At 38.3% G+C, this 72,089-nt stretch overlaps 2 protein-coding genes and 1 pseudogene across 2 annotated transcripts; 1 reads left to right on the top strand and 2 right to left on the bottom strand.

Moving 5' to 3' along the window:
- Positions 1–27,957: 27,957 nt before the first annotated feature.
- Positions 27,958–35,130, bottom strand: LOC129138256 (unconventional myosin-Vb-like; annotated as a pseudogene).
- A 7,520-nt stretch (positions 35,131–42,650) lies between these two features.
- On the bottom strand, positions 42,651–49,155 carry LOC112208012 (cyclin-dependent kinase 2-associated protein 2-like). Its single transcript, XM_054675142.2, has 3 exons — positions 49,034–49,155; positions 45,682–46,059; positions 42,651–45,243 (listed from the first exon to the last, which is right to left on the bottom strand). The coding sequence occupies exon 3, from the start codon at positions 45,042–45,044 to the stop codon at positions 44,715–44,717; it is 330 nt and encodes a 109-aa protein (XP_054531117.1). The 5' UTR covers positions 45,045–45,243; positions 45,682–46,059; positions 49,034–49,155; the 3' UTR covers positions 42,651–44,714.
- Positions 49,156–51,805: 2,650 nt separating this feature from the next.
- Positions 51,806–52,677, top strand: LOC129138301 (uncharacterized). Its single transcript, XM_054675198.2, has one exon. The coding sequence runs from the start codon at positions 51,891–51,893 to the stop codon at positions 52,608–52,610; it is 720 nt and encodes a 239-aa protein (XP_054531173.1). The 5' UTR covers positions 51,806–51,890; the 3' UTR covers positions 52,611–52,677.
- Positions 52,678–72,089: the final 19,412 nt, after the last annotated feature.

A 72,089-nucleotide genomic window follows, 5' to 3' on the forward strand; every position in this document is an offset into this window, starting at 1 on the left:
GGGACAGGTCCATCCTAGCACTAAGGGATGATTAAACCTAACTTGTAGTCGTTGCACAACTATAAACATGGTTGATGCTTTAAGAGAAAGATCTTGATGGAAAGGGTTAAATGTAAAAATTGATGATATGAATTGGGTCATTCTTATCACACCAAATAAAACCATCAACAAGCCAGGGGGAGGAGGCATTCAGGGCAAAAACGCCACTCCAAAAGCGTAATTCTCTGCATGCCTGGCTGCTGAAATTACCTGCTTTAAGCTGAAACCAGTTTTATCAAATGGTTACTGAAACAACCTCTTGAACACTAAGACTAGCTTTACCCACCACTGTCCCTCACCTATCAGAGCCTGCCAGCTCTCAAAAACCTTACTGGTGCCAGTGAGCTTTCTCAAAGAGAAATACATACCGTTTTTCTCTCTGTCTCCCTTTTTTATAAAACCTCTAACTTTCTCTTTATGTTTTGGACATACTAAAGACACCCATTCTGCATGTATGTGTGAAATTGTAATACTTGTATCTCAAATAAAACATTTTAATTTCAGATGTTTGTCTCTATATTTATTTGATTTTGACAATCTGATATTATTTAGCATTATTTCCAGTCTCCCAAATAATGTCAAAATTTTGTTATGTTAGATAGGAATATCTTGTTATTCAACTTGAAGGTAAACTGCTTGATCAATGCATGTAATTCCTTGACAGATTGTCAGCACCTCTAAGACAACATGTAGATATTGCTCATTATTAACTCATTTCATCTTTTCATGATAAATTACAAAAATTTAATTTTCATTTTTAAAATGCAAACCATTATGCCTTGTACTATGGCATTCTTGCATTACTATAAAGGAATACCTAAGCACTACATAATTTATACTGAAAAAAAGATTGACTTGGCTCACAGTTCTGCAGGCTGTACAGGAAGCTTTGCATTGGCAGTTGCTTGGCTTCAAGAAGGGTCCTCAGGGAGCTTTTACACATGGCAGAAGGTGAAGCAAAAGAAGGTATTTCACATGGCCAGAGCAGAAGCAAGCAGGGAGAGGTGCCACACACTTTTAAACAGCCAGATGTAATGAGAACTCACTCACTCTTGCAAGGACAGTGCCAAGAGGATGGTGTTAAACATGAGAAATCAGCCCTCATGACCCCATCACTTCCCACCAGACCCCGACTCCAACACTGGGAATTACAATTCGACATGAGACTTAAAGGGTACAACATCCAAACTATTTCATTCCATCCCTGGCCCTTCAAATCTCATGTTCTTCTCACATGGCAAAATACAATCTTCCCTTCTCAATAGTCCCCCAAAAGTCTCAACCTGTTTTGGCATCACTCGAAAGTGCAGTTTCTTCTGAGACAAGGCAAGTCCCTTCCCCTGATGCGCCTGTAAAATCAAAACAAGTTATTTACTTCTAAGATAAAATTGGGGTACAGGCATTGGGTAAATATTCCCATTACAAAAGAGAGAAATTGGCCAAAAGAAAGGGGCTACAGGCCCCACACAAGTTCAAATCCCAGCAGGGCAGTCATTAAAACTCGATGTTCCAAAATAATCTCCTTTGAAACCATGTCCCACATCCTGGGAACATAGAGCATTCCCACGATGCATAGGGTGGGCTCCCAAGGCCTTGGGCTGCTCTGCTCCCACAGCTCTTCTACACTGAAGGCATGAGCTGCTGGAGGCTCTATCATTCTGGGATCTGGAGGGCAGCAGCCCCCCTCCCACAGCTCCGCTAGGCAGCCCCCCCAGTCAGGACCCCGAGTGGGGCCTCCAACCCCACATTTCCACTTGGCACTGTCTTAGAAGAGGTCCTCTTTGAGAGCTCCAGCCGGGCATAGTCTTCTCCCTGGGCATCCAGCCTTTCTCATACATCCTCTGAAATTTAGGCAGAGAATGCCAAGCCTCCTTCACTCTTGCACTTTGCTCACCTGCAGGCTTAACACCACATGGAAGCCACCAAGGCTTATAGTTTGCACCCTCTGAAGCCATGACCTGAGCTCTATCTGCAGCCTTTTGAACCAAGACTGGAGCTAGAAGGGCCAGGATGCAAGGAACACCCTCCTGGGGGTGGTACAGGACAGTGATGCCCTGGCCCTGGTCCAAGTGGAACAGGAATTAAAAGAAATTAAAGAATGTGTAAGCAGAAACTCAGTTGTATGTGAGAAAACCCAATTCCCCCTGAGAAAGAGAAAGAGCTGGAGCCCTTTAAAAATTAACTGCCTGTTTTTCTGTGGCTAGTGAGCTTCATCTCTCCTCCTTTCCCAGGCATTGTGAAGACCCTGTTTCCCTAGCTGTGCAGCTGCAAGGTCACTAGACAGATAAACTCAAGTCATAAAACATGTTTTTCCTTGAAAAGTAAGAAATGATATAATGCATGTCTCAATTAATTGAATAACTGTCTTTGTTTCTCGCTTCTGTAATATGCTTTCCCCTGCACAGATCTCCGCACTCCCCACCACCCTACAAAATGCTTAAAAGTTAACTTAAGTCTTTGTTCAGGACTCAGTCCTTTGGATGTTAATCTGACTGGGCCGGTGCACCTAAATAATAAATATCCTCCTCAACCCCATCAGTCTCTCTGATTCCTTAAAAAATCCCGCTACAGCCTGGGCACGGTGGCTCATGCCTGTAATCCCAGCACTTTGGGAGGCTGAGGCGGGCAGATCACGAGGTCAGGAGATTGAGACTATCATGGCTAAGACAGTGAAAACCCGTCTCTACTAAAAAAACAAAAAATTAGCCAGGCATGGTGGCAGTCACCTGTAGTCCCAACTACTTGGGAGGCTGAGACAGGAGAATGGCATGTCCCAGAAGGCAGAGCTTGCAGTGAGCTGAGATTGTGCCACTGCACTCCAGCCTGGGTGACAGAGTGAGACTCCATCTCAAAATAAATAAATAAATAAATTAATTAATTAATTTTTAAAATCCCACTACACAAGAAACCATTCTTTCATCCTAGACCTCTAGGTCTGTGCTGGGATGAGCTGCTGCAAAGATTTCTGAAATGCCTTCAAGGCCTTTTTTTAATTGTCTTGGCTATCAGCACCTAGCTCTTTTTCAGTTATGCAAATGTCTCTAATAAGTGGTTGCTCCACAGCCTGTTTAGATTCTTCTCCTGAAAATGCTTTATCTTCCTTTGCCAAATGGGCAGGCTGCAAATTTTCTATACTTGTATGGTCTGCTTCCCATTTAATTGTAAATTCCAACTTTAAGTCATTTTTTTGCTCCTGCGTCTGAGTGTTCAAACTTCCTCAGATCCCTAGTACATGAACAGACTGCAGCCAAGTTATTTGCAAAGGCATAACCGGCATGACCTTTATTCCAAGTCCCAGTAAGTTCCTCATTTTCATCTGAGACTGCATCAGCCTATCCTTCACTGTCCATATCACTATCAGCATTTTGGTCACAACCATTTAACTAGTCTCTAAGAAATTCAGAACTTTCCTTCATCTTCCTGTATTAGGAGCCCTCCAAACTCTTCCAACTCCTGCCCATTACCTAGTTCCAAAGTCACTTCCACATTTTCAAGTATCTTTATAGAAATGCCCCATGTCTCAGTACCAATTTTCTGTATTAGGCCATTCTTACATTGCTATAAAGAAATACCTGAGACTGGGTAATTTGTAAAGAAAAGAGGTTTGAAAAGAGGTTTGTATAGCTGCAGGCTGTACAAACATGATTCTGGCATCTGCCTAGCTTCTGGTGAGGCCTCAGGAGGCTTTATTCATGGCAGAAGATGAAGGAGCAGGCAGGCACATCACCTGGCAAGGCAGGGGAAGCACCACACACTTTTAAACAAATAGATCTTGCAAGAATTCACTCACTATCACAAGGACAGCACCAGGGACACGATGCTAGACCATTTCTGAGAAATCCACCCCCATGATCCAATCACCTCCCTCCAGACCTACCACCAACATTGGGGATATCACAATTCAACATGAGATTTAGAGGGAACAACGTCTGAGGTATCTCATGCCTCATGTTGTGACTTGGTATAATGTCCATAAGATTACACTGACTTTACACATCATATTGCAGTTTTTGCTAGCTCTTCTGTAGTAAGAAAATGGAATTCATCAGCAATGCCTTCTAAGTCTGGCTCTGCTTTCCCATGCAGACTTTTCCCTGAGCTCTGCTTGTCAGTCTTGCTAGAACCTCACCCTAGGCAGCAACCTCCAGTCTGAGATTGCCCTTGACAGTGGCTGAGGTTTGCATTGTTGGAATGGATTAGATAAAACAAAGGGAAGACAGACCAAGACAGATTTAAATACAGATCCCATTTGTTGAAGTTTTAAGTAATTTTAAATGTTTATTTGCACCAGCTGCCCACTCCCATTGTACTCTCCTCACCCAAAAAGGTGACTTGATATTCTAGTAAAAATCCAAACTGTGCTTTAGAGAAACCCACTTGTTACTTCTTTAAATCCATATAATTTTGCCAAAGTGAATTTTTCTTAATATGCTCTGGCAGAATCAGTAAACTAATTATTTACACCAGAGTCACTTAACCTTTCCTCTTGGTCATTTGCATGTAAATTATTTTTATATGTATAAAATTTGCTTACTCAAGAAAGCTCTTGCTATATATATATATATATATATATATATATATATATATATATATTTTGTGGTATCTTAACATACTCTAGTCTTGTCTTGAATTCCTTAAGACTTTGAGGTAAAGAACTCTATTGTAACAAGTTTCCAAATCAAAGTGGGAAAGAGGAAGATTAGGTTAAGCATTAGGTCATCAGGTATGTAGGACAGCTAATTCCATGATCAGAATGGTAGTGATAGCCAGTTTGCATTTTGCATATTAGTTGTAACAAAAATATTCAGCATATTAGTGACAAAACCAAAGTTATTGTGAATCAGTTTATAATTTATTTTTTGAGATAGGGTCTTACTCTGTCACCCAAGCTCAAGTGCAGAGGTGTGATCTTGGCTCACTGAAGCCTCAACCACCTGGGCTCAAGAGATCCTCCCAGCCCAGCCTCCTTAGTACAGATGAGTGCCACCACACCCAGCTATTTTTTCTCTAGTTTTTGTAGAGATTGGGTCTCACTTTGTTGCCAAGGCTGTTCTCAAACTGCTGGGCTCAAGCAATCCTTCTGCCTCAACCTCCCAAGTGGTGCTGGGATTACAGGTTTGAGCCACCGCACCTGGCCAGTTTATAATGTTAATGGCTTTTGGAGCAGGAACAAGTGGGTGCTGCTTCTTGTCTGCAAGATGAGGAGTCTCCTCTCCCCAGAAGTGAGGCATCTTCTACCACAAGGGAGGCTTTGCCCAAACAGTCACCGAAAGGCTGAGATTGAGGAGAGAACAAAACAGGAGTGAATATGTTCCTGGAACCTAACTGCTCCCCAATTCAATTCTACTGCAGACATTCAGAATGAAGGGGACATTCAGCTGAAGAACAGGAGTGCACTGGCTGTTAAAATCTCAGATTGTAAAAACAATTTTGCTTCATTTTCCCTAAATAATTTTTAAACAATTGTTCTTAGGTGAAACTTCGGGTAATATCTGTGACTTAGTAAATGTTCTTTAAAAGATGGGATAATATTTTTATTTTGTTTAATTATATGTGTTTTTAAACTAATTTTATAGGAAAAATAATTTCTTTCCTTCCCTGTTATACCAAATACAGCCTTTAGCTCAAGACACAAGTAATTCCAGGAAAACTGGAATGTAAGTTCAATATGTTGCACTAAGTACATTTGAAAGTGCATGCATTTTTATTTTAATTCATCATTCTCAGTCAACTATCGCAAGGACAAAAAACCAAACACCGCATGTTCTCACTCATAGGTGGGAATTGAACAATGAGAACACATGGACACAGGAAGGGGAACATCACACTCTGGGGGCTGTTGTGGGGTGGGGAGAGTGGGGAGGGATAGCATTAGGAGATATGCCTAGGGCTAAATGTCGAGTTAATGGGTGCAGCACACCAGCATGGCACATGTATACACATGTAATGTATACATATGTTAATGCACCAATTCTGCATCAAGTCAGTGCAATCAGAGACACTGCAAGAATGACTTTTGGTTTTCTTTTCCTAGTTTTTGAAAGTTTCTCAAGTCTGTCATACTGGACTCTGTATTACATCTTGAATTTTTTTCACTTACTATAGATCTCCTATACTCTCAATTGTTTAGCTATTACCTTAACATTTACCCTGTGAACCCATGACATTTGAGGCTGCCAAAGTGATTATTACTTGATAAAACATATACTTGGTTAAAGGCAATATTTAACAATTGTAAAACCAATAAATCAATAATTAAATCTTTCTGGCTTAGACTTAAAACTGCTTAATTTAGTCATATCTCTACCCACAACATAGGGATTCCAATAAGGGTTGAAAGTAGAGTTGGCAAGCATTTCCATTGTCTTCTGGGACAATAATTCTTACTACCAACACTGGTTCTGACCAGTGAAATTCAAAATCAGTGAAACACTACCCAGAGTCTGAGTGAGCCAAAAATAGTTTCACTTTAGGAAAAAGTCTATATCCTTAGATGTGAGTGATTCTCTGTGAACATTTTATTCACTTTAATATATTTAAAGAAAATCTTTCTGAATTGATGTGTTTTCTTTAGTTTGTATTCTGATACTTTGATGCTAAAAGCTCTTGATTTTAAGTTTTCATGGAGGGGCTATCTACATAATAATTTTTATACATCATTATATGCATCAAAAATTAAAAAGGAGTAGAAATTTTTACACTAATTGAGAAATATTATAGACCTAACTAAATGAGGGCAAACTATAAGCAATTTGGGGAAACTATAAGGATGTAATTAAATAGTCACTGTTTTTAGAAACCATTAACTGCATATTGAAATCTTGACACTTGTTGGGAAAATGAGGTGGTAAATCAACTTGTCAGCGTGAGTACTAAATAAAACAAAATATGGTTAAGAGTGTCCCTTTAAAGTTCAGATAGTAGTTCTGCAATTTCTGATTTTAAATGTTTCTGCAAAATAGTTTATCTGAATGATTAAACTATTATTCCATGTTCACCAACCATTAAGAAAATCTGCTGTATGGCCAGCTTAAACCTGAAAGTGGTATAATTCAAAACTTGATGTAGGCAATAGGTATGTATAATGCGTTTATTCTAATATGAGAGGGCATATCAAAGTAATTTTCTTGGAGCACACTGTCAAAACAAAGCAATGGGATTCGGCCATGGACATTTCATTATTATCAAAGAGACCTGGACACTACCTTAGAGTAATAACTTTATTATTTAGCAAAGATGTTTTATAAAAAGAACAACAAAATGAGAGGAATAGAAATCACACAGGTAAAACAGATAATCTGACTTTGTGGGTCTCAGAGCAGAGATTAGTGTCCTTCAGTTTCAGAGTAAATGACCTCACTGCATTTCTCTGAACTGTCATGGTTGTCAGAAATATACTGTGTTCTAACACACTCCATGATTTAAGGTCTACAAAGTAACAAAGGCAAAATAACCTATATGCTCTACCATATTTTCCTCAATTCTAGTGTTCTTCAAAGAGAGAATGTTTTCTCTAAATCTAATTGAGAGTAATTCTGTATGGATTGCTAAACATTTCTTCAGGCAGTTGGAGTAATATGTGTCTAGGGCTAACTCAGAGGGGTCTTTTATGTCTTTTAAAAGAAGCTAACTATACTCTTGTGATATGATAATCACCATCATTGACTTACAGTTTCTAAGGTTTGAAGGGATATTGAACACTCAAGGGGCTCACATTCTTACTGATTCATGAATCTCTTCAGGTCCAGGGAACTTAGTATTTTTCAAGAGTGCAAAATGCCTAGAGACAGCTGGGAAAATGAATGTCATTCCTGATACTGTGCTCATAGTTACTTGAGCTTCATCTCAGAAAACAAATTGTCTGGTGCAATATTTCTTACAACTTAGTTCCTAAATGAACTCAACAAACTAGTTCTTTTGTTTTATTTTATTTATTACTATTATACTTTAAGTTTTAGGGTACATGTGCACAACGTGCAGGTTTGTTACATATGTATACATGTGCCATGATGGTGTGCTGCACCCATTAACTCGTCATTTAGCATTAGGTATATCTCCTAATGCTATCCCTCCCCACTCTCCCCACCCCACAACCGTCCCTGGTGTGTGATGTTCCCCTTCCTGTGTCCATGTGTTATTGTTCAATTCCCACCTATGAGTGAGAACATGCAGTGTTTGGTTTTTTGTCCTTGTGATAGTTTGCTAAGAATGATGGTTTCCAGCTTCATCCATGTCCCTACAAAGGACATGAACTCATCATTTTTTATGGCTGCATAGTATTCCATGGTGTATATGTGCCACATTTTCTTAATCCACTCTATCATTGTTGGACATTTGGGTTGGTTCCAAGTCTTTGCTATTGTGAATAGTGCCACAATAAACATACATGTGTATGTGTCTTTATAGCAGCATGATTTATAATCCTTTGGGTATATACCCAGTAATGGGATGGCTGGGTCAAATGGTATTTCTAGTTCTAGATCCCTGAGGAATTGCCACACTGACTTCCACAATAGTTGAGCTAGTTTACAGTCCCACCATCAGTGTAAAAGTGTTCCTATTTCTCCACATCCTCTCCAGCACCTGTTGTTTCCTGACTTTTTAATGATTATCATTCTAACTGGTGTGAGATGGTATCTCATTGTGGTTTTGATTTGCATTTCTCTGATGGCCAGTGATGGTGAGCATTTTTTCATGTGTTTTTTTGGCTGCATAAATGTCTTCTTTTCAGAAGTGTCTGTTCATATCCTTCACCCACTTTTTGATGGGGTTGTTTGATTTTTTCTTGTCAATTTGTTTGAGTTCTTTGTAGATTCTGGATATTAGCCCTTTGTCAGATGAGTAGGTTGTGAAATTTTTCTCCCATTCTGTAGGTTGCCTGTTCATTCTGATGGTAGTTTCTTTTGCTGTTCAGAAGCTCTTTAGTTTAATTAGATCCCATTTGTCAATTCTGGCTTTTGTTGCCATTGCTTTTGGTGTTTTAGACATGAAGTCCTTGCCCATGCCTATGTCCTGAATGGTATTGCCTAGGTTTTCTTCTAGGGTTTTTATGGTTTTAGGTCTAACATGTAAGTCTTTAATCCATTTTGAATTAATTTTTGTATAAGGTGTAAGGAAGGGATCCAGTTTCAGCTTTCTACATATGGCTAGCCAGTTTTCGCAGCACCATTTATTAAATAGGGAATCCTTTCCCCATTTCTTGTTTTTGTCAGTTTTGTCAAAGATCAGATGGTTGTAGATATGTGGCATTTTTTCTGAGGGCTCTGTTCTGTTCCATTGATCAATATATCTGTTTTGGTACCAGTACCATGCTGTTTTGGTTACTGTAGCCTTGTAGTATAGTTTGAAGTCAGGTAGCATGATGCCTCCGGCTTTGTTCTTTTGGCTTAGGATTGACTTGGTGATGTGGGCTCTTTTTTGGTTCCATATGAACTTTAAAGTAGTTTTTTCCATTTCTGTGAGGAAAGTCTTTGGTATCTTGACGGGGATGGCATTGAATATATAAATTACCTTGGGCAGTATGGCCATTTTCATGATATTGATTCTTCCTACCCATGAGCATGGAATGTTCTTCCATTTGTTTGTATCCTCTTTTATTTCATTGAGCAATGGTTTGTAGTTCTCCTTGAAGAGGTCCTTCACCTCCCTTGTATGTTGGATTCCTATGTATTTTATTCTCTTTGAAGCAATTTTGAATGGGAGTTCCCTCATGATTTGGCTCTCTGTTTGTCTGTTATTGGTGTATAAGAATGCTTGTGATTTTTGTACATTGATTTTGTATCCTGAGACTTTGCTGAAGTTGCTTATCAGCTTAAGGAGATTTTGCACTGAGACAATGGGGTTTCCTAGATATACAATCATGTCATCGGCAAACAGGGACAATTTGACTTCCTCTTTTCCTAATTGAATACCCTTTATTCCCTTCTCCTGCCTGATTGCCCTGGCCAGAACTTCCAACACTATGTTGAATAGGAGTGGTGAGAGAGGGCATCCCAGTCTTGTGCCAGTTTTCACAGGGAATGCTTCCAGTTTTTGCCCATTCAGTATGATATTTGCTGTGGGTTTATCATAGATACCTCTTATTATTATGAGATATGTCCTATCAATACCTAATTTATTGAGAGCTTTTAGCATGAAGTGTTGTTGAATTTTGTCAAAGGCCTTTTCTGCATCTATTGAGATAATCATGTGGTTTTTGTCTTTGGATCTGTTTATGTGCTGGATTATGTTTATTGATTTTATGCAAGAATAATCTAAATTTCTCTGGTGAAAGAACCTAAACATGCCTTTTAAAAATTTATATATCATTCCTTTTGTAAAATCTAATGAAAATAACAATTTTGTCTATTGTAAAAGGCAAGTGATTGCAACAGATGGAAATCACTTTATTTCCTATATCTCTGTAAAGATAATGACTGCTAATAAACAACATGAAGAATTTTCAGGTATAATTTTGATAAAAATTTAATGGTTTTGGGCTTCTAGGCCAAATCTGCAATACAACCCTTCATAAGATTGTACTTTGAAACTCTCGTTGTCATCTGACATATGCAGATAGTACAGAAATATAATCCCCTTTCTAAATGTTTACATTGTCTCCCTGGTATGAATTAGCTTGCTGGAAACATCAGTAATCACTGACATAAAGATCCCACTATTAAATAAAACTGATACTTTTTAAAACCATGCAGCAAATAAGCAACATTTCATAAAGCAACATAGGATTTTATATGTTTCCCACTCCATTAGAGGCTATTATGCTGAATTGGATCCTCATTCCAACCTGTGTCCATATTTTAGGGTTGAAATAGTCTAAAACATAACATTTACTGTTCTCCTGTTGTGATATCTATATATCTAATATGTTCACATTCTCTGTATTCATCTATGTTAATAATTTTAAAAAGGAAAAGAAAGGGGGCTTTAGGAAGAACTTTACATCACACGTCAGAGTAAACATCGAATCAAGTTCTCATCAATTTACTAATAAACCCATTTAAGAAAAAGTATTCTGCTAGAGAGCAATGAATCTTATTGTCTTTGTGTCTGATCCATATTTCTCCACTTGATACATGGAAATAACCAGAGAGTTACTATAAAATACCTCAGGTGCATTGTTGAAAGCAATTTCCTGCTTTTGTGGGATAACTGAAACATAAACGTAAATAAGATAGTTTGAAAGTTCACTTTCTCATCAATGCTCAAATAATTTGTTCTAATAAAGCCCAGTAAAATTTAGCTTGTAATGCCATCAAGGTAAATATATTCATGAAGTACTCACTTGCTAAATTTTTAAACACAATACATTATCTCATCTTTAATCTTTAGTTGTTATTTCAATTATCCATTGCTGTGTAATTAGCAGTCATCAAACTTAGTTGCTTAAAACACAAACTCACAATTTGTTAACTTTGGTTGGGCTCAGGAGGATAATATTCGGAGTCTTGCCTAGGTTTCCTTATACGACTGACAAGGCCTACATAGTCCAAAGTGACATCACTCAAATATCTGGCAGTTCACTGGTGCTATCAGCCGGGTTCTCCTCCACTTAGTCTTCTGGTAGAGTAGATCAGGTTCTCATTTGGCATTGGTGCCATTTTAATTTGGCAAGCCTAAATTTACTATCATTTGTCAAGTGTCTATTAAGTCAGTGTCAGAGAGGGCTATATAAGGATATGGCTATGAGGAGACTTAATAAATCGAGGGTTCTTTGATATAACAGGCTACCCAGTTACATTTCTTGTTCTAAAGATCTTTTCAGATATAACAAACAATATTTTACAATTTAACTTGTAGATGAATGAGTTTCCTGAGATATAATTTAACTAAGCAAACTCTTTCATACTAAAAATCTTATGACCTCTTTACCCATCTTAGGTTTTAAGATTGATATGAGAGGTATTCTGGAATAGAAATCTAAATTTAAGGCTAGAGTCAAGAGTGCCGAAGATAAGACTCTTATCCAAAGGAAAATCAAGCAATTGCTATGTCTTGCAAAGGCCAGCGAGCAGACAGAGGGGAGAGAATACAATTGCCCAAATAAAGACTCACTTTGGAACTCAGTGATTATATGTGTGCATATATGTGTATATATATGTATATTATACATATGTATGCATGTATATATGTATATTATACATATATGTGCATGTATATATATGAATATATATAAAACTGAAAACTGCACACATCCCATATACACCACATACATGAAAGTGAACACACACACATACATAAACATATATATTCAGTTTCAAACAATTGTTAGGGAACCTGAGGAAGAAACTAAATGGAATATAATGGTTGCATCTATGATAGCCATGGTACTAGAACTAGTAGTAGTTCTACTAAGGTGAGAATTGACATAGTAAAAGAAATAAGATACAAAGCAGTAAGAGAGAGCTACATTTTCCTTAAGGCCAGGCTGAATATTCACTAACAAGGAAATTTCTACAGTCATTATTTTAATCTGATTCATTCTCTTGGTGGGATATTCCAGAGTTACCACCTACAGAAATTCCACTCTTCCTTACCGAGGTTCTCTTTTTTTCTTTTCAGTCCAAATATTAGTCATTTTGGTAGAGAAGGCAGAAACAATTAACAATTGAGTAATTCCTCAGGAATCATGTTAAAAGGTTTCCAAATCATGAATGTATAGTTATATTTTGTTCACTAGATTTTAACCCACATACCTCACTTGTATAGAAATTATGCTTATTTGGATATTCAGTATATTTCTTCACACAAAGACAAAATCTATAAAATGTACACACACACAGATGCTATGGATACATGCACACATGTGCACACACAAATATGTATACATGGTTTACCATTATTTTCTAGATCATTCAGAGGTCAGTATTAATTAAAACATCGTAGATCTATGGCAAATTTTGGGCCACTTCTCCTAAGACAGGAATTTAAACAGCCTTCAATTGTCATAACAATGGGAAGAAGTCTGAGAGCTGGAGTAAGGGAAGTTGGTGCTCAGAAATATTAACTACCATTTATATAGGATATCCTTATGAGATAATCTTAAAGCCAAATGAGGCTAAAATATTAATACGAGTTATTTAGCCAAGTTTTCCAGCAGGAAGAAGGAAATAAGCAGTGAACTAAAAAGCATACAAGATACAGAGGAGCAGGTTAATTGAAGCCATTGCAGCAGAAATTGAGAAGAAAAAACAGGAGTTAGAAGATGAGAGCAAGCAATTGCAAGTGGAGTGGGCTGAGCTGGAATTATGGTGTAGAAAATGACTGGTTGAGAAAAACCCAAACAAATATTTCTATAATGTCATGTGCATAAGATACCTGTAGATGTTATCAAGGTATATACATAAACTACCTGTCATTAGAGCTAATTTCTTAGCAAATTATTCATAAAAGTTTATAACTTTGTGAGGCATTACAGACACCAAAACTAATGATTTGGCATTTCCATGGCCCAATTTGTCTAAAGAACTATCTTTTACACTTTACTGTTTTTTAATAAGCAATACAGTGCTCAAAAAGTCTTTTATACCAAGTCCAGTAGGTTGATAACATTGAGTATAACTGAGCATTGCTTTGTGTCTACCCTCAGGCAAATCTGGAGATTTTCTCAAGCCTCTTTATGAAAATGGAGAGACCTTACAAGAGATGCTAATGGACAGCTGACTCTGCTCCCTGCTCCATCACAGGTTGTAGAGTATTAATTCCCAATTTACTGAGACATTTAGTTGTGAATGTGCAAAAATGGTTTAGGTTCAAATGTTTTCAACTACTGACAAGCTCAAGAATTCAGAGGAGGTAGTACTAAGGGAAATGTAATTAATATATAATATCAAAACTTAAGCATAGCACCATAACACCTAATTTTTGATGATGTCAAATACTTAAAGTTCTCCCTTTTTATTTTCTGGTGAAAGGTGCATAGTATACAAACCTCCACTAACTTCTTGGGCTTCTGAATAAAGGAAAGGACTACCTAATGATAGTAATAGCTTGACTGCTGAAGAATTATGTCAATTAACAAAAATTGCTTCATAGGAAAAAGATGAATTGTCTCTTCAAATTTTTTTTAAGCATGGGTGACCAAAACAATCCCATACTTAGAAGAAAATATTGCATTGTTTTATACAAGATATGCTGCACACGTTACAGAAGATTCATGTTTAATAATGCATCTTGTAAAAATCTTAGAGAGCTATAACCTTACAACATGACTTAACCCAAATACATTGAAAACCCCTTGGATTTAGACCTACAGGGAGGTGGTTTTGCTTTCTGTACCATAGCACGCATAGTTGAAGCAAACATATTCCTTCAAACATAATACTCTTACATAATAGAAAGTGTTCTCTGTTTTCTGGATGAAGAGGCATGAGGTCTTTTGTATTAGCAAACAGAAATTGTTAACTATAAAAAGTCAAAAATCAAAGGTGCTCTCACGTATTTATAAGGATCTTGAATGGCTCAGATTCATCAGGAAAAAAAAAACATTCCTCAGAGAGTCTGATCTCAAGCTGATGTTTCTTTATTGAATTTGATTCTAAACCATCATTTTTGTTGAATCCTCTGTGCTTTCAGAATGCTGAAATGTAAAATATTTTTAACTTATGAAAGAGATAATTTATTTTTATTTGCTCCTATACAATTTTAAGTAGCACCTTAAAAACTAGACAAATCCATCCAGGGTCAAAAGAACTCAACTCAATTCTCTATCACTGTGAAAATAGACTTAGTTCTTCATTACAAAAGCACTACAATAACTACAAAAATTATACCTCCTGGAGTATATATTTACATATCCATGCAAAAGGGGAATAGATTAAAAGATGTTTATGAATGTCTAAAACCTTAAGTCAGTTTAACGTAGTATTATAAATCAGGTTTGTGGGTGATATTTTGTCTGCTTCTAGACTTGTGAGCAAGTTATTAAGTTTTAGGTTGCTTATATTTAAAATTCAAAAAGGAAATGATTGTGATTGCATTCAGAGAAAGAGAGGACATTTCGAAGCTTCTTTTTTTTACTAATATCAAAACATAATATCACATTTGTAAAACACGTTGATGGCTTACAACCAAGTAAAATACCTCAATACCCCACTTTTCAAGATCAGTAATATTGGCCTAAGAGTATCACTCTATAGGAATTATAAAAAGTTGTATTTATGCCCTGAGATTATACCCTATAATGTGCAAACATTATAGGATAGACAAGTGGATATAAGGTTTCTTTCTAGGTTTCCTTATATACTCCAAATGGTAAAACTAGATGGAAGATTAAAATTCTAAATGTTGTTAATTTTAGAATCTTCAATGTCAGAGTTACTTTGTATGAATGAGTTTACCTAATTTTCCACACTATGCATATCTAATAGATATTACTATTGCACAGGTGAGAAAACTGCATCTCTGATTATTATTATTCACTCTAGTCACAGAGATAAGAAAGGGCAAAATATCATAATAGAAGCCCAAATAGGTCTTATTTTAATGGAATATTTTTCCACTGGACTTCAACTGGTTTATCTTATTTATCCATCCATCTAAGATCAGTTGAAAAAAGAGACTTGCAGATGCAATATTTTAGCTAATATATCCAATCTCCTATTTGAAATCTCCTGCGTATCTAACAGAAAACTCAAATTTAGTATGTCTGAAATCAAGCTGACTGCTGCACATGTTCACACTGAAACAAAGCAAAACAAAATTCCTTCAACAGCTTTTCTCATCTCAATAAATGGTACTACACTGTGCCTGTATGACTCATGCCCAAAACCTAGAGGTCGACCTAGGTTCTTTTTTTCCCCATGACTCTCCATTTCCAAGATTTCCATTTCTTCCGTGAACACTTCTCAAAGCCACACCCATCTCTCTGTCAGAATACCACAATGCATTGCAAATCTGCCTCCCCACTTGTCATCTCCTCCCTAAATGCTCTATTTTCACAGTAGTCAGAGTGGCTTTTTTTTTTTTAAAGCACACAAGATCTTGACTCTTCATTCCCTACTTTCTGCTTTAACTCCTTGTTTGGCTTTCCTCTGCTAATATAAAGAAAAATTTCCAACTTCTTTTTGATGATCATAGATCCTGGCTTGATGTTTTCTACCTACCTCTCCAACCACATGTCATACACTTCCCTTCTTTTCTTATCACACCAAAAACATTCTTAATTATTTCCACAGTCTTTGTATATGCCAACCCTTTTTCTGCCTCTAGAATTTTGTGCTTGTTTCTCTTTCTTTCTAAAATAAGCTTTCTGTGGCTTTTTGTAAAATTAGATCATTGTTCTTTGAAATCTCAGCTAAGAAGTTTTCTGAAATACCTTAATTAAAGTTCCTTCCCTGGTTACTAGCAGTCTCCTCACTTTGTTTATTTTTATTGTAATCTTCAATGACTGTTTTCTATTTGTTTGATTTCTTGGTCAACTCAAATTTGTATCCTCAGCTCTTATCAAAATACTAGGTAACTACACACCTATTAAAACAACTAAACATAAAAATAGTGACAACAAAAGCTGGCAATGATGAAGAAACTGTATCATTCATACATTATTTGAATTGTAAAATGTTATAATACTCTGGAAATAATTTATCAGTTTCTTTAAAAACTAAACATATATTTATAATAAGATCCAGCAATTGCACCCCTGGAAATTTATCTAAGAGAAATGAAAACCTATATGCGATCTTTAATATCTTTCATAGCACCTTTAATTCTAACAGAGAAAAACTGGAAACATCCAAGATGTTGGACAGGTGAATGGTTGAATAAACTGTGGTATATCCATATGATTAAATACTACCCAGAAATAAAAAAGAATATACTTTTGACACATGCAATAACTTGCATAGATCTGAAGGGCATTATGCTTAGTGAAAAAAAGCAAATATCAAAAGGACACATGGCATATTATTTCATGTATATAACTTTAATAAAATAACATACATATAGAAAACAGATTAGTGATTTCCAGAGGTTAGTGATGGTATGGGAATGTGAGATGAATAAGGCTATAAAATGTGAGGAAGACACTTTTAGTGACGGAAGAGTTCTGTAACTTAATTGTAATAATGGTCACATTAATCAACACGTGATAAAATTGGCATAGACCTATGAATTCACATTGTATAAATGTCAATGCCCGGTCTTGATATTGTACTAAATTATACAAGATGTAACTCTTGAAATAAACTGTGTAGAATAGTACACGAGACCTCTCTGTATTTGAAACTCCCTATGGATCTATGATCTTTTCAAAATAAAAAGCTAAAAAATGCTAAGTGTTCAATAAATAAAATAGTAACTGTATTTTATCCAATTCTTACCATATAAAAATGCTTCACATACATTAACTCATACAACTCAATCTACAGCAGGATCATATTGATGCCATTATTAGTCCTAATTTATAGCCTAGTAGCTTGTTCAAGGTCACATAGCTAATAGGAGGAAGGGTTATGATTTTAATCCAAGCAACCAGCTCCAGAGAATGTGCTACCAACTGACACATCACAGCATTTCTCAAAAATAGTTCTGGATGGAAGGAAAGAAGGGAGTTAAGGAAGGAGAGAGAGAAGGAAGGAAGGAAGGGAGGGAGGGAGGAAGGAAAGAAGGAAGGAAAGAAGGAAGGCTGGAAGGGAGGGAGGGAGGAAACAGGGAAAGAAGGAGGGAAGGAAGATACAATAAAGGAAGGAAGATACAATAAAGGAAGGAAGGAAGGAAGGAAGATACAATAGCCAGTATATTTACTCAAAGAGAAGACATCATAAAACCCTTTTAACAAACACAGCCTGACTTCTCAAATTCCCTCTCCATTCAACTTCCTTGACTGTAGAGTCCTATTCAGGGTCAAGGGAAGGAGAAATCAAACTAGAGATCATAAAGCTGCATGTATGTGGCATTGTATTGCCAGAGTTCTCTGAGTAAACCTTTCTAGAGATGCACATTTTGCACTCTATTGGAAAAGTTATCTTAGTTATAATGTTTCTGAAGATGCATTTGCCATATTGAAAGCAAGCAGTCACATACAATTTGATAGACACCAGCACAAATGACAAGAAAAACTTGGTAAAGTTGAAGAGACTGCCTTTGTTATATCTAATATCCTATCACCCCAGATCTATCTTCTCAAATCTCCACATTACTAAGCCTAACCCTATTTTTCTATTTTCTAGAGGAACCCACCACATTGATCAGGTTGATTTATTCACATTTTCCCAAAAATGCTAGGTAGATTCCTTCCTAAATCCATTAGTAAGTTATAGTCTGTATTCCCCATGGATGAACTGTGTTCACCAGTTATGACTCTTAGGAGGAACTTCATAGAAGATCTTCCGTGGCATCTATTGGTACATGTTGGACATTAACTAAAAATGTATAGTTTTAGCAACCAACAGATTATATTCCTATACCTGTTGGTCATGTCCAGGCAGTTATGTGTAAAATAATTACACAATGTTTCAAAATTTCAAGATGTTTGCCTACCTACATAGTGTCCTTCACTCTCCTCTCCAGCTCTCCAAATAATATCCATAATTCAAAGACCAGTTAAATCCTACAGGCATATTCACAGAATAACTGCCCTGAAAACATTGCTTAAATTAATGAAGACCATCTATGGGCAATGCATCTTCAAGAGCTCAAGATCTGGTGAAAAAATGGAAACAAAGAAGAAATTTCAATACAATGTGATGAAAATTTTAAATTATTTCTCTCTTGCAAATTTCCATTGCTTGTTTGAACATTCAGGAGAATAGTACTGCTTTCCCATTGAATGTATAAATAAATGTAAGAATGAAGGTTGGCCCTCCCTCCAAATTCATTAAACATTAAATTTTTAAGTAAAAGATAAGAGGTCTGTATGAAAATTAAAATTCATAATTACTTCCAATATAGAAAATAATTGAAATAGATAAAAACACAACCAAATATAAATGGATATTGCTAAAAATCACCTTCTTAATTAAATTAGTAACAAAAGTGAAATTATTGTTCTCTCCATATTGGTGACATTGCTTCTTAAATTATTCAAATTAAAATATATTCTACTGGTGAGTTCAGGAAAAATTGATAATAAAGGAATAGTATCATACACAAAGAAATATAACTCACTGTTTTAGCCTAGTAACTAGTGTTTACAGAACAAGTTACAGATTATTCTGCAATACGAAACAATCCTAAAGTGTTTTTAACCTTAAATCAAAATTCAAATTAGAATTAGAAATGAAATGATGTTCTCATTTCAGCAATGAATACAGAAGTGAAATCACTTGATTTTTCTGAAGACTGTATTTTTCAGTGTTCATCTGGATTTAACACTTTAAAGAATACCTTTTATTCCTTAAATAACATTCAGTTTGTGAAAGTAAGCACACCTTTTTAAGCTCCGCTTATTCTGCAGAAGGATCCTTCCATATCAAGGATTAACACAATATGCATCGTGGGTTCACAAAGTTCAGTATGCAGCTATCCTTAGCAAATCATGAGAACCATCTGGACTGATTGATGTGGAGATTGAAAGTAATTGATCCTGCCATTGAGAAGCTTTTTGAAACATGAAATTAAACAAGATGATATTAAGCATTCTGAAGTTCATCAGAGTGGCACATCAAATGTGTTACTAGCTGTTCATTTTCCTTTGTATTTTTATAAAGACCCTTGGGTGGCAGAATGGAACAGAAATAGAAGCTAAAAGATCTAGATATTGATGTAGTGATCAAAGGCATACAGCTGGTTTACTTTGTTATAATATTTTATGTGGTACATGAAGACTTTGATCCCTTGACAAATGTCATTTGTAGGTGAGCAATTATTAATAGGATTGTAAGTCTTAATATGCAAGGATCACCATTAATAAAAGTAGACTATTGTAAAGTGAATTAGCAATAATTTTACTTATGAATAAAAACTTATACTATTTCAGGTCATTTTCTTATTGTTTCTTGAAAAAAGAAGTCCTTTATAAGTCCAGTTAAATATTACCTAATTTTTGCATCAAATTTCATGGTAAACAAGGCTTATTTTCTTACTTTACTGATGTCTAAAAGCTAAATTTCACTGGTGATATATCATTTGTTTAAGACTAGGTAACTGATAACCTAAGCTGAGACCCAAAATTTGTTATTTTCTTTATTTCCAGCACAATATTTTCCATCATGGTATATTACATCTTGCTAAAGAAGCTATGTTTCTTTAGCAAGACAATTGAAAAGCATAAACATTGGTTTACTAGAAAGATTTTTAATATTCCATATTATTTACAACTGTTTGCTTATTTCCATGTATAAAATGAAATTGATTCAATAGACTTTTTCCACATTTGCATGATACTCAGCTATAACACTAACTCAGGCAACATTCATATGGCTACAGAATTAAACTGATATCTGACCTCCCAATTGAATTAGAAGATAGGCATTTTGTGATTTGAGGAAGACATCCTGTGAATTTACAAATGTCCAGAAAGTGATACAAAAGAAAAACAAAAGACTTTAGTCTAGTTAAAAGTAGTGCTACTATTTCTTGAAATTCTGAAAGCTGTAATAAGTATCACTCCCAAATCTGGGGATAAAGTACAGAAAATGGCATCTCCCAATATAATCTTGGACATATTTGTCATTAAGAAGCACAATGAAATATGACAAATTGTACAGCAACTTTTAAAAATTGCTAATAATTCTTTGTTTATCTCAGTAGTAAAATTTAAATACTGATCCAACCTGACACATATGAACATAACATACCTATTTTGAAAGACAAAGAATATGTATCGATATTTATATTTAATACAAATCATGGAATATAGAATTATAGAATTGTGCCTATTTACCTAGAAAATATTACCCCAGTTTTGTTTTTCTAAGCTTCAAGAGAGATTTCTTGGAGAAAATGAGATTTTATAAGCAATGCTAGCAAAAAAAGACAACTTAAAAGATTATGGAGAAAAAGGCGTATTTTAGACACAAAACACAGATTGAGAAACGCTTAGGGGCAAGAAGTAATGCATCACTGGCCAGTGTAAATGAACCGTTTAGACAGTAAAATGTGTCCAAGCAAGTGGTGAGTATATCCTGTTCTCTTTTATATATCTAGACAAGTGATTTCAAACACCCACATGGAGCCCTGAGACCCTGGGTGTTCACCTAATGTAAGCCCCAATATAGGAGCTGAGGTCAAGTAATTGAGGGAATATGTCCAACAATCAATAAGCAAATTAGAATGAGCTAACTGTCACACATTCTTACCCTCATCCCTTTGCTGCATTAACTGAGCAAACAGCTCTCTCTAACTATGTAGGAAAAGTGTTAGTACTCAAATAAAAAGGTAAATTTAATAATCTGCTTAAGGCTGTATGAAAAAATGAAGCAATGTATATCAGGTTTCTTCAAATATATGCATATTGCAATCCACCCTTATAAGTAGATTTACCCTCGATCGTAAGAGCTAAAAGCAGGCCGGGCACGGTGGCTCATGCTTATAATCCCAACACTTTGGGAGGCTGAGGTGGGGGGATCACGAGGTCAGGAGATCAAGACCATCCTGGCTAACATGGTGAACCCCATCTCTACTAAAAATACAAAAAAATTAGTTGGGTGTGGTGGTGGGCGCCTGTAGTCCCAGCTACTCAGGAGGCTGAGGCAGGAGACTGGCGTGAACCCGGGAGGCAGAGGTTGCAGTGAGCCGAGATCACACCACTGTACTCCAGCCTGGGCGACAGAACGAGACTCTGTCTCAAGAAAAAAAAAAAAAAAAAAAAAAGGAAACATTCTGCAAATGTTGAATTTAAATGCATATTTCTGCTTTCATATAGCTTATATGATAATAAAGCTATATGCACCAGCAGATATATTGTTTAATATTATATAACATATTATATATATTTCACACTGGGTAGTGGAAAAATGGTACCTATTATGTTGGTGACTACCATTTTGGCAGCCTTAGAAAAACTTCAGGGCCGGGCGCGGTGGCTCACGCCTGTAATCCCAGTACTTTGGGAGGCCGAGGCGAGCGGGTCACGAGGTCAGGAGATCGAGACCATCCTGGCAAACACGGTGAAACCCCCTCTCTACTAAAAATACAGAAAATTAGCCAGGGGTAGTGGCGGGCGCCTGTAGTCCCAGCTACTCGGGAGGCCGAGGCAGGAGAATGGCGTGAACCTGGGAGGCAGAGCTTGCAGTGAGCCGAGATTGCGCCACTGCAATCCAGCCTGGGCGACAGAGCGAGACTCTGTCTCAAAAAAACAACAAACAAAAAACAAAAAAAAAACTTCGGAGCATAAGCCAAAACAATTAGAAATAGCATGGCTTTAAATTAATTTTTCAAGAATCTTAAGGTGACAAATATTCTGTCATCTGTCATGCAAATCTAGTTCCACAGAACGGCAAATTAGGAATCCATTACCTGGAATAACCATTCCTCATGCCTAGAAGAAGAATCTCTACAAGTAGGATTCTTGCTTTCAACATGCCCTTATAAATTGGAGTCAGACTGAATCATTTTTTCTTGGCAATGGACAAGAAAATCAGACTGTAACTGTAGCTTTGTCACTGAGAATTGGTCAACCATTTCAAAATAGGTAAGTTTTCTCCCCCTGATGTTTCTACTGGGGCTTGAAGGATTGATAAATATGCTTCTATTCTCTGTCAGAATTTTGAACCAAGGGAGAGATACGGAAAGATTCAGGCAGATGGAGATCAAGATGGCAGGTTTATTTTTAAAGGAGCTATGGGGAATCTTTGTGGTAACAATAAATTTTTTCTGTTACTGTAGACACACATACCTTCCCAGCCACAAGTGGTGCTAGACAACTGCACACCTCTCCATCCCACCTCCCATCCCAACAGATACATAGGCATTTTCTTCAGATGTTGATGAAAATAATTATTTTATCACTATATCCAGATAATTCCAACAAGCAATATGCTTGTTGAGGTGAAATAATTTTTCTAAGATACAAACAGAAAATATATACGATTGAAATAGACACTAGGTGATATTTCACATATGCAATATGAGCTCTGTTTCTTTGACAAGACAGATGAATGAAGAATTCATGTTTGAATGATTGGCATTAGTCTAAAGTATTAAATAATGAAATTGTCCATATTCTCTGCCCAGTATGATCTTTTAAAATATCATCCACACAAATACAAGTGAGGTCATATTTTTTACAATGAGGCATCAAATTTAAAGGCAGCAAAAAAATAATGAATATACCTCTTAGGCTAATTGTTTACCTTAGTGGCTTTAATGATATGGAAAGTTGAAGTTTAGAGTGAGAAAAGCACCAAAAAAGAAAATAATCAGTCTCCTGACTTTCATATCTGGTAGTCTTAGACTGAATGTCAGAACTGTCACAGGTCAAATAATGGCCCAGTACGTTTTCAAATAAGTGACACTGAACACCATGTTTTAGAAGTACATGATTGTCCTTCTTGATGTTAATCTCACAACTTAAGGACATGCTTGCCAAACATCATAATTTCTCTTAATAACTCATATCAGATAAATCTCCAGTGGAGACCTATGCTCTGGACTCCAGACTTACGCCAAGTAGCCTAATTACTATCTCCACTTGCAGGCAAAATAGGCATCTCAAAGTGAACATACCTCAAAAAGAGCTTTTAATCTCCTTCTACTATTCTCCCCACTTACCCAGCATCTTCCCCATTCTCACCTTCTCTCATCATGTTCCTCATATCAGGAGGTAATAGACTCCATCCTTATAGTTATACAGTTATTAAGCTACGAAATACCCTGTTTATACCCTTGGCAGCCCTATTTTTTTTTAAAATTATGCTTTAAGTTCTGTGATACAGGTGCAGACATGCAGGTTTGTTACTTAGGTATACATGTGCCATGGTGGTTTGCTGCACCTATCAACCTGTCATCTACATTAGGTATTTCTGCTAATGCTATCCCTCCCTTACCCCCCACCCCCTGATAGGCCCTTGTGTGTAATGTTCCCCTCCCTGTATCCATGTGTTCTTATTGTTCAACTCCCACTTATGAGTGAGAATATGCAGTGTTTGGTTTTCTGTTCCTGTGTTAGTTTGCTGAGACTGTGGTTTCCAGCTTCATCTATGTCCCTGCAAAGGACATGAACACATTCTTTTTTATGGCTGCATAATATTCCATGGTATATATGTGCCACATTTTCTTTATCCAGGCTGCTATCATTGATGAGCATTTGGGTTGGTTCCAAGTCTTTGCTACTGTGAATAGTGCTGCAGTAAACATACATGTGCTTGTGCCAACCCCATCAAAAAGTGGGCAAAGGATGTGAACAGACACTTCTCAAAAGAAGAAATTTATGCGGCCAACAAACATATGAAAAAAAGCTCATCATCACTGTGCCGGGTCCATCCCGCAGACCCTGGCTGAGCAACAGAAGAAAGGAGTACTCAGACACAAATATACAGGGTAAGAGCAGGCTAGGAGGCTGCGAGCACTAGGGGCAGAGGAGAGTTAGCAGTCTCGATAAGCCGGAGCTGCTTGTATTTATTCAGTACTGGTATAACGTCCAAGGCCTGGAGTCAACACAATTGCTGGGTAATTAACATTTTTGCTCCCTCTTACAGGGAGCAGTCTCATGCTCAGAAGTTCAAAAGTCAGTTTCCTGATGACATAAGTAAACAAGCATATTTAGATAAACTTCTTCACTTTTCCTTGCACCTACTTCTCACCCTTAGCCTCAGAGAAAGAGAATTTTCTTCCTTCACCTTTATTCTCTCATGAAGATTTTGCAAGACCTTCCAACCTTTCAAGAAGGCTTGCGTCTTTCCTTATAGCTTCTCCCACCACCCTGACCGATCTCCCACATCACTGGTCATTAGAGAAATGCAAATCAAAACCACAGTGAGATACCATCCCACGCCAGTTAGAATGGCGACCACTAAAAAGTCAGGAAACAATAGACACTGGAGAGGATATGGAGAAATAGGAATGCTTTTACACTGTTGATGGGAGTGTAAGTTAGTTCAACTATTGTGAAAGGCAGTGTGGTGATTTCTCAGGTTCTAGAACCAGAAATACCATTTGACCCAGCGATCCCATTACTAGGTTTCTACCCAAAGTATTATAAATCATTCTACGTTTTTTTTGACATGGAGTTTCACTCTTGTCATCCAGGTTGGAGTGCAATGGCATGATCTTGGCTCACTGCAACCACCACCTCCTGGGTTCAAGTGATTCCCTTGCCTCAGCTTCCTGAGGAGCTGGGATTACAGGCACCCGCCAACATGCCCGGCTAATGTTTGTATTTTTAGTAGAGACAGGGTTTCACCATGTTGGCCAGGCTGGTCTCAAACTCCTGACCTCAGGTAATCCACCCATCTCAGCCTCCCTAAGTGCTGTGATTACAGGAGTAAGCCACCATTCCCAGCCACCCTCATTTTTTTATAGCTCATACTATGTTAACAAATTTTATCAATAGTAATTCAAAACATCTTCAGATTCTGTTCCTGTCTCACCACCATCACTACCCCCCTGATTCAAACCACCATCTCTCCACTCTCCAGTTAGGTTTACTGCTATAGCCGCCTAACTGGTCTTCCTACTTCCCTGTAGCCCCTTGCCTTCAGTCTATTCTTGTTTCTGCAATTAGGGTGATTCTTTAAGAATAAGTCAGACCGAGCCATTCTTCTCTTAAAACCCTCCAATGACTTCACTCTCCATCCCACTCAAGGTATTAGTTTCCTCAGGCTACTGTAACAAATTACCACCAACTGAGTAGGTTAAAAGTACAGAAATTTATTCTCTCACAGTTCTGGAGGCTAGGAGTTGAAAGTAAGGTGTCATGAGGGTCATGGTCTCTGAAGGCTCCAGGGGAGGATCCTTCCTTGTCTTTTCCTAGCTTCTCACAGTTGCCATCAATCCTTGGCATTCTCTAGCTTGTAGTTACATGACTCCAATCTCTTCCTTCATCTTCACATACTTTATCCACTGTGTGTTTTTCTAAATATCCACGTTCTTACAAGCACACTAGTCATTTGATAAGGGCCCATCTGAATCCACTTAACTTGATTGACTAGGCAAGATTTTATTTCCAAGTAATGTCATATTTACAAGTACTGAGAGTTGGGATTTGAACATCTTTTTGGGGAAGACACAATTCAACCCACATTACTTACATCCCAAAGCTCCTTACCATGCACGCATCTCCAGTCCTTTGGTATTCAAAGTGTGATACACAGACCAGTAGCACCAGCATCCCCTGAAACTTGTAAGAAATATAAACTCTCCAGACCACCTGAATCAGAATCTTTATTTTAATGTGAAACCTTGGTGATTTATATGCAAATTAGAATTTGAGAAGCATACCCCTCAAAACGACTTTCCTACTTTTCTTATTATTTCATCTGCTCCTCACTCCATATCACTCTGTCATTACTCTGCTTGTGTCATATTGGCCTTTTTGATATTCCTGTAGTGCCTGGACTATTCCTTCCCCAGATATTTGCATGGGTTATTTACTCACCTGCACCAGATATAAAGATATAGTTATTATATATAGTGATATATAATTATACATATGTTATCACACATATATGAAACACAGTGCAGTTGTTCCTGGTTAATCTGTTTTAAATATACATCCTATCCACCCCATTCTTCTTCCTTGCTTTTTCTAATTCAAAAGTATTTATTTTCACAAATTTTTATCCACAGCTAAATATTACAGTGACTATTCCAAGCATTTTTCTATAAAGAAAGGTGTAGTTTACAGATTTGTTCAAAGTGGAAAAATATTTTCATCAGTAGTCTTTCTTCCCTGGTGTTAGGTTCACCCCTGAATATGTTCTGAACTCTTCCGGAGAGGCAGTCCTTCATCTAAATGTCAGTGGGTGGCAAAATGTTATATTCAAATCTGGATTATTCTGACACAGTGTCACTTCAGAAAGTAGCTTAGTTTCATTTCTGGTTGATCCCCTTTGTTAGAATTAGGAATTTTTTTTTAATCTTTTGTATGTAATGACCTTTATAATAATAATAAATCCTGCCCTGTGTTTGTCATTGGCATTAACCTCTGTCTACACCCTCTAATTCTCTAATTATGGCTCCAGTGGGTACAAAAGGTGAATTATGGTTATTTGGCTCATGCAGCAAATTAATTGGAGAAGCTGATGACAAATAGTCTGTGAAGAACTACAAGGTCTTGCCCCATGCTGTCCCATTTTAGTTACCATTTAGTTATGTAGGCATTACACAAATGCCTCAAATTAGGACACCTTTGCTGTCTCAGTAGGTCGAGTGTATGAAAATTTACTTTATGCAGAAGAAATAAATTCTAATTTATTGGTTACCAGAATCTTAATGTATGAAGGTTCTAAGTAAATATTTGATGAATTGATGGTAGCAGTGTTAATTTTTAAATGTTCCAACCTCCTAGTTTTTTGGTTTTGTTTTTTACAAAAGCCTTAAAGTTTGGTACTAAGGAAATCAAAGAATCAACTCCCACCATCATGCTTCAGGGAAAGGGAAAAATGTCTACCTTTGGGTCTAATCTGCCTCCCAGGCGAGCCTACAGGTACTAGAACTCTAACTGCAACTAGGATGGCACAGGGAAAATGCATGTATGTAATATGCTTGTCGGCTTCAGCAACAACTCATGTATACATACACATTTACTATATGTAAACAGGTCCCGTATAATACTTAAAACACAAGTGTTTGACCTATAAATATTTGATTCTTAGTATTTAAAATGCTTCTAATGTTTTAAAAGACAAAACTCCACCATGATATCACATTGAACATTAAAATTATTCCCACAGCAACACTTATTTCAGAGAAACAATTGAGAAGTCAGTTATCTTAGTCACCACTAAAGGCACCTGGTGAGAAAAGCCTGAACTAAATTTTAAATATTAAAAAATTAAACAGACATCTAGCACAGAGTTCAAAGCTTTATGTTGAATTGTTTAAGAGTCATTACTGATTTCATGACGCTGATAAGTGTTTGAGATGAAATGATTTTTAAAAATGCAGAGAAAATGCTAACAGAATATTATATAGTTCCCCTAAAGATGCTTCTTCTAACCTCCAAGTATTAAATAAGATTGATCTAAATGTTAAGTACATATAAAGTATATATTTGCTAGTCATCTATAAATTTTAAGTACAATTCCAGTGATATACCTGTATCTTTTGGAAGAGAAGAACTAAACCTGTCGTTTCTTAGGCTAAGTAGACAATTCATAAGGTCCTTCCTTCCCCATTTATTCTGATTGCCAAGCTTTTGTTCAGTAAGCTCTTGGCATCTAGTAATTAACCAGTGACAGCAGACAGTAGTGACCAAGAGAGATGGAGAGAATGATGGTGTAAGACAGTAGATAAGGACAGTAAGCCACTGTATTTGTGGAACCACTGCATGTCAAAACTCCTTAACTCTCTAACAAGGCATTTTTGGTCTTTTAAGATTAAGGACAGTCCTTACATAAGGGACTCAGTTTCAAACTAAAGTACATCAAAAAGCAAATTATACTTCACAAACAATTTTAAAGAGGTAGCCACAAACCCAGCTGTTTTAGATTGGCCTTCTAAATGAAGTCAGCACATGGATCCATGTGTGAGTGTCATGGACGTCAGTGATTATGTAACTGAAACTGAAAGAAAAAGGCACAGCTCTGCAGACACCCAAGAGAAGCTGGCATGTTTAATGTGGATGTGGAAGGGATAATGTCCATGGCAACTGATTGGAACACAACTGTCAGCAGCCTCAACGCAGGCTAAGAGTGGGTTAAGCCCCAGGAGATGCAGAGAATGACTGAGGAAGCTGTGGTCTAAGGGCACAGTACAGAAGGTAGCTTGGAGTGTGCTGTGTTTCCTAGAGCCTTTTAAGTTGGGTGGTTGAGTAAAGGAGGGTGGAGGCAGGCTGTTCTACTTCCAATCCATGGATAAATCTCATTTTCTCAATGTAATACAGAGGCTGTTCTTCTATGATTGGCAAACACTATTTGTTCTTATCATGGAAACAGCATACTGCTATCAAGAAATAGGGAAAAGACAGTAAAAAAAATGTGTGGAAAGAATATGGAATACCATGCAGCCATAAAAAATGATGAGTTCATGTCCTTTGTAGGGACATGGATGAAGCTGGAAACCATCATTCTCAGCAAACTATCGCAAGGACAAAAAACCAAACGCCGCATGTTCTCACTCATAGGTGGGAATTGCACAATGAGAACACTTGGACACAGGAAGGGGAACATCACACACCAGGGCCTGCTGTGTGGTGGGGGGAGGGAGGAGGGATAGCATTAGGAGATATACTTAATGGAAATGACGAGTTAGTGGGTGCAGCAAACCAACATGGCACATGTATACATATGCAACAAACCTGCACATTGTGCACATGTACCCTAGAACTTTAAGTATAATTTAAAAAGTGTGGAAAGAATAATATGGGTTTCTAACTGAATGCTTGCTTTTGAAGAGCCCCAAAACAAACAAACAAAAAATTCTAAGAGCAGCAAACATCTACGTCTGTTATATTACTGAATTACTCTTTTTTAAAATCCTTATTTCATAGGAGAGATATTTACAATTTTGAATTACAACGTTTGAAAAACGTTGAAAATAACCTGAAAGGGGAAAGTTGACCTAAGCCATTTTATTCTCTTGAAAAAACCCCAAACTTTTGTATAATAGTAATCCCTGAACTGAGTATTTTTGAAGGTTTTTCAGATAATCTGATGTGCGAGGTTAGTTTGTTTTACTATTCAGTTGTTTGGAATAGTAGAGCATTATATGACACTCTTACTGGAGGCTTAATGGTATTAAGAGATTAAAAGCTTTCACATTGTTTGGATTTTACATCTATAAATAAAACAAGTTGTTATCATTTTGTAATATTTAGCTTACATACATTTTTGTGAGAGTTTTGTGGGACTTGGAAAGTGTATGGACTAGCATCAGACACAAATTATTTTTCCATCTTTCTCACTTGGAGTTTCAGGTAGCAGCATTTTAATCATCTCTTCCATTAAACCAAGATTACACAAAAGCGTTTGAGGACACTGAGGACTGGCACTTCTAATTTTGCTTCAGAAACCAGTACTCAAAATGTCTGGTTTGGAGGTCAGTTACACTGCTGTCTTTGTATAATCAGCCATTAAAAAATATTTTGGGGACATTTCTCAGAAGTCTCATCCCCATATTTTTGTTCTTAACACATCTCACCACAAACTCTACCACACCTATGGTTTGCAAACTTTGGGAAATGTCAGTATATGTCATTATCATGGTTATTAGTACTATTATTTGTTAAAAGCCCTTTGAAGGCAATTTATGTGACTTATATATAGTAAGTATTTTAATTTGGACATTCTCCAGTTACATGCAAAGATTAAAACTCGGCAGCTTCATTTTATAGAATTGGCATCTTTTAGATGGCTATGGGGACTGCTTGGTGTCTGTAAATTATTATGTATATTTGTTGGACTGAAATCAAACTTAAAATCTTCCACATTTCAAGTGTTTTTATTCTGAGCAGTACATACAAAAAATAACGCCATAGTTGTGTCTAATTCTGTATAGTTCAGCACCCTCCACAGGCTGTCAATCTCTGGTTTGATCTACTTTTACCAGATTTAACAGATCCTTGAATTTACTTTACTGTCTATACTTCCTTTTTGCTCACATTGGGAATCAGACTAAACATGCATCTACTTCATTGAGGAACTCCAGATTGAGACATGCTGGGATTGACTCCATGGTTAGGGAAGATGGATGAAATGGAAACAAAACAGGAAACATTTGCTTGGCATCTAATAGCAGTTGCTGAGGGTCATTCTGCTCTTGTAGTTGTGCCTGGATCATTTGTATAAAGGCCACTGTTACCTGTTCTTCAAATTCATTCAGGGGAGGCTAAAGGTTTAAAATTTTGACAATCTGCTGGGTGCTGAGAGAGGCACACAGGGAGCAGATGGCCTCTGCATCCTCCTGGGTTTTCTTCTTTAATTGCAGGAGCTGGGCTGCTTGGATCAGAGGTTCCATGGTCTGAACTACTCCACTCTGGTGAAGGTTTCTTCCTCAAAGCCACTCCTCAAGCTGACTTATATTGTACCTGAGTTGCATGCCTGTGCTCCAAGAGCAGACGTCCTTCCGCAGGAGCAGGTCATTAAGAGTCACTGGGTTGATCATGAAGAAGAGCTGTTTGAATACCTGCAGGATGATCTCAGGGTCCAAGCCCTGGTCACACATGACTGTATGAAAGGCATTCATCTGGCGGATGATAGCTTCCAGGCGGTATGAGTTATCCCCATCTGCCATGCTGGAGGAGTGCTTCTGGGAGCCAGTGGGCTTCACACCAGATAGACCCTGAATGCTCTCATTTTCCAACATGGCAGAAACTATCATCAGCTGTAACACACCCTCGGCAATTTTAAAGAGCTGCTGGTAGATCTGAATGGAAAGGTCGCTCAGTACCTGACGATATTCGGTGAGGTCAAATTTCTTAAGGCAGTGTTCGTTGTGCTTTGCCGTATTCTGAGTCATGAAGCCCTCATCCCCGCTGTACCGCTTCAGACAGTGAAGAAGGTGGCAGGTGTTGGATAACAGGAATGACGTCATCTCAAAGTCATCACTGTGCTTCTTCAGGACTTTCTTAGTGCCGTTGGTGGTGGAGGTCATCAGGGAGTGCACCTTGAGATCATCGTTGGTTTGGTCCGCGAGCCGGATGCACATGTAGAGCAGGTAGGCGGAGAGACAGGGCACTGTGTCCAACAGCATCTGGGGCTTCAAGTCTGTCACCAGGTTGAGGATGAGGAGGGCCTCGCCCTCTTTGTGGCACTCCAACATGCCCTGGAAATCCTTTTCTTTCCACTGAACTGTGACCTTCCTGTTGAACTCATGGTGCTTCCTCTCACTCTGGGCCAACGCCTGGGCAGCTTCTTCATGTAAATCTTCAGTTGCTTTTAGAGCTTCCTCTCATTCTTTTCCTCTTACTTTATTTTTCACCAAAGAACTTCCTATCAACTAGTATGTTGAATATTTTGCTTATTAACTTTGTTTATTGTCTTCTCCCTCGATTAGAATATTAGCCACTTGAGGACAAGGATTTGAGCCTGTTACATTCACTGCTGAATTTTAGGCTCCTGGAAGATACCCAGCATTCAATAGAGACCACACAATAAATATATGTCAAATAAATGAGTCTGTAAGTTCATCAATTTATTTGCCCATATGCATTAACTTTTGCCCATATACATCCAATAACTCTTGTTATATGAAATCAACTGTACTATTTGCTTCATGTAATAGTTTAAAAATACATATGTGTGTATATAAATATATACAGAGATCATAGACCTAACTCTATCTATATATGTGTGTATGTGATATATATAAATATATACACACATATATATGACTGACATATATATATAAATATATACACACACATATATATGACTGACATATATATATAAATATATACACACACATAGATATGACTGATATATGTATCTATCTTGTGTAAGTGGAATCAGGCAGTATTCAAACATACTTTCAATTAGTAATGACTATAGTTTAAATAAGAGAAAGTTTAAGGATTCTGATAGTTTAAATAAGAGAAAGCAAACATCACTACTACTAGTATTTGGGGAAAAAGATTACAAATAGAGATATTATGATAAAAGCATACAATATTTTTTATGTTTGTGCACTTAGATCGATGTTCAAACTTTGGCTCACCTATACATGTATAGCACATTGGAATATGTGCTACAGTATGCCATTTATAAAGATGGAAAATAATAGTTTATAAACATTATTATTTATTTAGCAACATCATAAGCTTGGTTTCAAAAAAAAACCTGAATTACATAGCATAATCCCAGTGCTGGAGAACAGAACAGTAGCTGCCAAGGGTTAGGGTTGGCTGGAAGATATGATTAGTGAGGGATAACGTGAAAACATGTACTTTGTTTGTGGTGATAGAGCAGTTCTGCATCCAGATAATGGTAATGGTTACATAAATCCACACTTCATAGATCTATACACACACATCACACATACATTCAAACACATCTGTACATGTAAAATCCTTAGAAATATGAATAGGGCCTGAACCTAAGTTAATGGTATGGAAACAATGTCAATTTCCTGATTTTGGCAATGTACTAGGTTAAGTTATATATAATCATTGGGGAAAGTTGCCTGAAAATAGCATAGTCATTCATTTTACTTCTTTTTTTAACTTCTTATGAGTCAAATTATTTAAAAACAAAAGGTATTAAGCAAAGACAAAAATTTGAAAGTTCAAAAATCAAAGCCCATATGAATTTGGACATATTATTTGATTTCTTTTGTAGACCTTGATTTCTTCACCTGTAAAAATGGAATAATAGTATGATTCCTATCTCATTATTGTCATGCTTAAATCATACCACTTAAGTAGGTGCCTGTATATATATATATATATATATATATATATATATATATATATATATATACACACACACACACATATATCTATATATATGACTGACTTTGACTGACTTAGGTCTATGATTTAAGATGCGGAAATTGGAATTTACCAGACCATTTGTGAATTGATTTGTTCTTATGCTTCACCAACTGTCATGGTAAAGGACACCTTAGCCCCAGCTCATAGTATGAAAACACGTAAATGCTTCTATGTGCCCTAAATTTCTCTTGGTTAAGCTTTATACTTTTTTTTGTTTATGACACAGAAATATGATCACAAAGCACATGTGTACCACAATACAAATTTCACGTATTTTGTCTCTGTATCATGTTTTCTTTCCATTTATGTCTTTTCAAGCTAACAATTCCTAATCTCCTAATACAGTGGGCCTTTCAAGCACTTACTTCTTTAGATAGTCATGTTCTTTTAACTAGGATCTCACAGATAAAGTTATCAAAGCGTAGAAAAGGGTGAAGAACCTTGACTCCTTCCCCTCTCCATCCCCCACTGAATTCAATTCGTCCCAACCTTGTATTTGTTTTATTCTTCTGGAAAAGAAAATATAGTCATCACCCTCAATAAATATACAATCTAGTTAGAGAGATATGACTTCAGAGTAGGATTTCTTAGTTTTGATTTTGATTATCTTCCTTTAGATATTTGGAAAGACCAAAATGCTGTATGCTTATGGACTGCAAGCAGTATGAGTGGAAAACAAAAGTAATAAATGTTACTTCTGACTTTATTATAACGTTAGGATTGTTAATAGTTAACAATTACTTACTGAAGGAAGATTTAAATTGAATATTTCTAAATGGGAAAAATTTTAAAAGCAGGTGAGTCCATAAATTTTAGGACCCAGAATCTACTTAGCTAAAAACTCAATGAGAGTTAATTCTCTGTTGGTGTTGCAGCAATTCTTGAGGTTATTTGTGAAGACTCACATGAGAGCTAAACAATAAAAGAGGACTGAGACCACTTCAAGGGATGGAGAACACCTTCCTTTCTTGTTCAGATGATGCTCTGAGACACTGCTGTTTATTTTGACTGCCTCTTTTTAAACAAACTTCCACTTAGGAACTTAAAAACCACCTGAAAACCAACAGCCACAAAAAAGTGGGGAACTCAGTGTTTAAGCATTATTGTTCACCAGACACAGTACTGAGCACTTACATAAATGGTATGGTTTAAGCATGACAATAATGAGATAGAAATTCTACTATCATTCCATTTTTACAGGTGAAGAAATCAGGGTCTACTAAAGAAATCAAATAATATGTTCAAATTCATAAGGGCTTTGATTTTAGAAATTTTAGATTTTTTGTCTTTGTTTAATACCAATTATTTTTAAATAATTTGACTCACAAGAAGTTAAAAAATAGTAAAAAGAATGACCGTGTTATTTTCAGCCAACTTTCCCCAATAATTATATCTAACTTAACCTAGTATGTTGCCAAAATCAGGAAATTGACATCGTTTCCATACCATTAACTCAGGTTCAGACCCTATTCATATTTCTAAGGATTTTACATGTACTCTTGTGTAGGTGTGTGTGAGTGTATGTGTGATGTGTGTGTATAGATCTATGAAGTGCAGATTTATGTAACCATCACCATAATCTGGATGCAGAACTGCTCTATCACCACAAAGAAAGTACATGTTTTCATGTTATCCCTCACTAATCACATCTTCCAACCAACCCTAACCTTTGGCAGCCACTGATCTGTTCTCCAGCACTAGGATTATGCTTTGTAAATCAGGTATTTTTGAAGCCAAAGCTCATGAGGTTGCCAAATAAATAATAATATTTTATAAAATGTTATTTTCAGTCTTTATAAATGGCATACTGTAGCACATATTCAAATGTGCTATACATGTATAGGTGGCAAAGTTTGAACACGGATCTAAGTGCACAAACATAAAAAATATTGTACACTTTTATCACAATATCCCTATTTGTAATATTTTCCCCCAAAAGCTAGTAGTAGTGATGTTTGCTTTCTCTTATTTAAATTATCTGAATTATAGTCATTACTAATTGAAAGTATGTTTTAATACTGCCTGATTCCACTTACGTAAGATATCTAAAATAGTTAAACTCCTAGAAATAGAGTAGAATACTGGTTGCCAGGGTCTGGAAGGAGGGGAAATGGGGGGTTGCTGTTCAATGGGTATAAAATTCAGTTATAACAGATGAATAAGTTCTAGAGATCTGCTGTCAACAGAGCACGTATAGTTAACAAGATTGTATTGCACAGTTAAAAATTTATTAATAGGATATATCTCATGTTAAACATACTTACTTCATTAACAGAAAAAAATGGAATATTTTACACATAAAATTACATATATGCCTGAATTTCGCATTTTGTTTCACAAATTGTACTGGTGCTAAAAAGGTATTTTTGCATTAAAAAACATATAACTGAAGGAAAAGTTACAAATGAGTGATCATTCATAAATAAAATATAATCCTAGGGACCGCTGTTTTTCCATTTTGAACACCCTCCACAATTAGTCTTAATAATTATGTTGACTGAATGCAAAATAATGATTTCTCAAGAGGCAATAGAAAATAGAGAATAAGTCCATTCTTGAGAAAATGTATAATTAGTGAAAGTAATTTTTCCATCCTCTTTTCTTATTTAAATCTCAAGTACTCTCTGCCACTCTGTGCTCTTCTTTCTGGGGTAAAATATGCCAGCTATCCACAGTCAGGGCATTCTCTAACCACTCCTCCTTAGAGATGTCTACAGACTTTTACTCAGCTAGACTGTCTTGTTGCCTGTCTTCATATCAACTTCGCAAGACGTGTGGACCATTCTCTTAGGCCCCTGCATGGCAGTGCATAATATATTCCATGCTAATTATCTAATGAGGTTCACTAAATTAATCTTTTATTATATCACATAAAATACTCTTAGATCTAACAGTACAAACATTTCCAATTATGGGCCGGGCGCGGTGGTTCACGCCTGTAATCCCAGCACTTTGGGAGGCCGAGCTGGGCGCATCACGAGGTCAGGAGATCGAGGCCATCCTGGGTAACATGGTGAAACCCCGTCTCAACCAAACATACAAAAAATTAGCCAGGTGCGGTGGCGGGCGCCTGTAGTCTCAGCTACTCACAAGGCTGAGGCAGGAGAATGGCGTTAACCCAGGAGGCGGAGCTTGCGGTGCGCCCAGATTGCGCCACTGCACTCCAACCTGGGCGACAGAGGGAAACTCTGTCTCAAAAAAAAAAAAAAAAAAAAAGAAGAAAATTCCAATTACATCACTCCTTTGAATTACATCCTAAGACTAATTTAAAGAGGATATCACAAAAATAGAAATGATAGCGACAGAAAATGGTCCCAATTTTCACTGCACTGTTGCTAAGACCACCTTGCCACTCATCATTATAGAATGCCTTTCAGGTAACATAATAAGAGCCATTTTTAAAATGGAACCTTACTATACCCATGTATGACAGGCAGAGGGACTCTATTATTATTCATAGTTTACAGATGAAGCAGTTAGATTTGCCCCAGGTCACTGGCTTATTCAATGACAGGCTAAGACAGAACCAAGTTTTATTCTCAAATAAGACCATAAAGAAAAGGATTGATCCAAATGAATTATAAAATTTTCTTACAGCCCCAGTAACAATAATAGATAAGCTAATGATTTCTTTAATAAAAATCTGATATGACAAGTAGAATGTGACAGAATCAACATGATCAATTAATCAGATTTGGGTAGTAGTTTGGTAGCTAAATGTTGGATACTCTTGGACATAAAGATGACAGTATTTATGACGATAAAGATGACCATTCCACAGTTTGAGAATTTCTACAGAGAGAGAGATGAAGAAAATTTCTGAAGTTATTGAAACTGTGTGAAGATGAATTATTTGGTTGATGAACTGCTATCATTCTAAATGGACTTCACTTTCTCAAAAAATAACGCAGAAGGATGAAATATGTATTGAATGAAAATTATATTTTGTTTTTCCATTTTTACCTAATAAAAAAATCAGAAAAACAGATTTTTTTAAAAAAAAGAAAAGATGACTATAATAGACAATGGAGACTAGTAGAGGCAGTAGGGAGGGCAGCCAGGGTTGAAAAACTACAGGGTATTAAGCTTCATATCTGCATGATGAGATCAGTCATATCCCAAACCTCAGCATGGCACAATATACCCGGGTAACAAACCTGCCTAGACATTTGTGTAAAATGAGATGATTGCAGGGTAGTTTTAAAAGTCATTCTCCTTATGAAAATATGGAATGTTGTGCACATTATTTCATAGACTTTGTGCTTAGTTAAAGGTCTTAACCAAAAATTCTAAATGATTTCTCCTATTAATAAATAAATATCAATAACATCATTTTAATGGGCTCTATGAAGACCTTATTGTGTGATTGTATCATAATTCAACAAGTGCCCTATTATTGAACACTTAGACTCTTTCTGATTATTTCCCTTTACAAAAAATGCTATATTATACATTGTTGTATGTATTTTTAAGTTATGAAATTGTTAGGGCAAAAGGTGAATAAATGTAAGGTCTTTGATAAATACTGTCAGAATTCTCTCCATAGAGGATACGATAAAGCATCTTTTCATTTGAAGGAGCAAGAATAACTGCTAAATACTTCTGAGACTTCCAGTACTTTTTTGGTTTTAAGTTTTGTTGTTGTTTATTTGGTTTTTTGGAGGTTTTCTGTTTTGTTTTATAAGTATGTTTCAGTATTACTAAGTATTCAGTCATGGTGGATATTCGAAGAATAATTTCTCTCTTTGGGATTATTCCTCTAACACTATGAGCAAGTATCACTGTGTTCTTTCTCTAAAGGAAAATATAAAGCATAGACAAATTAAATGCTGCTCAGATTCTAAAACTATGAAAATATAACAATGGAGAAACAAATAGCAAGTCTGTAGCTACTCAATGACTTTAGCATTGAGTGGATCCTAAAATGCCTATTTTTGCACAGAATGAAAAAGATACAGCAGGTTCCTTTGGAAGATCAAAGTGAGAAAATTGACTACAGCTTTAACAGCCTTAAAATAAATTTTTGGCAGAATGGAAAAGTATGCATAATTGAGAAAAGTACACTAATCTGTAGACTAAAATAGATATAAAAACAGGCTAAACCATAATGCTGCTACCTGTTGTTTTGACAACAATCTTCCACCTGTCCCTGACTGCTGTGTTTAGGGAATCAAAGTTTAGAGCTGAAAAAAATAGGAGGTTGGAGAGTTTAGGACGAAGGCAGCGTAGGGCTGTGTAAATTGCAGAGAAGTCGGAGCCAGAAGACTTGAGTGGCATGCAATTGTGGATGGGCTATGAAATCCGGCAGCCTGCCTTTAAATACCAACTCAGACATTTACTAATCCTATGATCCCAGGCAAATACCATATCCTCTCTTTGGCTCAGTTTCTACATTTTTAAATAGGGATAAAAATAGTGCCTTACTGCCGGGCGTGGTGGCTCAAGCCTATAATCCCAGTAGTTTGGGAGGCCGAGGCAGGCGGATCATGAGGTCAGGAGATCGAGACCATCGTGGCTAACACGGCGAAACCCCATCTCTATTAAAAATGCAAAAAATTAGCTGGGCGTGGTGGTGGGTGCCTGTAGTCCCAGCTACTGGGGAGGCTGAGGCAGGAGAATGGCATGAACATGGGAGGCGGAGCTTGTAGTGAGTCGAGATCACGCCACTGCACTCCAGCCTGTACGACAGAAGGAGACTCCGTCTCAAAAAAAAAAAAAGTGCCTTATTTTCCCAGTGCCTGACTCATATTATTTATTAAATATTAGCCATTCTTTTATTATATAACTAGATTGGAACTGGGCAGGTCACCTTACCTTGTGTCTCAATTTCTTCAACTGTAAAATGAAGTAGTTAGACAATGTGAGCATGTGATATCACAACTAGATGTGAAAGTCTATGGTCCTATCACAACAGCAACAACAACAAACTCACTGGATGTTATCATGCTACCATTAGAGTAGGTTTGGAAATGATCCGAAGCCACCAAAGTGAATATGAAAATAAAGAATTCAAAGCACAGTAGGGGAGTAAAGGAGAGAGGGGAAATAAGAAAAGTCACTTTTACAGATAGATTTTTTACATCTACATTTATCATCTGATACTATAATTATATCAAATATGTGATTGATTGCATAGGCAATAAAGTTACTATAAAACAGTCATTTGTGCATTGCAAGAAGAGTGGTTTTTTCCAACTTCCTTTTGTAAACCAATAAGTGAATGAGGCAGATCTCAAGTGATTTAGAGATTTTGCTTTGCAAGGTGGAGGATACACCCGGGAAAAAGAATCACAAGTCACAAGTAGGCGATGTCCTGTGCTTTTTTTTTTTTTAATTTTTTTTTATTGATCATTCTTGGGTGTTTCTCACAGAGGGGGATTTGGCAGGGTCATAGGACAATAGTGGAGGGAGGGTCAGCAGATAAACAAGTGAACAAAGGTCTCTGGTTTTCCTATGCAGAGGACCCTGCGGCCTTCCGCAGTGTTTGTGTCCCTGGGTACTTGAGATTAGAGAGTGGTGATGACTCTTAACGAGCATGCTGCCTTCAAGCATCTGTTTAACAAAGCACATCTTGCACCACCCTTAATCCATTTAACCCTGAGTGGACACAGCACATGTTTCAGAGAGCACAGGGTTGGGGGTAGGGTCACCGATCAACAGGATCACAAGGCAGAAGAATTTTTCTTAGTACAGAACAAAATGAAAAGTCTCCCGTGTCTACCTCTTTCTACACAGACATGGCAACCATCCAATTTCTCAATCCTTTCCCCGCCTTTCCCCCCTTTCTATTCCACAAAACCGCCATTGTCATCATGGCCCGTTCTCAATGAGGTGTTGGGTACACCTCCCAGACGGGGTGGTGGCTGGGCAGAGGGGCTCCTCACTTCCCAGTAGGGGCGGCCGGGCAGAGGAGCCCCTCACCTCCCGGACCGGGCGGCTGGCCGGGCTGGGGGCTGACCCCCCCACCTCCTTCCTGGACGGGGCGGCTGGCTGGGCAGAGGGGCTCCTCACTTCCCAGTAGGGGCGGCCGGGCAGAGGCACCCCTCACCTCCCGGACAGGGTCCTGTGCTTTTTCTAAAGAGGGTTTTGGGAACTTCAGTATTTAAAGGAGAAAGAGGAAGCAGGCAGGAAATTAAAACAGGGGAGGAAAAGAAGGAGAGAGGGAAGGCAAGGAAGCAAATGGCTACATTCTTGTGAGGCTCTGATTAGTGCTCAGTGAATCTGTATGTTACGTGTGGCAAAAACAGGAGGAAGGAGTCAGTTGTGCATTCATCCTCTCAGTAAATCTACATTTTACATAAGTTAAAGTAAGCATATGAAATTACAGCTGTTTGGGAACAAAAGGATGGCAGTTTTTGCATGACTCAGGTTCCAAGCTTAATTTTCCTTTGTCATAGTGAGTTTGGGGTCCTGAGATTTTATTTTCCTTTCACACTTTCTACCAATATAAAGCTTCCTCATAGATGCCTTCTTTTTTCAAACATTAACAACCCTCGTGGTTTTCTCTCATTTTGAGTACAGAAAACATAATACTGTACAATAATTTTATCTGTCTTAAATACAAGACTGCTTATGATTCACTTAAAATAAAAAAATGGCTCCACATTTCTGGCTTTTAGTTGGATTATGATTTCAACCCCCAAAATCAGAGCTTTTTAACCTTGAGTTTGAGTTTCACAGACCCAGTAAAGTGGAAATATAGACTTTTTCTTAGGACAGTGTTATGACACTCAAAAGAATTGTGGCCAAACTTAATTACCTGTTGCAAACATCATTGCAGTTTTTTACTGAACTATAAGAGACTTTCTTGTGCCTATCACAGTGTATATGCTAAATACATATTACAGGGCCAGGCACGGTGGCCCATGCCTATAATCCCAATGCTTCGACAGGCCAAAGCAGGAGCATTGCTTGAGGCCAAGATTTTGACACCTGCCTGGGCAACATAGCACAACCCCATCTCTAAATTTTTTTTTTAATTATCCAAGCATGGTAGCAGGTGCCTGTAGACCAAGCTACTTGGGAGGCTGAGATGGGAGGATCAATTGAGCCCAGGAGTAAGGTTACAGTGAACTATGATCACACCCCTGCACTTCAGCCTGGGTGACAGAGTGAGACCCTGATTCTAAAAATAAAAAATAAATTAAAAATACATAAATACATAAATAAGTATTATGGAATCAACAAATAAATAAATTGAAAAAAGGATTGAGTAAAATTACTCAGCAATGAGGCCTTTGTTGTCTATCCTTATATAAAATAAATCCCCAGGCCCCCACATCCCCATTACTGTTCTTATTTTTCTCCATACCATTCATAGTCATGTTATACTACATATGTATTTGTTGATGGTCTTTCTCTTACTGGTAGAATGTAAGCTCCATGATAGAAGAGACGTTGTTGATGTTTTCCTTTGTATTTTTTTCACTGCTTAGTTCCCAGTGCACACAGTAAGCACACAATAAATATTTACTGTATGGATATTTAAGCAAGTCACTTCCCTCAATTTCTTCAAATTATTTATGTCACTTTGAAGGTAAAATCTCTCTTCTATACATCATTTTTCCTTCAACCTCCACTTTTAATATCTGTCACTGGCAAACGTAATAAGTATACTCATTGTTCAGGTCAATAATGAGAAATTTTAAGCACTTTATTAAATATTTATTGAGTGTTCCTCTATAATGGACACTCTACTATACATTTCTGCCTTATTTGTGGAATGTATTCAATGTAATTATGCCACACAGGTAGACTTCCAGATCCTTGTGTCAAACTTACTTTCCTTGGCTTTGTTGGAAAACACATACTGTTATGAAGCTCACTTTAAGGCAAATATTTCTTGAAAATCCAAAACTGATAGATATATGTATGTAGGTTTCCTTCTTATATGTCTTTTACAAGCAATGAAGTTGTGTATCTCCTTTAGTGTTTAATGTGTTTCATCAGATAATGCCCTAGAAGTTTTATCAAATTTTTCTGTCCACCTTTTGAAGGTGTATGAGAGTGAAAAAATGCAGTCTGCTGCTTCACTAATAAAACTAGGACAAACGCCATTCCAACTGAAATATGTGAAACACTTGGTTTTATTAATTTGAAGCATTTTAAACCTCTAAATTTGGACTCGAGTAAAGACATTTCATAGAAAAACTGAAATTTTTTTTGTTTATTTTTTAATCTTGATAACTTGTAATAGTTTACAGCCACAGTGGCAGCTTTTATATGTGTACATGCATTTAAATACAGTTTCATAAATAGCCATGTGGCAAAATATCTGCCACTAGGCAAAACAAAATATTGGCCACTAAATGAACATCTTTAAGTAATATTGAAAATAGATGTGAGGTAATTTTTTATCTAAAGTGACTGTAGTCTATATTAAGACATACTCACTGTAACAATTCAAGTTTTAAAATCCTTGTTTTATAACTCAAAAATGTGTCTTTTCCAAAAAACACATCTTTACATTTATTGCTATTGTACATTCATTTGGCAGGAAACAGGGATGTTTGATGTCTTGCAATGATAAAACAATCATATTCAATAGAAAATTATCTCACATTCTGCATGACTTTTGAACATTCTATAAGATAATTACATAAGTGAAAAACCAATTTGTAGATATCTGAGTGAGTACAACCATTTAATAAATGTGAATAAAGCATTTCAGAACATTTTAATGTACACTGCATTTTCTGATAGTAAGATTTTAGGTTAAAATAAGATTATACTTTAAAAAGCTTACCATTTTGAAAAAAATCATATCACTGTTGGCAATGCCTTTTTCATATTTGAGATGCTAGTCCAACATATTGCATATCCATTTGTTTTTGTTTGATTTTATTGTTATTACATTCATGGTAATACTAAAATACACACACACACAATTACTTAGGCTTTTTTTTCCAATAAAAAGCCCAAAGAAAAATGCTGACAACGTTCAGTTGAAATTTTGAAATTGGGTTTTATAATTCTGCCCACATAGCAAAAGCTGAAATGGTCTATGAAGATGTAGTTTTTGAAAGAATGAAGCAAGTAGTAAAACCAACAAAACCAAGTGAAAATTATACAAGGAAACACAATAATAAGTTAACAAAAAAAATACACTTTTTCTTCATGTTGACAAGACATGATTTATTCCTTTCTAATATTTTCCCATCTCTTATAAATATATAAGCTTGCTTGTTAATACTTTGTCTAACTCTAATTTTTATTCTGTTACCAATGTCATTAATACTTTATTTTTCTTTATTTCTCTTGTAAAGTGACTTCTGAACTTCCTAGTTTGTTTAAACTATTGCAAGGTCAGAAAACCAAACACTGCATATTCTCACTCATAGGTGGGAATTAAACAATGAGAATACTTGGACACAGGCAAGGGAACATCACACACTGGGGCCTGTCATGGGGTGGGGGGCTGGGGGAGGGAGAGCATTAGGAGAAATACCTAATATAAATGACAGGTTAATGGGTGAAGCAAACCAACACAGCACATGTATACATATGTAACAAACCTGCACGTTGTGCACATGTACCCTAGAACTTAAAGTATAATAAAAATAAATAAATACATAAATAAAATAAAATGAATAAAAAAGAAATACAAACATATTAATCATAAGTAAATGAAACATCTGATAATCTCATTATGTCTGGTAGTAATGTCACCTCTGAGTATTTAAATATTCATCTACATATTTCTTTGCTAAATTTCCTTTTATTTCTCCTTTATATTAAACTTTTTTTTAGAGAGCACAACTCCAAAGCATCTTTTATTAATATAGAAAGGTCATATTTAGCAAAAGACACAAGGCAGGGAAGTGTCAGGCCTGAGGCCTGAGCTGTGCTGAGGGACAAGGAGGATCCGGACAAGTGCTGGGAAGGGCTGAGTGGTGGGGGCCACAGAAAGTTCCAGTGGGCAACACTGTCGGCAGGTCATGGGTGGGACTCACGGGGACCTCGCTGCTAACTCTTGTTGCGTTGGTGGGGTGGGGTGGGGAGGGGGGTCCTTAGTGCTGCCACCTGGAGTGAGAACCGCCCCTTGGTTCCTGGAGGGCACCCATCAAGGGACACAGGACAGGAAGCCCAGGATGGTTAGTGCAACTAGGGATGAAGGCCAGGGAGAAGCAGGTGCTCTGGAGTCCAGACACAGAGGCCTAGGAGCTTCCTGTTAAGTGTGGGCGTTCCACTCTGTCTCTACCAGGCACTCTGACTAGGGATGGATGATACCTCTCTTCAGGCGCTTCACGGCGCTCTTGCTGCCAGCATAGGTGGGCCAGATCCCTTTGCCCATCTCCCCTGTGACCAACAGCAGTTCCGTGTAGGTGCTCTGGGAGCCCTGGGCACCAGGTGGTTTCATGGCCTGCACACAACCGATGGTAGGCGGTCCAAAGTCTTTAAACAGCAGTCTGAAAGGGGCAGTGGCTCCCGGCCCTGAGCCCGACGGCGACAGGACGCTTCCTGTAGGGACCGGAGTGCCTGGCCCAGGGGTGCTGGAGCCGGGGGTGCTGCTGGGGGCAGGGGTGGTAGGTTTGTAGGACATCCCCAACTCCTGGGCGCTGGGGAAGCCAGCAGGCTGCTCTTCAGGGGTTGGCTGTGGGACCGCTCAGCAGCGATCTGATTGGCAAGCAGGCTGCACGCCCCCTGGTAAATCTATATTAAACTTTTTAACTGCAATTTGCATTACTCTAAATACAGTTCAAATATTCTCCATGAAAATTTCACATTTGAGTTGAGACATCCTAAAATGTAAAATACACAATGGATTTCAAAGATTTCATATGAAAAAAGAATGCAAACTATGTCTAACAATTTTTATATTGATTACATATTGACCCAATATTTTGGATATATATTGGGTTAAATAAAATATACAATTAAAAAAATCATGCTACATTTTTGTTAAAAAATTTAAATAAACTATATATGAAATTATTTCTTGGGATAGAAAAGCGGACATGATTAAATATGTACTTAAACTTTTTTCAAAAACATATCTTTAAAACACATGTTCAAACACAACAAAAGTATTTTAATTTTGAATAGGTAAAATAAACTTATTCCTGCTAAAATTCAATCATGGCATGATTTCCTTTGTATGCATTTGAGGACTCTGTTTATAACTGAGATACAAACATAAAACTTTTGAAACTCTTCTAAGAATGTCTAACACAAATTACCTGTATAGATATCACGGCACAGACGATGCTGAGGCTGGACTGACTGAAGAAGAACAGGCTGAAGATGCTGTACTCGCACAGCAGCTGGCCCCCAGGTTACCCACCCTTCATGTACATGGCGATGGTCACCTGGCTCACCAGCAAAGTGAACAACAGGTCGGTGGCAGCCAGCCACATAACTGTGTAGAAGGTGGTCTCCTTCTGCTCCTTGCGCGACTTGCACAGCACCACGATGGCCACCAGGTTGCCCACCACCCTGAAAATGGACGGTCCCAGGCTGTCCAGCAGATCGGGCTCCAGGCCAAGGACACATTGGCCTGGGAAGGGGTTAACATGACAGTGGCTGGTGGTACGCAGCCCTGGAGTGCGAAGCTGAGTCTGGAGATGGCAGAAGAGAGACAAAGCCACCATGAGTGAAATGACCATCTGCAGGGCATTAGACCCACGCCCAGGAAACGGGATGCTAACATGACAAGGGAGGAACTCAATCCCACTCTCTGGATTGCAACCACTTACCAACGGCAGCCACCCAAATCTCCAGGCTCTCTCTGCTCCTGCCAGCAGCACACCCTTGCTGATCTTAATATTTATAAACTGAGCCTCCCATTCCTCTTCCTCCCCCCAACCTATCTCACTCCACTGACAAGACCCATCTCCAGGGAAAGGTAGCTCCCTAGTATTATTCCTGACAGATTCTGAGTTAATAAAATGCACATTGAAACCCTGGAAGACAATTTGGAAAGCGCTCTCTTTCCTCCTTGGCTCCCCTGGCAGCGCCCCATCTCCGCGCCCTTTGCCCGATGGCCCACATCCCATGTCATGTGTAGTGGCCCCAGTGATGGGGCCTAAGACAATGAAACCTAAGACTAATTGGTGTACCTGAGGAAGAAGTGAATTCTAAAAGCTAGGAAAACATATTTGGGGGAATAATCAAGGAAACCTTCCATGGCCTAGACATCCAAATAAAAGAAGCACAAATAACACCTGGGAAATTCATCACAAAAAGATCTTAGCCTAGGCACATTGTCATTGGGTCATCCAAAGTTAAGACAAAAGAAAGAATCTTAACAGCTGTGAGACAGGAGCACTAGGTAACCTATAAAGGAAAACCTATTAAACTAACAGCAGATTTTGCAGCAGAAACCTTAAAAGCTAGATGGGATTGGGGCCCTTTCTTCAGCCTCCTCAAACAAAACAATTATCAGCCAAGAATTCTGTATCTAGGAAAACTAAACATCATATATGGAAGAAAGATACAGTCATTTTCAGACAAACAAATGCTGACAGAATTTGCCATTACCAAACCAGCACTGTAAGAACTGCTAAAAGGAGCTCTAAATCATGAAACAAACCCTGGAAACACATCAAAACAGAACTTCATTAAAGCATAAATCACACAAGACCTATAAAACAAAAATACAAGTTAAAAAGCAAAAACAAAAAACAAAAACAAAGTACAGAGGCAACAGAGAGCATAATGGTACCTCACTTTTTAATACTAATGTTGGTTGTAAACGGCTTCAATGCTCCACTTACAAGATACAGAACCACAGAATGGATAATAACTCACCAACTAACTATCTGCTGCCTTCAGGAGACTCACCTAACACATAACGACCTACATAAACTTAAGGAAAGTGGCAGAAAAAGGCATTTCATGCAAATGGACACCAAAAGCGAGCAGCGGTAGCTATTCTCATATGAGACAAAACAAACTTTAAAGCAACAGTAGCTAAAAGAGACAAAGACAGTATATAATGGTAAAGGTCTCATTCAACAGAAAAACATGACAATCCTAAACATACATGAACCTAACACTGGAGCTCCCAAATTTATAAACAATCACTAGTAAACATAAGAAATAAGATAGACAGCAACACAATAATAGTGGGGGACTTCATTACTCCACTGACAGCACTAGACAGGTCATCAAGACAGAAAGTCAACAAAGAAACACTGGATTTAAACTATACTTTGGAACAAATGGACTTAACAGATATATAAGAACATTTCATCCAACAACCACAGAATACACATTCCATTCAACAGCACATGGAATTTTCTCCAAGACAGACCATATGATAGGCCATAAAACGAGTCTCAATAAATTTAAGAAAATTGAAATTGTACCACGCACTCTCTCAGATCACAGTGGAATAAAACTGAAAATCAACTCCAAAAGGAATCTTCAAAACCATGCAAATACATGGAAATTAAATAACCTGCTCCTGAATGAGCACTGGGAGAAAAACAAAATCAAGATGGAAATGGAAAAAATTTCTTTGAACTGGATGACACAACCTATCAAGACCTCTGGGATACAGCAAAGGCAGTGCTAAGAGGAAAGTTTGTAGCCCTAAACACCTATGTCAAAAAGTATGAAAGAGCACAGACAATCTAAGTTCACATCTCAGAGAACTGGAGAAGCAGGAACAAGCCAAACCCAATCCCAGCAAACAAAGGAAATAACCAAGATCAGAGCAGAACTAAATGAAATTGACACAGCAACAACAACAACAACAAATACAAAACATGAATAAAACAAAAAGTTGGTTATTTGAAAAGATAAACAAAATCGATAGACCATTATAAGATTAACCAAGAAAAGAAGAGAGGAAATCCAAATAACCTCACTAAGAAATGAAACAGGGGATATTACAACTGACACCACTGAAATATTAAAGATTATTCAAGGGTACTATGAACACCTTTTGGCACATAAACTAGAAAACCCAGAAGAGTTGCATAAATTCCTGGAAAAATACAACCCTCCTAGCTTAAATCAGGAAGAAGTAGATACCCCAAGCAGACCAATAAAACAAGCAGCAAGATTGAAATGGTAATTTTAAAATTACCAACAAAAAAAGCCGAGGACCAGACAGATTCACAGCAGAATTCTACCAGACATTCAAAGAATATTTTCTTTCATTCAAAGAAGAAATGATACCAATCCTTTCACACTATTCCACAAGACAGAGAAAGAAGAAACACTCCCTTCTTTCTATGAAGCCAGCATCACCCTAATACCAAAACCATGAAAGGACATAACCAAAAAAGAAAACTACAGACCAATATCCATGATGAACACAGATGCCAAAATCCTTAACAAAATACTATCTAACTGAATCCAACAACATATCAAAAAGATAATCCACCATGATCAAGTGGGTTTCATACCAGTGACACAGGAATGGTTTAACATATGCAAGTCAATAAATGTGATACACCAAATAAACAGAATTTTTTAAAAACTCACATGATTTTATCAATAGATGCAGAAAAAGCATTTGACAAAATCTAGCATTGCTTTATGATTAAAGCTCTCAGCAAAATAGGCATACAAGGAACATACCTTAATGTAATAAAAGCCATCTATGACAGACCCACAGCCAACATAATACTGAATGGGGAAAAGGTGAAAGCATTCCCTTTGAGAACTGGAACAAGATGAAGAGCCTACTCTCACCACTCCTCTTCAACATAGTACTGGAAGTCCTAGCCAGAGCAATCAGACAAAAGAAGGAAATAGAGGAAATCCAAATCGGTAAAGAGGAAGTCAAACTGTTACTGGTTGCTGATGATATGATCTTTTGCCTTGAAAGCCCTACGGACTCCTCTAGAAAGCTCCTAGAACTGATAAAAGAATTCAGCAAAGTTTCCAGATACAAGATTAATGGACACAAATCAGTAGCTCTTCTATACATCAACAGCTATCAAGCTGAGAATCACATCAAGAACTCAACCCCTTTTACAATAGCTGCAAAAAACAAACAAACAAAAAACAAACAAAACTTAGGAATATACCTAGCAAAGTAATCAAAAGACCTCTACAATGAAAATTACAAAACACTGCTGAAAGAAATCATAGATGGAGCCAAGCACATTGGCGCATGCCTATATTCCCAGCTACTCGGGAAACTGAGGCAGGAGAATCGCTTGAACCCGGGAGGCAGAAGTTGTAGTGAGCCGAGATAACACCATTGAACTCCCACCTCAGCGACAAGAGCGAAACTACCTCTGAAAAAGAAAAAAAAAAAAAAAAACAAGAAAGAAAAGAAATCATAGATGACACAAACAAATGGAAACACATCCCCATGCTCATGGATGGGTAGAACTAATATTGTGAAAATTACCATTCTGTTAAAGGCAATCTACGAATTCAATGCAATCCCCATCTGAATACCACCATCATCCCTCACAGAATTACAAAAACAATTCTAAAATTAATATGGAACCAAAAGAGTGCCATGTAGCCAAACCAAGGCTAAGCAAAAAGAACAAACCTGGAGGCATCACACTACTTGATTTCAAACTGTACAATAAGGCCATAGTTACCAGAACAGCATGGTACTGGTTTAAAAATAGGCACATAGACCAATGGAACAGAAGAGAGAACTCAGAAATTAACCCAAATACTTACAGCCATCTGATCTTTGACAAAGCAAACAAAAACATAAAGTGGGGAAAGGACACCCTTTTCAACACATGATGTTGGGATAATTGGCGAGCCACATGTAGGGGAATAAAACTGGATTCTCATCTCTCACCTTATACAAAAATCTACTCAAGATGGATTAAGAACTTAAACCTAATTCCTGAACTGTAAAAATTCTAGAAGATAACACTGGAAAAACCCTTCTAGACATTGGCATAGGCAAGGATTTCATGACCAAGAACCCAAATGCAAATGCAATAAAAACAAAGATAAATAGCTGGGACTTAATTAAACTAAAGAGCTTTTGCATGGCAAAGGGAACAGTCAGCAGAGTAAATAGACAAATCGCAGCGTGGGACCCCTGACCCTGACCCTGACCCCTAACCACTGACCCTGACCCCTAACCCCTGACCCAAACCCTAACCACTATCCCTAACCCTAACCCCTAACCCCAACCCTCACCCTAACCCAACCCTAACCCCTAATCCCTAACCCCTAACATCTCTTAAACCCTAACTCTAAACGTTGACTCCTAACCCCTAACTCTGACCCCAATCCCTATCTCCAACCCCTAACCCTAAACTTAACCCCTAACCCCTAACCCTAACACCAACCTTAACCCTAGGTTCTTTACTAAGTTTGTATTGACTATGTCAATGTTGATTATTATGATGGCTGCCTTTGGACTGCACGGCAGCGAGGGGATTGCGGGTCTTATATTAATATTTTTGTATTGAGGCAGCGCATTAGCATTACAGGTGCTTTTTACATGAGCAATGGGGGTGTCATACTTTGGGTGTCATGTCTGCATTAGGAATGCCGCATTTGTCTTCCGAGGCTGCGGTGTGGATCTCGCACTGCGGCCGCCTCGCCTTGGCTGGGGAGAATCTCGGTGGGCAGGATTCAGAGGGGCTTTTGGTTTCCCGTTTTCCACACTGAACCCTTCTAACTGGTCTCTGACCCTGATTATTCAGGGCTGCAAACAGGAAGGATTTTATTCACCGTTGATGCGGCCCCGAGTTGTCCCAAAGCGAGGCAGTGCCCCCAAGGTCTGTGCTGAGGAGAACGCTGCTCTGCCTTCGCGGTGTCCCCCGGGTGTGTGCTGAGCAGAACGCAGCTCCGCCCTCGCGGTGCCCCCGGCCCGCCCGCCCGGGTCTGTGCTGAGGCGAACACTGCTCCGCCTTCGCTGTATCTCCGAAGTCTGTGCAGAGGAGAACTCAGCTCCGCCCTCGCGATGCTCTCCGGGTCTGTGCTGAGGAGAAGGCAGCTCCGCCCTAGCAAAGGCAGAGCGCCCTTCGCAAAGGCAGAGGAGCAGAGCGCCAGCGCAGGCGCGGAGAGGCGCAGAGCAGGGCAGGTGGCACCAACAGCGGGTCCCTCAGGCCTCAAGCGCATGCATTCCAGTGGCCACCCAGACCATGCTCCGCCGACTGGGCGCCCAAGCTGCAGTCGCCCTCTGTGTGCAGGCAGCAGCTGCCTGGCAACCCCCGAGCTCGCTCGCGCTGCCAGCATCGCAGAACCATGGCCAGGTGTCCCAGTGGCTGCGGCCAAGCCAGGCATTCTGACCGGCGGCGGCGGCTGCACAGGAGCGAGAACTGAGAACCCGCCGCTCAACCCCACACGGGGTGACTGCTGAGGGCCCATACCAATGGCCCCGATCTCCCTCAGGTGGAGGACTCGGCGGGAGGCACAGCCTGGGGGCCCTCGGACTGGGCGGGAGGCACAGCCTGGGGGCCCTCAGGCTGGGCGCGCTGGCGATCCCGAGGCCGACCAGGCCATGCACCTCCAGCCCGCCTGGGCACCCAAGCTGCAGCCGCCTTCTGTGTGCAGGCAGCAACCTCCAGGCAACTCCCGAGTCCGCCCTCACTTCCCACATCTCGGAACGAGGGCCAGATGTCCCTGTGGCTGCGGCCAAGCCAGGCGGTCTGCCCTGCAGCAGCTGCACGGGGGCGGGAACCGGCCCTCAGCCCTATCCCCCGTGGCTGCAGAGGGCCCTTGGCTAGAGGTGTCGAGCTCTGGCATAGGAGGAGCCGAGCGGGGGCAGGGTCTGGCGGGCTCTCAGGCCAGGGGCACTTGCGATCCAGAGGCCGCCCAGGCCATGCTCCACCACCTGGGCGCCCAGCTACAGGCGCCAGGCAACTCCCAAGCTGGCTGGCGCGCCCAGCCTCGCAGACCCGGGCCTGGATATCGCCGTGGCTGCGGCCAAGCCAGGCGGTCTGCCTGGCGGCTGCACCGGGGCAGGAACCGACCCTCAGCCCCATCCCCGGTGGCTGCGGACGGCCCCTGGAGCGGCCCCGACGTCTCTTCGGAGGAGAAGAGGGGCGGGAGTCACGGCCAGGCAGGCCCTCAGGCGGGAAGGGATGCGCGCCTGCGATTCTGGGACTTACCGCACCAGCCCAGGAGAACCCGGAAGCCAGCAGCTCCTGTTTCTCTGTGTGATTCTGTGAGGAACCACCAAATTGTTTTCCACGGCAAGTGCATCATTTTCTATTCCTAGCAGCCAGTTCATGAGGGCTCCAATTTCTCCACCTCCTTAGCAACATTGATTTTCTGTGTCGTTGTTATGAAAGCCTTACTAGTGGATGCAAAATGGTATCTCATTTGGGTTTTGTCTTGCATTTTATTAATGAATAACGGTGTTTAGCATCTTTTCTTATCCGTCTTAGACATTTGTGTATCTTCTTCGGAGAAATATCTATTCAAGTCCTTTGCCTATTTTTTAATTGGGATGTTAGAAATTCTGATGTTGAGTTGTGGGATATTAAGCTTTTATCAGATACACACTTTGATTTTATCAGATACATATTTTCTCACATATTATCGGTTGTCTTTTAACTCCCTTGATAGTATCCTTTGATGCATAAAGGTTTTTTATTTTGATGAAATCTAATTTACGTGTATTTTCTTTTGTTATCTGTGCTTTTCTGTCATATTTCAAAATACACTTAAAACTCAAAGGTCATAAATGTTTACCTTGTGTTTTCTTCTAAGAGTTACATACTTTAGTCCTTACATGTAAGTCTTTTATTAATTTAGAATTAATTTTCATGTGTACTGCAAGGTAAGGGTCTAACTTCTCTCTTGTGCACTGACATCCAGCTGTTGAAGAGACTGTTCTTTCCTCCCTTGACTAGACTTGGACAGCTTGTTGAACAGTCATTGACCATATATGTGAGCACTAATTTGTAGGATCTTAAATCTGTTCTATTGTATTGGTCTAAAAGTCTATTAGTCTTATGCCAGTACCACACTCTCTTGATTACTGTAGATTTGTAGTAGGCTGTGAAACTGAAAAATGTGAGTTTTCTAATATTCTTTTTCAAGAGTGTTTTGTCTGTCAGATCCTTTGAATTTTTGTATGAACTGTAGAATGAGTTTCTTTCTTTCTGCAGAAATGCCTTTGGGATTTTGATGGTATTGCATTGAATCTGTAGATTACTTTAGATGGTATTGTCATCTTAACAATATTGTCTTACAACTCGTGAACACAGAATGTCTTTCCAGTTATTTCCACTCTCTTTCGTTTTTTTCAGCAAAGTTTTGTGTATACCACCATGGTTAGATTTATGCCTGAATAACTTATTCTTTGATGCTATTATAAATGGAATTTTTAAAATGTTTTCATAGTTCTTTACAACTATATAGAAATATAGCTCATTTGCCTATGTTTGTTTTGCATCCTGCCTCTTTTATTAGTTATAATTGGTTTTGTGTTTTGTTTGGAGCTTTATACACATAAGATCATGTGTAGATATAATTTTACTTCTGTTTTTTATTTCTAATTTAGATGCCTTTTATTTCTTCGTCTTGCCTAATTGCTCTGGCTAAAATTGCCAGTGGTACATTGAATACAAGTGGCAAATGCACCATGCTTGTCTTGTTCTAGATGTTAGGAAAACAGCTTTCAGTGTTTCATCATTGATCATGATATTAACTGTTGGGTTTTTGTACATCCTATTGTCATGTTGCTGAAAATCCCTTCTATGCCTAGTTTATTGAGTATTTTTATTATAGAAGGGTGTTGTATTTCATCAATGTTTTCTCTGCATCAATTGAAATAATCACGTGCTTATTCATTTTACTGTTAGAGTATATTACACTGATTGATTTTTTATATGTTGAGCCACCCTTGCATTTTGGGGATAAATCTCACAGGGTGATAGTTTACAATCCTTTGATTATACAGTATTGCTGCTAGTATTTTGCTAGTATTGCTAGTATTTTGCTGAGATTTTTGCTTATATATTCATAAGGGATATTGTTCTGTAGTTCTCTTTTTGTGCTCTCTTTGGCTTTGGTATAAGGATAATGCTGTTATCAAAAAATGAATTAGCAAGTATTCCTTCTTCATATATTATGTCAGAAGAGTTTGAGAAGAAATGGTATTAATTCTTCTTTAAATGTTAGGTTGACTCACCAGTTAATGCAGCTATTTGGTCATAAATGTTTCTTTGTTAATCACTTTCGATTACTAATTCAATCTCCTAGGTTATAGGTCTATTCAGATTTTCTCTTTCTTCTTGAGCCACTTTGGTAGTTTGTGTCTTTCTAGTGATTCGTCCATTTCATCCAGGGCAGCTAATTTGTTGTTAGACAGTTGTTCACAGTATACTCCTGTAATCCTTTTGTATTTCTGTAAAGTTGGTAGTAATGGCTCTGCTTTCATTTATTATTTTAATAATTAGTCTTCCATCTTTTGCTCAGTCAATATAGTGAAAGGCTTGATCTTTCAAATAATCTATGTTTATTCATTCTACTGCTCTCCAAACTTCTATTTTATTGATTTATGCTCTAATTATGCTCTCTATTATTTCTTTCATACTGCTAGCTTTGGATTTAGTCTTCTTTTGTCTTCTTCCACTGCCTTTAGGTATAGAGTGAGGATGTTGATTTGAGATTTTTCTTAAATGTAGTTGTTTATATCCATACATTTTCCTTTGAACTCTACTTTCACTGCATTCAATAAGTTTTGGTAGGTTTTGTTTTTATTTTAATTTATCTCAAGATATTTTATAATTTTGCTTGTGATTTATTTTTTTCACTCACTGGTAGTTGAAGACTGTATTGTTTAATTTCCACATTTTTGTGAATTTTCCAGTTTTGACTTATTTAACTGTTGTTTCTTCCATTGTGGCTGTAAATTATATTTTGTATGATTTCAAACTTTTAAAAATGATTAGAACATATTTTGTGGACGAAGATATGGCCCATCCTAGAGAACTTCCATATACACTTGAAAGGAATGTATATTCTGCTCTTGTTGGATGGACTGTCCTATATATGCGTATTAGCTCTCAGTGGCTTATACCGTTGTTTAACTCTTGTATTTCTCATGAAGCTTCTGTCTGGTTTTTCTATCCATTAATTAAAATGAGGTATTGAAGTGTCCAACTGTGACTATAGAACTGTGGGTTTATCCTTTCAATCCTGTTAATTATTTCAGCTTTACTGAGGTGTAATAGAGAAATAAAAATTGTACATGTGATGCGTTTATATGCACATTCTGAAATGATTACCAAAACGAAGTCAATGAACATGTTAATTACCTCACACCTTTTTGTGTGCATGTGTGGGATAAGAAAACTTAACTCTATCCCCTGTGACTGCAGAGTGGCCATTCCAGCTGCTCCAGGCTCCAGCAGAGGAAGACTGGGGCAGGTGGCACCACCAGGGAGGCCCTCAGACCTGGTGTGCACGCATTCCAGAGGCCACCCAGACCATGCTCCGCTGCCTGGGCGCACAAGCTGCAGTCGCCCTCTGTGTGCAGGCAGCAGCTGCCTGGCAACCCCTGAGCCCGCTTGCGCTCCCAGTCTTGCAGAACCAGGGCCAGGTGTCCCTGTGGCTGTGGCCAAGCCAGGCATTCTGCCCGGCGGTGGCGGCTGCACAGGGGCGAGAACTGAAAACCCGCCGCTCAACCCCACATGGGGTGACTGCCGAGTGCCCATGACAGTGGCCCCGATCTCTCTCAGGTGGAGGAGTGGGTGGGAGGCACGGCCTGGGGGCCCTCAGGCTGGGCGCGCTGGCGATCCCGAGGCCAACCAGGCCATGCACCTCCAGCCCGCCTGGGCTCCCAAGCTGCAGCCACCTTCTGTGTGCAGGCAGCAGCCTCCAGGCAACTCCTGAGCCTGCCCGCACTCCCCCGCATCTCGGAAGCAGGGCCAGATGTCCCTGTGGCTACGGCCAAGCCAGGCGGTCTGCCCTGCAGCAGCTGCATGGGGGCGGGAAGCGGCCCTCAGCCCCATCCCCAGTGGCTCTAGAGGGCCCCTGGCTAGAGGTCTCGAGCTCTGGCAGAGGAGCAGCCGGGCGGGGGCAGGGTCTGGCTTGACCATTTGGAATTACAATACACTTCACTCATCAACCACAGAACATACACTGGAGTATCATCTGCGTGCAGATGAGTATACTGCTCAAAGCGATTTACAGATTCAATGCTTTTCCTATCAAACTACTACTGTCATTTTGCACAAAATAGAAAACATCTATAATTTATATGGAACCTAAAAGGAGTCTGAATAGCCAAGCCAAAGCAATACTAAGGCTAGAGACATAGGCTAGCCAAGCCAAAGCAATACTAAGGCTAGAGACATAGGCTAGAGACATCATATTTCATGACTTCAAACCATATTAGAAGACTATAGTAATCAAAACAACATGGTACTGGTAGAAAAACAGACACATAGACCAATGGAACAGACTAGAGTACTAGAAACTAAGGCCACATGCCTGCAACCATCACATCTTTAACAAAGTTGACAAAAGTAAGGAATGGGAAAAAGACTTTATTTAATAAATAATGCGGGGATAACTGGCTAGTCATATGCAGAAGAATAAAACTAGACCCCCATATTTCACCAAATACAAAAATTAGCTTAAGATGGATTAAAGAGTTAAATGAAAAATCTCAAGCTATAAAACGCCTAGAAAAAAACCTAGGAAATACTTTTCTTGATAACAGCTTTGGCAAATAATTTATGGCTAAGTCCTCAAAAGCAATTGCAACTAAAACAAAAAATGACAAGTTGGATTTAATTAAACTGAAAAACTTTTGCACAACAAGAGAAACTATCAAGGTAGTAAAGAGATAACCCACAGAATGAAAGAAAATATTCACAAACTATGCATCTAACAGAGGTCTATTATGCAGAACCTATAAGGAACTTAAACAAATCAACAAGCAAGCAGCAAGTAACTCCATTAAAAAGTGGGCAACAGGACATGAACGGACACTTTTCAAAAGAAGACATACACACAAGCACCCAACAAACGTATGTAAAAGTGCTCATCATCATTATTTATTAGAGAAATGCAAATCAAAACCTAAATGAAATACCATTTCACACCGGTCAGAATGGCTTTTTTTGAAAAGTCAAAAGAAAAACACATATTGGTGAAGATTTAGAGAATAGAGAACACTTATACACTTTCTGAAGGAATGTAAATTAGTTCAGCCACTGTGGAAAGCAGGTTGGGGATTTCTTAAAGAACTGAGAGTTGATCTACCATTCAATCCAGTAACCCCATTACTGGGTATATATCCGAAAGAAAATAAATACCCTATCAAAAAGACACATGTAGCTATATTTTTATCACAGCAGTATTCACAATCACAAAGACATAGACTTAATCCAGACATCCATCAGTGGTGGATTGGATAAAGACTTATGGAATACTATACAGCCAGAAAAAAACTCAAAATTATGCCATTTGAAGCAACATGAATGCATTGTTTCCAGAAAACTAATGCAAAAGCAAAAAACAAAATACCACATGTTCTCTTTCATAGGTGGGAGCTAAATGCTGGGTACACATGGTCATAATACAGAGGGGTAGGAGGGGCCGGGACTGGTGGCTCACGCCTATAATCCCAACACTTTGAGAGGCCAAGGTGAGCGGATCACCCGAGGTCAGGAGTTTGAGACCAGCCTGGCCAACGTGGTGAAACCCCGCCTCTAATGAAAACACAAAAATTAACTGGGCATGGTGGCTGGCGCCTGTAATCCCAGCTACTCAGGGGTCTGAGGCAGAGAGTCGCTTGAACCCGGGGGGCGGAGGTTGTAGTGAGCCAAGATCGCGCCACATCACTCCAGCCTGGGCGACGGAGCAAAACTCTGTCTCAAAAACAAACAAACAAACAAAAAACAAAGAGGGAGGGGGGAGGGAATACAGATTGATTAAAACTACCGATTGGTTAGTGTCCTCTCTACCTTGCTAATGAATTCATTCATTTAATTCATAATTCATTCATTCAATTCATAATTCAGTTCCCCCTGAGAAAAAAAATATTCACTTGTCATTAAAATCTCTCTATATCTTACTGATTTCAGATAGAAGTTAAATTTCACCTTAATAATAGACACAAAAGAACTAGTTAAACTGACAAAAACTAATAAACGTTTGCTCAAATTTACTGAGAGAGTCATGGGTACTTCATATAATAGTGACATTCTACCAGTTTTAAGCAAAATAAATAAGGAAACAATCTTAACTCCATCGCCTACCGGAAGGGACGTGCCCCCGCTCCCAGGTGAGTGGGATCCTGCTCTCCGGGCGGGTTGCGCCGCGGTCTCTGGTCTCTGGCACCTCTTGTTGGCAGCGTCGCCATTGCAGGCACAGGGCAGGCATTGGGGGGCGGGCAGCGGGCCAGGCCCAGGCGACTCCTTTGCCAGGGGCTGGGCAGGTGTGGAGAGGGGCGGAGCAGTGCTGCCCTGGGCGATGGAGCCTCCCGCTCTGGACGGTTCGCCGCCCCTGCCCCAGGAAGGCGCTGCAGGATCTGGGTGGGGAAGGGGAGGGACGAGGGAACACAGGCCAGGCCAGGTGGCCCCTTAGACCTGAGTGATGCAAGAGGGGCTGTGGGAGACCAGAGAGGACCCGAAGCAGAAACCGGGAACTGATACCTCTGGCTGAATATTTGTCCTCTTGCTGAAGTTTGAAAGTCAGTTATTTCATTAAAGTTTAATTTTATTATAAAAATAACAACTATTAAAAATTCCCTGTAGTCACTGGAATGATAAATTTTGGTGCAGTTTCAGCATAACACTCTAATAATTCAAATTGCGGCCATGTTTCAAAATATATGCCATATATTTTTATGGCATCCACCCCTGTGTCCCTGTGTCCCGCATCCGCCTCTGTGTCCCTGCTGGCTCAGGAAACGAGCTTCTTCCTCCTTCCGCAGACTCGAATCAGGCCGTCCTCCCTCCTGCGCCTGAGGCTGTCATGGGGACAGCCTGCCCTCGAATAGCCGGAGAACGCCCGGCCTGTGCCCTGTGCTCGGCCTGGTGTCCTGGCTCGTGCCCCTCAGAGCCCCGCACAAAGCAGTGTGACAAGTGTGGAAGGACCCAGCACCAGGCAGCGGTGAGCGGATGGATGCTCCAGGGATGTGGGGCTACTGGCAGTCAAGAACCCATTGCCAAATTCCATGGCATAATTTTGGATATTTTTCCCTTCTATTTTTGTGTAAGACTTTCAGATTTACACATTTTGAGTTTTTAAAAAAATATAGTATAAACTACAATTCTGACTTCTATATTTTACATGTTGATAGCAAATCTTCATACCGTTTTTGTGTTAAAGGGGGCTATTATTCCCTCTCCATAGTTTGGCCTTTGCACCCTTGTTGAAGATCATTTTGACCATATATACAAGGTTTTGTGGAGAGAGGGGTCTCTATTATTTTCTATGTCTACACGTCTTGATTTAATACATTTCTTTTCAGATTTTCTCCTTTTTACTTTTTGAGACAGGTTCTCTGTCATCCAGGCTGGGGTGCACTGGTGCGACCATGGCTCACTGCAGCCTTGCTCTCCCAGGCTTAAAAAATCCTCTCACTTCAGCCTCTGGAATAGCTGAGACTACAGGTTCATGTCACATTGCCAGGTTAATTTTAATTTTAATTTTTTTTTAGCGATGGGTGTTCTCACTAGGATATCCAGTGTGGTTTGAACTCCTGGGTTCAAGCAATCCTCCTACCTCAGCCTCACAAAATGCTGTGGTTACACGTGTAAGCCATAGAACCTGGCCTCAAAATACCACATTTGAAAAGAGTTCAACAGCACTGCAATTAGTTTTTGATTTAAAAATTGTGAGGGCTCCACAATTGACATTATTTTACAAGTTTAATTGGCTATTTTCAATCTTGAGATTTCATATGTTTTAGAATTTTGTATTTCGGCAAGTAAATATTGTTATGATTTATATAGCTATTGCATTTAATCTGTTGTTGATTTCATTAGTATAGACTTAAGAATATTGTTTTCTAATTTATGAATATGGGATATCTTTTCAATTGTCTAATCTACAAATATAGAATATCTTCCCCATTGTTTGTGACTTTTCTTCAGCAACATCTTGTAACTTCTAGTATACTAGTCTTACATCTCTTTGCTTGTTTATTCCAAAGTATATTCTTCTTAATGCTATTTTCAATGGAATTTTAAAAACTTGGATTGTACCGTGTAATGAAGAGAAATACACTTAATTTTGTATTCTGCAATTTTGCTAAATGCAACTATTAGTTCTAACAGGTATTGTTTTCAGCATATAGGATTTTTTTTTGTATATAACATCATATCATAAGTAACAGGTAATTTTACTTCTTCCTTTAGAATGTGGATCTTTTCTTTTTTTCATTGCCTAGTTGTTTTGCCAGGACTTTCACTGCTATTTTTGAATAGATGTGGCAACAGTGAATATCTTGCCTTATTATTAATCTTAGAGGATAAACTTTCCACACTTCAGAATTCAGTATAATATTAGTGATGATTGTTTTTGTTTTTTTGTTTTTGTTGTTGTTTTTGTTTTTCTGAGATAGGATCTTGCTCTGTCAACCAGGCTGGAGTGCAGTGGCATGATCTGGGCTCACTGCAACCTCCACCTCCCAAGTTCAAGCTATTCTCATGCCTCAGCCTCCCTGGTAGCTGGGACTACAGGCACATACCACAAAGTCAAGCTAATGTTAATATTTTTTGTAGAGACTGGGATTCACCATGTTGGTCAGGCTGGTCTGGAACTCCTGACCTAAAATCATCCACCCACCTCAGCCACCCAAACTGCTGGGACTATAGGCATGAGCTGTTGAACCCAGTTGGTGATGAGTTATTTACATATATTTTGCTATGTTAGTTTCCTTTTATTTCTAGTTTATTGAGTTTTTTTATCTTGAAAAGATGATTAATACTGTCAGTTGGCTTTTCTGCATTATTTGAGGTGATTGTGTGGTTTACATCTTTTACTCTGTTAATGTGATATATTAAACTGATTGATTTAAACTCTCATTCCAATATAGCCAAATAGGAAGAGCTCTGGTCTGCAGCTCCCAGTGTGATCAATGCAAGATGGGTGATTTCTGCATTTCCAACTGAGCTACCTGATTCATCTCATTGGGACTGATTGGACAGTGAGTTCATCCCATGGAGGGTGAGCTGAAGCAGGGCAGGGCATCAACTCACCCAGGAAGTGCAAGGGGTTGGGGGATTTTCCTTTCCTAGCCAAGGGAAGGCATGACAGACTGTACCTGGAAAAACAGGACACTCTTGCCCAAATGCTGCACTTTTTGCACAGTCTTAGCAACTGGCAGACCAGGAGATTCTCTCCTGTGCCTGATTCATTGGGTCCCACACCCATAGGGCCTTGCTTACTGCCAGTGCAGCAGTCTGAGATTAACCTTCCTGCTGCAGCTGAGCAGGTGGAGGTGAATCCACAATTTTTGAGGTTTCAGTAGGTAAACAAAGTGGCCAGGAAGCTTGAACAGGGTAGAGCCACTCACAGCTCAGCAAGGCCTACTGCCTTTATAAACTCCACCTCTGCGGACAGGGCATAGCTGAATAAAAGGCAGCAGAAACTTCTGCAGACTTAAACCTCCCATCTGACAGCTCTGAAGAGAGCAGTGGTTCTCCTGGCATGGTGTTTGTGCTCTGAGAATGGACATACTGCCTCCTCAAATGGGTCCCTGAACCCCGTGTAGCCTAACTGAGAGACATCTCATAGTAAGGGCCAACAGACACCTCATACAGGTGGGAGACCCTCTTCAACGAATCTTCCAGGGAAGGATCAAGCAGCAATATTTGCTGTTCTGCAGCCTTCTCTGTTGATACCCAGGCAAACAGGGTCTGGAGTGGACCTCCAGCAAACTCCAACAGACCTGCAGCTGAGGGACCTGACTGTCAGAAGGAAAACTAACAAACAGAAAGGAATAGCATCAACATAAACAAAAAGGACATCCACGCCAAAACCCCATCTGTAGGTTACCAACATCAAATACCAAAGATAGATAAAACCACAAAGATGGGAAGAAACCAGAACAGAAAAGCTGAAAATCCTAAAAACCAGAGCACCTCTTTTCTTCCAAAGGATTGCAGCTCCTCACCAGCAATGGAACAAAGCTGGAGGGAGAGTGACTTTGACGAGTTGACAGAAGGAGGCTTCAGAAGGCTGGTAATAACAAACTTCTCCAAGCTAAAAGAGCATGTTCGAACACATCGCAAGGAAGCTAAAATCCTTGAAAAAAGGTCAGACTATGGCTAACTAGAATAAACAGTGTAGAGAATACCTTAAATGACCTTATGGAGCTGATAACCATGGCACAAGAACTTTGTGACACATGCACAAGCTTCAATAGCTGATTCAATCCAGTGGAAGAAAGGATATCAGTGATCGAAGATCAAATTAATAAAATAAAGTGAGAAGACAAGTTTAGAGTAAAAAGAGTGAAAAGAAATGAACAAAGCCTCCAGGAAAAATGGGACTATGTGAAAAGACCAAATCTATGTTTGCTTGGTGTACCTAAATGTGACAGAGAGAATGGAACCAAGTTGGAAAACACTCCTTAGGATGTTATTCAGGAGAATTTTCCCAATGTAGCAAGGCAGGCCAGCATTCAAATTCAGGAAATACAGACAACACCACAAAGTTACTTCTGGATAAGAGCAACCCCAAGATACTAATTGTCAGATTCACCAGGGTTGAAATGAAGGAAAGAATGTTAAGGGCAGCCAGAGAGAAAGGTCGGGTTACCCACAAGGGGAAACCCATCAAACTAATAGCAGATCTCTCAGCAGAAACCCTAGAAGCCAGAAGAGAGTGGGGGTCAATATTCAACATTCTTAAAGATAAGAATTTTCAGCCCAGAATTTCATATCCAGCTAAACTAAGCTTCATAAGTGAGGGAGAAATAAAATCCTTTACAGACAAGCAAATGCTGAGAGATTTTGAGACCACCTGGCCTGCCTTAAAAGAGCTCCTGAAGGAAGCACTAAGCATGGAAAGGAACTACCGGTACCAGCCACTGCAAAAAATATGCCAAATTGTAAAGACCATCGATACTATGAAGAAGCTGCATCAATTAACAGGAAAAACAGTGAGCTAACATAACAATGACAGGATCAAATTCACACATAACAGTATTGACCTTAAATGTAAATGGGCTAAATGACTCAATAAAAAGACATAGACTGTCAAATTGGATAAAGAGTCAAGACCCATCAGTGTGTTGTATTCAGGAGACCCATCTCACATGCAGAGACACACATAGGCTCAAAATAAAGGGATGGAGGAAGATCTACCAAGCAAATGGAAAGCAAAAAAATTAAAAATTAAAAAAAAGCAGGGGTTGCAATCCTAGTCTCTGATAAAACAGAATTTAAACCAACAAAGATCAAAGGACACAAAGAAGGCCATTACATAATGGTAAAAGGATCAATTCAACAAGAAGCGCTGACTACCCTAAATATATATGCACTCAATACAGGAGCACACAGATTCGTAAAGTAAGTCCTTAGATACCTACAAACAGACTTAGACTCCCACACAATAATAATGGGAGACTTTAACACTCCACTGTCAATATTAGACAGATCAACAAGACAGAAGGTTAACAAGGATATCCAGGACTTGAACTCAGCTCTGCACCAAGTGGACCTAATAGAAATTTACCGAATTCTCCACCCCATATCACCAGAATAAACATTCTTCTCAGCACCACATCACAGTTATTCTAAAATTGATCACATAATTGGAAGTAAGCACTCCTCATCAAATGTAAAAGAACAGACATCACAACAAACTGTCTCTCAGATCACAGTGCAATCAAATTAGAACTTAGAATTAAGAAACTCACTCAAAATGGCACAAACACATGGAAACAGAACAACCTGCTTCTGAATGGCTACTGGGCAAATAACGAAATGAAGGCAAAAATAAAGATGTTCTTTGAAACCAGTGAGAACAAAGACAAAAAACACCAGAATCTCTGGGACACATCTAAAGGAGTGTGCAGAGGGAAATTTATAGCACTAAATGCCCACAAGAGAAAGCAGGAAAGATCTAAAATCGACAGCCCCACATCACAATTAAAAGAACTAGAGAAACAGGAGCAAACAAATTCAAAAACAAGCAAAAGGCAAGAAAGATCAGAGCAGAACTAAAGGAGATAGAGACAAAAAAACCCTTAAAAAATCAATGAATTTAGGAGCTGATTTTTTGAAAGATCAACAAAATTGATAGACCACTAGCAAGACTAATAAAGAAGAAAAAAGACAAGAATCAAATAGACACAATAAAAAATGATAAATGGTATATCATCACTGATCCCACAGAAATACAAACTACCATCAGAGAATACTATAAACTCCTCTACACAAATAAACTAGAAAATCTAGAAGAAATGGATAAATTCCTGGACACATACACCCTCCCAAGATTAAACCAGGAAGAAGTTGAATCTCTGAATAGACCAATAACAGGATCTGAAAATTGAGGCAATAATTAATAGCATACCAACAAAAAAATATCCAGGACCAAATGGATTCACAGCTGAATCCTGCCAGAGGTACAAAAATGAGCTGGTACCATTCCTTCTGAAACTATTCCAATCAATAGAAAAAGAGGAAATCCTCCCTAATTCATTTTATGGGACCAGTATCATCCTGATACCAAACCCTGGCAGAGACAAAACAAAAAAAAGAGAATTTTAGACCAATATCCTTGATGAACATCCATGTGAAAATCCTCAATAAAATACTGGCAAATGGAATCCAGCAGCATATCAAAAAGCTTATCCACCACGATCAAGTACTGTTCATCCCTGGAATGCAAGGCTGGTACAACATACACAAATTAATAAATGTAATCCATCATATAAACAGAATCAATGACAAAAACCACATGACTGTCTCCATAGATATAGAAAAGGCCTTTGACAAAATTCAACAGTCTTTCCTGCTAAAAACTCTCAATAAACTACATATTGATGAAATGTATCTCAAAATAATAACAGCTATTTATGACAAACCCACAGCCAGGGCAATCAGGCAAGAGAAAGAAACAAAGGTATTCAATTAGGAAGTCAAATTATCTCTGTTTGCAGATGACATGATTGTATATTTAGAAAACCCCATCGTCTCAGCCCAAAATCTCCTTAAGCTGATAAGCAACTTTAGCAAAGTCTCAGGATAAGAAATCAATATTTTTCCTAATTTGTATACACCAGTAACAGACCAACAGAGAGCCAAATCATGAGTGAGCTCCCATTGACAATTGCTACAAAGAGAATAAAATACCTTGGAATACATCTTACAAGGGATGTGAACGACTCTTCAAGGAAAACTACAAATCACTGCTCAACGAAATAAAAGAGGACACAAACAAATGGAAGAACATTCCATGCTCATGGATAGGAATAACCAATATTGTGAAAATGGCCATACTGCCCTAGGTAATTTACAGATTCAATGCCATCCCCATCAAGCTACGAATGACTTTCTTCACAGAATTAGAAAATACTACTTTAGAGTTCATATGGAACCAAAAAAGAGCCCATATCGCCAAGACAATCTAAGCAAAAAGAAAAAAGCCGGAGGCACCACACTATCTGACTTCAATCTATACTACAAGGCTACAGTAACCAAACAGCATGGTACTGATATCAAAACAGATCTATAGACCAATGGAACAGAACAGAGGCCTCAGAAATAACACAACACATCTACAACCATCTGATCTTTGAAAAACCTGACAAAAACAAGCAATGGAGAAAGGATTCCCTATTTAATAAATGGTGCTGGGAAAACTAGCTAGTCATAGGTAGAAAGCTGAAACTGGATCCCTTCCTTACACCTTATACACAAATTAATTCAACAGGGATTAAAGACTTAAATGTTAGGCCTAAAACCATAAAAACACTAGAAGAAATCCTAGGCTACATCATTCAGTTCATAGGCATGGGCAAAGATTTCATGACTAAAATACCAAAAGCAATGGCAACAAAAGCCAGAATAGACAAATCAGATCTAATTAAACTAAAGCGCTTCTGCACAGTAAGAGAAACTACCAACAGCATGAATAGACAACCTACAGAATGGGAGAAAATTGTGGGCAATCTATCCATCTGACAAAGGGCTAGTATCAAGAATCTACAAAAAACTTACACAAATTTACAAGAAAAAAACACCATCAAAAATTGGGCAAAGGATATGGACAGACACTTCTCAAAAGAAGACATATATGCAGCCAACAGACACATGAGAAAATGCTCATCATCACTGGTCATCAGAGAAATGCAAATCAAAACCACAGTGAGATACAATCTCACGCCAGTTAGAATGGTGATTATTTGAAAGTCAGGAAACAACAGATGCTGGAAAGGATGTGGAAAAATAGGAAGGCTTTTACACTGTTGGAGGGATTGCAAATTAGTTCCACCATTGTGGAAGACAGTGTGGCCATTCCTCCAGGATCTAGAACTAGAAATACCATCTGACCCAGCAATCCCATTACTGGGCATATACCCAAAGGATTATAAATCATGCCACTATAAAGACACAAGCACACGTATGTTTATTGCAGCACTATTCACAATAGCAAAGACTTGGAACCAACCCAAATGTCCATCAACGATAGAACTGATTAAGAAAATGCAGCACGTATACACCATGGAATAGTATGCGGCCATAAAAACAGATGAGTTTTTGTCCTTTGTGGGGACTTGGATGAAGCCAGAAACCATCATTTTCAGCAAACTATCACAAGGACAGATAACCAAACACCACATGTTCTCACTCATAGGTGGGAATTTACCAATGAGAACACTTGGACACAAGGCAGGTAACATCACACAATGGGGCCTGTCAGGGGCTGGAGGGCTAGAGGAGAGATAGCAGTAGGAGAAATATCTAATGTAAATGATGAGTTGATGGGTGCAGCAAAACAACATGGCACATGTAAACCTATGTAACAAACCTGCATGTTGTCCACATGTACCCTAGAACTTGAAGTATAATAAAAAAATAAAAAACAAATAGATTGATTTACACGTGTTGAACAATACTTTCATTGGAGAGATAACTCCTTCTTCATCATGGTGTATAATCCTTGCAATATATTATTGAATTTGGTGTTCTAATGCTCCGAGGAGAATTTTTACATCAATAGTCAACAGGAAAATTGATTTGTAGTTGTATTTTTTTTCTCCTTAGTGTCTTTGTGGGGTTTGGTGTTGTGTTAATGCTGGGCTCATAAAATAAGTTGGAAATTGTTTTATCTTTTTCATTGTTCTGAAGTAGTTTAAGAAGGGTTGGTGTTAACCCTGCTTTAACATTTTGAAAAAAATATATATTTAATGAAGTGATCCGGGCCTGGGCTTTTTGAGGGGAGGTTGTTGTTACTACTTATATGCCTATTCAGATTTTTTATGGTTTATTTTTAGTATAATCTGTATTTCTAGACATTTGTCTATTTCTCTTAGCTTATCATATTTTTTGGCATATACTTGGAATTAAACTTTTATAATCTCTTCTTTTCCTACTTTTGTGGCATCAGTAGTAATACCTCCTCTTTTATTTATGAATTTAATTATTTGAGGTATCTTCTTTTTTCTTTTAATCTGTTTGTCGGTTTTCTTAATCTTTTCAATAAAACCAAACTTTAATTGATTTTTCTATGGCTTTTAATTGTTATTTATTCATAACTGCTGAAATTCTTATTCTTTGCTGATGTTTGATTACATTTACTAGTTGATTTAGATAGATTTTTTTAAATGCAAACATTTACTACTACAATTGAATACAAGCTTTAGATGCATTCAATAATTTTGTTATGCTTTGTCTCCAGTTATATTGAAATTTTCACTGTGATTTCTTCTTTAACCCATAATGTTGTTTAGGAGCATGTTACTTGATTTTTATGTATTTGCAAATTTTTAAATTTTTCTTCTGGTATTCACTTCTGGTTCCATTCCATTTTAGTTGTAAATGATACTTCGTATGATTTTAATTTTCTTGAATTGATTATTTTGTGGTCTGATTTGTGATATAGTCTCAAGAATGTTCCATGTGCATGCCAGAATCATGCGCATTCTGTTGTTGAGAAGACCATTTCTAAAAGTCTGTTGGATTTGGTTGAACCACTCCTTGCTCAATCCTCTGTCTTCATTTGGTCTCCCAGGTTGTCCTCTCCATTATTAAAGTCTCCTATCATTTTGGTGGTGGTCTCTATTCCTCCCTTTATTTTTATTTATAATTTTGTTTCTTACACAGATGAAGTGTTGCTATCTTGCCCAGGTTAGTCTCAACTCCTGGGCTCAAGCCATCCTCCTGCCTCTGCCCCCACCAAGATGCAGGGATTACAAGCAGGCATGAGCCACTGTACTCAGCCTATTTCTCCTTTTAATTCTGTCATTATTTGTGTTATGTGTTTGGAATAGTTGCTGATTCATGTGCATATTTTAATTATGATATCTTCTTGGAGATTTATTTTTATTATATAATGTCCTTGTTTGTCTTTATGACAGTTTTTTGCTTAAAGTCTAATCATCTAATGTAAATGTGACCCACTTTGTTCTATTTTGGTTGCTATTTAGGATGATTTGGTTACCATATAGAATATAATTTTCCATCCCTGCACTTTCATTCCATGTTTATCCTTAAATAAACATAATTTATTTGATTTTATATTTTTATTTTTATAAACAACTTATAAACAGAATTCATTCGATTTTATATTTTCATTTCTTCAGTGACCTTGTGTCTGTTATTGGAGAATTTAACATTGTTACATATAAGGTTATTATTTGCAGTTAAGGAGTTACTACTGCCATTTTGTTAATTGTATTTTGTTACTTTTGTAGTTCTTTTGTTTATTTATTTTATTTCTTGCTGTCTTCCTTTTTGTCTAATTAATTTTTGTACTAATATGTTTTTATTTCTTTTTCTTTTGTATACATTCTACATGTATTATCTTTGTGATTACTATACAGGTGACATGAAACGTCTCAAAGTTATAACAATCTAGTTTAATCTGATGTTATCTCAGTAGCATATAAAAACTCCAGTCTTTTACATGACTGTCTTTCCCAACACACATGTTGTTCTTGATGTCACAAATTAGGCCTTTTTACATGGTGTATTCTTTAACATACATATAAAATATTTTTGTATATTGGTGTCAAATCCTATAAGGGGATTGAAATTACTTACCAACATCACAATAATACAGGATGCTATATTTCTCTATATATTTGCTTTACAATAGAGCTTTATAGTATTCTATGGCTTTTTTGGTACTCTAATTTTTTAATCTCAAAGGACTTTCTAGCATTTCTTGAAGAACAAACCTAGCGGTCATAAACTCCTTCATAGTGGTCATAATAAAGGGTATTCAATTAGGGAAAGAGGAAGTCAAATTGTCCCTATTTGCAGATGACATGATTGTATATCTAGAAACCCCCATCATCTCAGCCCAAAATCTCCTTAAGCTGATAAGCAACTTCAGCAATGTCTCAGGATATAAAATCAATGTACAAAAATCACAAGCATTCTTGTACACCAACAACAGGCAAACAGAGAGCCAAATCATGAGTGAATTCCCATTCACAATTGCTTCAGAGAGAATAAAATACCTAGGAATCCAACTTACAAGGGATGTGAAGGACCTCTTCAAGGAGAACTACAAATCACTGTTCAATGAAATAAAAGAGGATACAAACAAATGGAAGAACATTCCATGCTCATGGGTAGGAAGAATCAATATCATGAAAATGGCCATACTGCCCAAGGTAATTGATAGATTCAATGTCATCCCCATCAAGCTACCAATGACTTTCTTCACAGAACTGGAAAAAAACTACTTTAAAGTTCATATGGAACAAAAAAGGGCCCACATCGCCAAGTCAATCCTAAGCCAAAAGAACAAAGCTGGAGGCATCACACTACCAGACTTCAAACTATACTACAAGGCTACAGTAACCAAAACAGCATGTTACTTGTACCAAAACAGAGATATAGACAAATGGAACAGAACAGAGCCCTCAGAAATAATGCTTCATATCTACAACTATCTGATCTTTGACAAACCTGACAAAAACAAAAAATGGGGAAAGGATTCCCTACATAATAAATGATACTGGGAAAACTGGCTAGCCATATGTAGAAAGCTGAAACTGGATCGCTTCCTTACACCTTATATACAAATTAATTCAAGATGGATTAAAGACTTAAACGTTAGATCTAAAACCATAAAAACCCTAGAAGAAAACCTAGGCAATACCATTCAGGACATAGGCATTGGCAAGGACTTCGTGTCTAAAACACCAAAAGCAATGGCAACAAAAGCCAAAATTGACAAATGGGATCTAATTAAACTAAAGAGCTTCTGCACAGCAAAAGAAACTACCATCAGAGTGAATAGGCAACCTACAGAATGGGGGAAAAATTTTCCAATCTACTCATCTGACAAAGGGCTAATATCCAGAATCTACAATGAACCCAAACAAATTTACAAGAAAAACCCAAACAACCCCATCAAAAAGTGGGTGAAGGATATGAACAGACACTTCTCAAAAGAAGACATTTATGCAGCCAAAAGACACATGAAAAAATGTTCATCATCACTGGCCATCAGAGAAATGCAAATCAAAGCCACAATGAGATACCATCTCATACCAGTTAGAATGACGATCACTAAAAAGTCAGGAAACAACAGGTGCTGGAGAGGATGTGGAGAAATAGGAACACTTTGACACTGTTGGTGGGACTGTAAACTAGTTCAACCATTGTGGAAGTCAGTGTGGCAATTCCTCAGGGATCTAGAACTAGAAATACCATTTGACCCAGCCATCCCATTACTGGGTATATACCCAAAGGACTATAAATCATGCTGCTATAAAGACACATGCACACGTATGTTTATTGCAGCACTATTCACAATAGCAAAGACTGGGAACCAACACAAATGTCTGACAATGATAGACTGGATTAAGAAAATGTGGCACATATACACCATGGAATACTATGCAGCCATAAAAAATGATGAGTTCATGTCCTTTGCAGGGACATGGAGGAAGCTGGAAACCATCATTCTCAGCAAACTATCACAAAGACAAAAAACCAAACACCCGCATGTTCTCACTTATAGGTGGGAATTGAACAATGAGAACACGTGGACACAGGAAGGGGAACATCACACACCAGGGACGGTTGAGGGGTATGGGGATGGGGGAGGGATAGCATTAGGAGATATACCTGATGCTAAATGACGAGTTAATGGGTGCAGCACACCAACATGTCACGTGTATACATACGTAACAAACCTGCACGTTGTGCACATGTACTCTATAACTTAAAGTATAATAAAAAAAAGAAACAAGCAAAACAACTAATAAAAACTCTATACTGCCATTCTTTTCAACTTTTTGTTGTTTCTCTTCATTCCCTATTTTACAGTCTATGTATTGGAAATAAATACGTTGTAGTTATTATTTTTATTGGTTTATTGTTTACTCTTTCTATTTGAGATTTTTGCACCCCATAATTACCGTATTATAATATTCAGTGTTTTTCCATGTGTTATTGCTAGTGAGTTTTGTACCTTCAGATGATTTCTTATTGCTCACTAACTTGTTTTCTTTTAGGTTAAGATATCCCTTTAGCATTTCTTGTAGGACAGGTCTGGTGTTAATGAAATCCCTCAGTTTTTGTTTGTTGGAAAA

The sequence above is a fragment of the Pan troglodytes genome, chromosome 22 (assembly GCF_028858775.2).
Source record: "Pan troglodytes isolate AG18354 chromosome 22, NHGRI_mPanTro3-v2.0_pri, whole genome shotgun sequence".
NCBI lineage: Eukaryota > Metazoa > Chordata > Mammalia > Primates > Hominidae > Pan > Pan troglodytes.

Bases quoted from the DNA above. Each gene is read 5' to 3' on its own strand.
- LOC112208012 (XM_054675142.2), bottom strand. From the start codon at position 45,044: ATGTCCTACAAACCTACCACCCCTGCCCCCAGCAGCACCCCCGGCTCC.
- LOC129138301 (XM_054675198.2), top strand. From the start codon at position 51,891: ATGCACCTCCAGCCCGCCTGGGCACCCAAGCTGCAGCCGCCTTCTGTG.